The 72089-nt window shown below is 39.4% G+C and overlaps 2 protein-coding genes across 3 annotated transcripts in view; one reads left to right on the forward strand and one right to left on the reverse strand.

Moving 5' to 3' along the window:
• The first annotated feature begins 8488 nt into the window (after positions 1-8488).
• On the forward strand, positions 8489-39855 carry LOC140191904 (proto-oncogene Wnt-3). The gene is made up of 3 exons (XM_072249751.1): positions 8489-8630; positions 28681-28946; positions 39376-39855. Exons 1-3 carry the CDS (start codon positions 8504-8506, stop codon positions 39853-39855), a joined length of 873 nt encoding a protein of 290 aa, XP_072105852.1. The 5' UTR covers positions 8489-8503.
• Positions 39856-53616: 13761 nt separating this feature from the next.
• The window catches only part of LOC140191537 (vesicle-fusing ATPase), a 292320-nt gene continuing 273847 nt past the window's right edge, over positions 53617-72089 (reverse strand). Inside the window, exons 20-21 of one of the 2 annotated variants that reach the window (XM_072248989.1) lie at positions 56053-56108; positions 53617-55838 (exon numbers count right to left, since the gene is read on the reverse strand). In XM_072248989.1, the coding sequence (XP_072105090.1) occupies positions 55808-55838; positions 56053-56108 (87 nt within the window). In that variant the 3' untranslated portion in view covers positions 53617-55807. Of the gene's footprint in view, positions 55839-56052; positions 56109-57460; positions 57620-72089 lie in introns of those variants that run through there. The other variant, XM_072248987.1, reaches the window with a different exon arrangement.

Here is a 72089-nt window from a genome sequence, read left to right on the forward strand (position 1 = left end):
TGTAGCAAAATGTAATCTAAGACCATCGAATTGAAATCGAAACGTAAATGAATAACTGCTCAGACATACTGATTGCAAAAGGTCATTTATACAGGGCACTGCCGTTTGCCACTTGAGTTAAGAGTATAATCGGAACCGTCACCTGTTAAAGGATGATTGTGTTACATAATGTGACTGAAACGATAAGATTGGTCGATGATAATGTTGCACTTTTTCTAAATTGGCAACCATTGCACTCTATCACCACTAGAGCAAAGTCAATACGGATTTCACTAAATGTATTGATCTTGCTGGATCATAAGTACTAATTATATATTGGTAGGCACCAGCAACGAAATATATAACTCTTCTTACTGTGAGTATAGAGCACTAATTGTTTTTTAAATGACTGTCAAGTGGGATCTGCTATCAGTCAGTCCTACTTGGATTATATAGCGTCCTGTGAATTTTACCTGTGACTCTCCCGGAACTCACATAACTTAGTGACGTACTGTTATGGATAGTGCTGTGGAGAGAGGAGAGCACAGGGACTCGAGTTGAGTCATTAGGGTCAAAAAAGAGTACTCCCAGAGGCTGTGCAAACGGTGCCTATATCTCTCCCAAACTAGAATTTACGACCTGTCAGGCATCGCCCTATACACAAACCAAACTTACAGCTAGTTCGTTCAGCTTCTTGCATTGGTTTAATATTTTCTCCTCTCGCGGCACTTTGTAGACATATAAATATTAAAACGGTTCGTCAGACATTTTAAAATTAAATCTTAAAACCAAACCGAGTAGGCGAGCACCATAACGAAGAACTAAATTGGTGTTACAGTGTTGACTGAGGGGAGGAAATACTACAGAGGTGAGGGGCAGATTGGGGTCTGCTTAAACCGACGTGGAAATCGAATGATCCACGAGCACATCGGGGACACATTTTAGTTGTTTAGAACTGTTTAGTTCTAAAAACACTTTTTCATTAACAATAGTTGTAAAGTTTGCGATGTTATTCGTTTCAGCAATTCTCGTTTACAAACACAAACGATTCTGCAAGCAACATACACAAAATGTTGTAGGAACTCAGCAGGTCAGGGAGTATCTACGAAAATAAATAAACAGTCGACGTTTGGGGCCGAAACCTTTCATCAGGACTGGAAAGGAAGTGGAGAGACGCCAGAATAAAAAGGCGGAGGAGAGGAAGGAGGACCAGCTGGAAGGTGATAGGTGAAGCCAGGTGGGTAGGAAAGGTAAAGGGCTGGAGAGAAAGTAATTTGATAGCAGGGGAGAGTAGACCATAGGAGAAAGGGAAGGAGGGCACCGGGGGTGTGAGAGGCAGGCGAGGAGAAGAGGTAAGAGGCCAGAGTGAGGAGTAGAAGAAGAGGGAAGGGAGAGGAGTAAAGAAAAAAATACTGGAAGGAGAAATCGATGTTCGTGCCTTCAGGTTGGAGGCTACCAAGACGGAATAGGTGTTGTTCCTCCACCTTAAGTGGCTTCGTCGTGGCAGAAGAGGAGCGACTTGTAGAAACGGGAATAGGAATGGGAATTAAAATGGCTGGCCACCGGGAAATTCCACTTTTGGTGGATGGAGCTGGAGGTGCTCCACAAAGAGCTCTCCGCCACCCCCCCCCCCCCCCTCAGATTGGCGTCTCATTGAAAAATCTCCGTATTACACCGGCGGCTTGATTATAATTTGATTATTCATTCTCTCACACTTCTTAAACCAGACGAATGGAATCTGCACTAGACTGTGTGGAATTCGTTCCATGGTGCACTACCATTATTATTTTGAAAATATAAAGCGGTTATGGTAGATTTGTTTTGTCAATCGCCAGGTAGAAAGTGACTGTCACGCTAACAACAAGTTACACTTTTGACCTAACTCGGAACTAATCATTCAGTAACACATCAGGGTGGCCGTCTCCAAATTTCGGATAGTCAAACCTGTTTGATATATCACTGAGATTACTTCTTTACATATAAAAAGGACGTGAATTCAAAAGGAAAAGTGTCAAGGTAGTGAATCTCGCTGTTTGTGGTCATTGGTCGAATTGCTTAATTTCTCGTGGTTAGTGTTCGATTTTTTTAGTCTTTACAAGCGCCTTTGCTGATACCAATCAAGTAAACATGCTTGGTGCTCTGGAGAGTCGTGATCATCTGTACGTGAAATGTACACTTGGGAAAAACGGAGTGGAACCCAACCTTTCCGATCAACACATTCCCCATGCCTCATTCTGCCAGTTTTTACGCCCTTCCCTATTTTTCGTAACTTTTGAAATGCAGCAAAGACCAGCAGTAGGGTAGGTTTAATAGGGAAATGAATTAAGATGCTCGGTAGAGGCTCAACAGATAAGTAAATGTACTATCGTTGCATAATCACAACTTCAAGAATTGTGTAAGCAATTCTGCTTAGACTTTAAATGTTCATTATGGCACTAGGATTCCACCTTTGAATTCTGGCTCTCTCTACTAATTCAGAATGTGTTTCTTAAATCCAAAGTTTCAATGATTGATAGCAGATAATCACAACATTTCACTATCTAATATTAAATCTGAGCTGATCCAACATATACCTGCATCTGTTTCGGAAAACTGCCTGGCCTCCAGCTTTGAGCTGCACTTCAAAGTAGTCAGCCTTTGCCATAATCGGACTCTGTAATGGAACAAATTAGAAAATATGTTGTCACTGCCTGTAAACATAGCACGTGAGGCGATAGACATGTGACGATATATAGTCGTGTCTATTTGCCTATGTATATATTTGCGGGTTGTATGAATTATATTTGATTTGTATATTCCTGTTCCAGGTTCATATGGGTTTATTCATATCTCCTGTGTAATATGTCAGTGGGATAAGTATGAATAATCATAACTATGCTTGGAGGATTCTATGTAGCTTTTAATACAGATTTGTTGATAATACTGTAAATTCAGGCCACATGTTCCATGAGACCTCAGGGACTGGTTTTGATCAGGTCAAGAGCCTGAAGTGGTATTTTCCAGATTTCTCATCTGTGCTCTGAGCATCTCTCTTCTTTCAGATCACTCAGTTAGGAAGAATTAGTAGGGGTGGGGGGAAGTGAAATGAGATCATGGTACTCTATTCATTATGGGCGTAAAACAGGTTTCTTGGACCAACTGTTTTGCTCCTGTCTCCAATCTCACATGTCTATTTGTTTGATTGTGTTAGACAATGTACCATCTGTGTTAATATTATGTCCATTTACAGTACTGTGCAAAAGCCTTAGGCACCCTAGATTTTTTTTATGTGGTTTCTGATGGTATGTCCTCCACAGAGCCCTGATGTCAACATCATCGAGGCTGTCTGGGATTACCTGGAGAGACAGAAGCAAGTGAGATAGCCAAGGTCTGCAGAATAACTGTGGCAAGTTCTCCAAGACGCTTGGAACAACCTACCAGCCGATTTTCTTATAACACTGCACAGCAGGGTACATAAGATGCAGTTTTAAAGACAAAGTGTGGCCACACCAAATACTGATTTGATTTATTTATTTTTACTGTTACTGCTCTTTATAGTCATTTTTTGATATTTAGAAACTTTTCATTTCATTATTTTGAAAGTATCCTCATTTTACAGTTTTTTTACACATGCCTATGACTTTTACACAGTACTGTATGTGTCTGGGTATATGTGATACCCATTGTATTTGTGCCAATGTGTACAATGCCCATGAATGTCTCTCACAAAGTGCTACATTTCAGCAAACATGTACTTCAAATGCAAACATAATCATTTTTGGAAATGATCAGCAGTTCAGGTAACAGATATAATATGGGGAATTGGGGAGCGTTGTTCCAGATTTCCAGCATTCTCAATGCTGAACTTTCATAATTTGGCCTTTCCATCCCCTTATTATTCCTCTTACTGGTTTTCTGCTTCCTGCTTTAATGTGAATCCCATATTCCCTTCTGTTTTTTCTTTCTTCCTCTCTTCCCTTTTCAAGATCATTTTCCCATAACTGTGGCAGGCCAACAATGAGCAGTTAACACCATTAGTCACATTTCCACTCAGAGTTTTGAATAAAATGGAGCTCTCAGCTGTTGCTCTCTCTCCATTTATACCATCTCTCAGTCCAGTCAACCTTGTTAAAGTCCCATGGTGCACTGCACAGCTCTGTCTGTCCTGCCTTGGTGAGCAGCAAGCTGTCCACATATTCCATTCCCACACCTTTGTGCTGGGTGATGGTCCAGGGTAGTTGCCATTACCAAACAGTGACTTCCTTGATGGACAAACACAAACTCGAGATTAGCATCCAGCTCCGAAAGCTGGATCGTGAACTGTGAGGTTCAGCAGAGCTCTTGAGAATCAGGTGGAGCCATGCCCCAGACAGAGCTGGCTGTCAAAGATCTTTTGAGTGTTTGTAAAATACATAACAATCCAGAAGTTAGTTAACACCTATTAAAAGTAATAATTGTTTAATAAATATTCAAAAATGTTAAAACATATTTTAAAATAATCTTAATATATCAAACAAACCCTCAACATAATACATTTAAATACTTGTTAAATTAATTCCTCCAAAAATACAACTGACCTGACATTGTTTTTTTTCTCAGAAATGTTATCATCCTTTGAAATGTAAGGAATCACTTAATCTGTTTCAGGTCTGGTTCTGGTCTTTCTAAATCTGCTGCTCACCACCTACATCTCTCTATAACTTTCTCAAATGAAGTGTATTTGCCTTCAAGTTTTAAATAGCTTTGCACTAAATGAAAATAATGAGATAAAATAAAAATTATCTTTATTTGTATATTTTCTATCTTAATCTCTGCCAAGTCTGGGTTTAAAAAAAAGCTTTGAGCATTTGTTTAGAAATTCTTGTAACATTTGGATATTTCAGTACTCAATGATTATAAAAATAGCCACTGATACATTTTACGGCATTTTTTAAAGTGAAACAATAGGCTTGCGCCTTGAACATCTTCATAATTTAAGATTCTTTTTAGGAAAGTGTAAAGGTGTATGATGCAATAAAAATGGGCATTGGAAGAGCGCATAGATCGGAAATGTTTACAGTTTAAAGTCTGGTCACATTAATTGACTATGATTCTTTACCTGTATTTTCTTAATTGCATCTTATACCTGGAGATGTGGAAATGTATGTGTTTTAAATCAGTGTATATGTTCATCTATATATCCATATTTCCATTCATAAATTTCCCATGATACTATATCTGGATGAAAAATAACAGAATATAGCTTATTCCTTCACTTTGTAGCCTATGTGCTGCTGTTTTCCCTGGTGGAGCTCTTCCTCTCTGCCCTTTACTTTCTCCCTACCACTACCATTTGATCTCTTTAATTTTTATTTGCCTTTTTAAACCTCTTCTTAATGTTTCATCAATGTTTGTTTTTCCTTTCAGAAAGGAGACACTGGATGTTGTGCAGTAATATGATGGGAAAATGAACTACTAATTGCCACAGCTTCTCGTGACTTTGGAAAGAAGATGCATCTCTCAGCATCTGACTACCCATAGGGCCGGCCTGCCCTGGTGGCCTTACCCCACTGCTTCGCATTCTTGCTTCTTCCCCAATCCAACCATTATCCCATCTCCTGACCATTGATTCTGCTATCTCTTGATCTTTGAATGACACAGAAAGTAGTTTTCATTTCCTCTGCTGTCACCCTTAAACTCACTCCAACAATTCGTGGTTATGTCACTTGCTTTGCTGAAAGACAAATGGCAGGTGCTCAGTGACCATGGCATCTACACCACCAACTCCAACATCTTCTCCCTCACCCCACCCATCATTCCAAAACTTACTCTGTTTTCATGAAAACATATTGGTTGCTTCACTAGTGAAAATCAGACTTCGACCAGTCAGGCTGAGTAAGGCTTTTGCATTTCATGCCACTGCATTCTTATGTCTCACTGGAGAATACAATTGAAATGTTTGCAGTTTCTCACAGCCAATTAAACAACAGTTTCCATGAGCATCAAAATTCTTCTTAAAATGTCAAAAAGAATAAAGAGTCTCTTACATCTTTTGTTCTAATATATTTTCCAAGAAAATCCAATATACATCAAAAGTTCCAATGTATGCATTATCCATAAATTATTACCATAAGACCATAAGACATTGGAGCAGAATTAGGCCATTTGGCCCATTGAGTCTGCTCCACCATTTCATCATGGCTGATCCATTATTCCTCTCAGTCCCATTCTCATATATTACCACTTACATACTATATTTATTCTAAAATACATAATGATATATCCAGGGGATTGATTCATTTAAGTAAGAGCAATGACAAACCTGGAAATAGTAAGTCAAGTAGCATTTGTTGAGAGAAAAGTTAACCTTTCAAGTCCACCACCTTCCATCCACAGTTGGAAATAAATCAATTTTAAGATGCTAGTTAAATACAAATTTCTCTGTATTTTAAAACTGTTTATTATAATGAGAATTAATCCAATTGGAACATTCTGTTAATCTCTTCTCAGAAGCTGGCTGACTTCATGAATGTTTTCAATATTTCCTTGCTTTAGTTTAGATATCCCAAATACTGCATTGTTTTGTACTTTTATGTATATGTGGGAGTCTGTTATGCGTCTGTTTCATTTGTACTTTTACAGATAATGTACATATTTATATCGATTTGTTTATGTGCCAGAACAGTGTCTTGTCATCGTCTCCATCGTCATCATTACTTCATTTGCTGGTACAAATTTCTGAATGTCTAAATTTAAATATTGATAAATTCTTTCCATCCAGTGGTCGTATTTATTATATATGCTGATATAGTTAGTTTAGTTCCGTTCAGTGTTGTAGTGGCTTATAAGGCTGTTTAATATTTTAGCCTCGTCTTCTGTGACTGTTACCTGCATCTTAAACGAAAGTGCGTGTTTTGTCGTCTACCTGCATTTATCAATGGATTTAGTTAATGTTAATCTTAAAATGATCAGCGATATGACACACTCTGAAGAGGAAGTAAAGGGATCTTATCCCCATCGAAAACGAGTTTGATTCTGTTCAGAAATAGTTGAATTTCTTGCCTATCAACTCTGGTAAAAGACCTTGTGATATAGTCGCGTTTAAATTGGGTATTGTTAGATACAGAAAGCGCACACAATCGGCTCTGGGTCGTATACAAACTGACAAAAATAACTCTTATATTGACACTATTTTAATCTGAAGTTGCTACCTACCCAAGGCCGAACTGGGATCTGAGTTGTCTGAAGTAACATTCAACAATTAGTAATGACCGTTTTATCATTGCTTGCCAACTTTTCAATTTTTTTTTTGCAGGAGTTAGAAATTTATCAGCATAAGGAAACACGACCAACGAATCTGGCCGGATATCGTGCCCAGGGCAATTTATTATAATGTAAAGATATTTGAAATTTATAATTACGGGGGATCTGGCATATCCACACACAAGGAAATTTGCATCTGCGAAATGACAGTTTATGGGATCTTAGGCGGGAGAATCGTTTAGAGCTCCGTTCGGAAATACCCGGTAACATACGTTCTAAGGTGTAGGGTGTACAGATTGTGTTGTAGCTACTTGGTGCTTAACGATTCCGGGTCTGCACAGTGGATTGCCCTGCGAAATCCTGTCCTGACCATTGTTTCTTCTGCTTCTGCCTTCTGGAAAGTCAGTACCTATATATTTATTTTTTAAGGACGGAAGATTTGTTCATTTCTAACTCAGCTACGGGAATATTTTAAATGTTTATTCCCCCCCCCCACAAAAAAAAACATACTTAGAGAATTTATCAGAATTGGCTGACATGGGACACTGTGTCGCCCAGATCTGTCAACTGCGGTGAGCCTTTCATTCTGAATGCTTTCGCTCATTCCAAATACATTTCCCATATTCGTTAACTCAGGCGATGTCGGAACTGTTAGTGTGGGCGCTGGTACATTTATTTCATACAGAACGTGACAAACAAAATTAAACGTCCCAATAAAAGCACCTCAGTGTCTGTGAAAGGCCATCGAAAAACAGTCGACGGACTAGTGAACCTGTCAGGAAACAATTAAGTGGATAGAAAGTGGAGAAAAAAATGCTGGTCAGACATATTCTAACACAGTCAAGTACTGTATTAATCGACAGCACCACACGTCTGGGATTCACATAATTTGAAGATTCTTGACATGTAGCTTCAAACCACTCCTTGAAATTAGACTGTTGTTTTCTAATGAAATGGCGAGTAAATCATTTCGGGGTATCCAAGGCGCGATACATAAACCATCAGACCTGGGACAGCACCTAAAGAGGTGATTCGGCGGCTCCTGCTCGTTGAAAATGAACAAATGGCAAAAAACTGTAATAAGTATGATCTAAGAATGCGGGCTCAAGGTTTTGTCTGTTTCTGCCTGAGAATGAATGTTTTAAATTCCTTAGATGAACTATTTTAACCAGCTCTAATCTTGTCCAGGTCTTTGGCTCTGGGGCATCAGTACTCGTCTCTCGGTTCCCAGCCCATCCTGTGCGGTAGCATCCCTGGTCTAGTCCCAAAGCAACTCCGTTTCTGCCGGAACTACATCGAGATCATGCCCAGTGTGGCCGAGGGGGTGAAGATCGGAATCCAGGAATGTCAACATCAATTCCGGGGCAGGAGATGGAACTGCACCACGGTCAATGATAACCTAGCTATCTTCGGGCCAGTTCTGGATAAAGGTATTTCAGTCTGACTCCCCCTAGCAAGATCAGAATTGGCAAGACATTAACACCTTGCAGTCAGGGGAGGGGTGGGGCGGGGTGGCGCGAAATTGAAAAGCAAGCAAAGGAAAAATCTATTGGAGAATCGGTAACATACTGAAATCAAACAAAATACAAAATACTTTCACTGAATAGCTCCAAATAAAATTAACCAATGGGCTAAAATGTTAGAATAAACCTGTTCTCTTAAGACTAACTCATGACTAAGCCATGAAAATAGGCGTTAATTCAAATAGTAGATATAATAGGGAACGTTAGACTGATTTTTGTCTAATTACTGCACAGTTGTAACATTGTTTAGTGTAAAAGGAACGATAGGTTAGCCAGTGCCACTAAACAGAGGAAATAACAGTTCTGAATATTTCGTGCTGTGACCATTCTACGTAATTAATCCTTGACATCAATTTCACATAGACAATTTTAATGTTCTTTGAGATTAGAACAAGTTATGTGTGTTGCATTTGAAAGTGAGAATAGGTGGTAAATAATCAATAATGGGTTAGCATCAATGATGAGGACTATTTTATTGGAAAATAGTGTGTAATATTTTCCTCCTATACAGTTTCAAAGCCTCTGTCATCCCATTGCTGTTCTATCCATGACCCAGAATTTGCTAGGGATATAAGAGGAGTTTAAGAATCATTTCTGTCTGCGGTGTGGAATTGTGAATTGTGAATTGTGATTTCCCACAAATTGCTAGATAATTTGTGCCAAGAATCCCCACAATCTGGAATTCAGTGTTAAGTCAACTTCCCCATCAGTGCCAAGAAATTACTGTCTTGAAATTGCTGTTAAAACAATTAGATGAATCTTCAGAAAGTTGAGGCAAGTTTCTAACCTCGGTGAAATGTTGTTGACTTGGCACCCAACCTCCAAGAACCATAAAGTAAACAAATAAAACTGTTCAGTCTCACTCCTGTAAGTTGTGTTGTTCCCAGCAATCTTTATAAATGTAATATTACATTTTTCTAATTTTCCTATTTCTTTTTTAATCCAATCTTTCCCTCTTTACATCTTCCATGGACAACTGACTCCTAATTTACCGTGTTTCCTTCTCTATCATCTGCCTCTCTGTTTCCCTCAATCTAAGAAACCCACAATTTAATCTTTAAGCTCCTTCATCTCAAATTTACCATCTTTCTGTCTGATATCAGTTAACATAAGGGCAGGTAGCATATTGTTAAGAAGGCATGGCCTAGAACATCTCACTCAGGTAATCTGTGTACAGGTTTTGTGGTTGTATGGCTAAATCAAAACAGGCATCAGAATCTCCTATAGCTACAAAATTTCTGATATGCACCAGTTACCAATTAAATCCTTACAGGGACATTCACCTGGTTCATCCAATCATTTTAGATTCAATTGAACCTGTGTGACAGTAGCTATGCTCAATCTAAAATGGTGCTAATTTCATTTTGCTGGGGGGCATGCTCATCACTACAATGGAAAGAATCATCATGTATCCTAGAGTATGAGCAGTGGAATCACTGGATAAGGAAGCTCCAATGTGCATTTCAGTAGGTCAGGTAATATCAAAGGAGAGGAATTAACAGTTGACGTTTTGGGCCAAGATCCTTCATCAGGAAGGTCCTGATATCCTGATGAAAGGTCTTGGCTCTAAACATCAACTGTTAATTCCTCTCCTTAGATGCTGCCTGACCTGCTGAGTTTCTCCACCACTTCATGTATGTTATTCTGGATTTCCAGCATCTGCAGAATCTCTAGTATTTCAAATGTGTATCTAGTTGGTCTTTTGCCATCCTGTTAATTGCACGATCCAACAATAATGGCAGAGTTGACTAATCATAGCAATTAATCTCCATCAGCTCGTTTACAACGGGCACAGACACGCAGTGAGTTAAGCTCCCAGTGGTGGTGCATTTGGAACTTGTATGTTCATAGTCACCTGCTCCTCCCAACCAAACTACATTTACCATATGTTGTGTCTCAGATTATTCATACACTGTATCCAAAATTGTTACTTTCAAAGAGAAAGCTATCCAATTTACACTTAAATAACCAACATAAGATACACTTGACCCCACAGGGAGCCTGTTCCATAGATTGCACATTTAGCAACACAATGAATGCATTATTCAGATAATATTGTACCCATTTTCTAGGGTGAAATCTTACTTGGATTGTAACGTCTTTTGAAGGATTAAGCCTTGTTCCCCAAAGCTTCTAGTTTACTATCCTTATCTGTGTTCAAATCCTTTCATAGCCATGCTCTTCTCTAATCCTCTAACTCACCCAGCCCAACAACCCTTTAAAATCTTTGACTTCAACTAAATTTAAATACTTGCGCATCCCCTATTTCTTCACCCACTATAGGTAACCATACTTCTATACATCTTGGTTTGTAGGTCTGAAAATCCATCTCTTCACTCATGTCCCTTTCTCATGCACAATCCCAGTTACACCAACCTCTAGCCAAGTTATTAATCACTCAACCAACTCAATGTCATTTTCTTTGGCTCAATGTTAGTTTTTGAATGATTACACTTCTGTGAGGTGCCTTCAGATATATTCTTTCAGTGAACCCATGACATAAAGGCAAGTAAAATCATAGAAAAATGTTGTAGTGCTGGAAATTAGAAATATTCAAACACCATATGCAGAGAGAGAAACAGAATTAATATCACAAGTTGAATTTTATTGCGGTTATATTTAACCTTGTTCAATGGTTAGCCGAGTCAGTGTTGTTTGGAACTGTAATAAATAGAAACCATCCCACATTCAGGTTTAAGAGTTATCTGAAGGATTATCATTGCTACTTTAGTTCATAGTGCTCTTTCTTTTTATATATCAAGGATTCTTAGCAGACAGAAGTAGAAATACATTTACTCTCTCTCAGCAATACTGTACCTAAGGGGAAGTTTCATTATTCAAATTTGCAAAAGCACTTAGGATAGACCATAACTGAGATTTAAGTGGAAATATACATTTTGTTTTAGTTTTTAAAATAATGTTTACTTTCACGTTATAGAATCAATAGAACCTCCATTCAATTTACTTTAAGGAATTATTGAAATACTGATTACAGATTAATGGAGTAGAATTTTTTAAATCTAAAATGTTATTTCTAAATCAAGTTTGTCTGCACAGCCAACAACTGAAACAATATTTTAATGACAGTAATTATGGTCGCCTGTAAAAAAGACAATACATAAAAGTTGGGAATTTGGAGATTGGTTTAAGGTTCTTTAATTTTAAAATTGAATAAGCCAATAGAAGAAACAATATCCATATCACTGGATGCCATCACAGTTGCAAAACCAAGAAGACAAATTAAAATATTGTTGTTTGCTTGCATTGGACCTACAAACAAAAGCTAGAAGGGAAACATGAGGAAGGTCAGGTTTAGGATTCTGGAGGAGGATAAGGTTGCATTGCAAAAATTGTAATTGGCTTTAACCACAACAAAGTGCGCGAGAGAGATTGTACATAATGTGTGCTAAATGCGTACGTGCAGCTATGAGAGTGCTTAAGGTATTAGAAGATTACATATAGTAATATACAGTGACAGTAGTTTTGTATACTGTACAAATTTTGGGTGGTTTATGTTTTCATGCTTGGTTTATGTATAGTATTCTCTTTTATATATTTAGGTATTCACGAGTTCCAGTTTGAATTGATAACAAATTCAAAACAATTTGTTGTAAACACAGTATATAATGACTATTTATTGTACAGTATGATACACTAGAAGGGCAACAGGGTTTTCAGTCACATATTGTGTCTGCCATGCCTCCTGTTGTTTCTTTTGTAGTCTCCAGTGTTGAACCGGCATACATTACATTATTAACAGAAATCTATATTAGATAAAATTATATAAAATTTGCTCTATGTGATCTTCTTTCCGTACTACTTCCTCTCAAATGACCAATATAACCTTTCATCTTTTCTCTCTCATCTATTTCTCCACTTTTCCTTTACAGGCATCAATGCCATTTTCCATAATTGATCCATGTGATTAACACATAGCATTTTAGAATGCCTCAATGTATCTTTTGTTACACTGTTACAATGATATGATTGCAGTAATATTGGTAATAATGACAGACCAGCACTTATAATGTTACACTGGTAGTGTAATATAAATGAAGAGAGACACTTTGTTTAAATATCAATCCTCAGCTAGTATGGAAGTTAAATATTGTACAAATCTCTTAATTAATTAATGGTAATACAGTGGATTCTGCTTAATTGGGATATACGAGGGCCATTATATTTTGGCCTAATTAAGTAGCTGCCCCAATTAGCCGAAGTTTCATGGATATAGTTTAAAAAGGCAAACTATATTTAACTGAGTAACAAATTATGTATGTAAATAAATACAGAATAAATTAGAATACTACCCAAACTACTAGAGTACTATAAAACTGTGTATTAGTTCCTAATAGTTATCAATGGAGGAATTCATCCAGTGTATGCTGCTGTGTTCTTATGATTGACTGTAAATGAACAAAATCAGTGCAGATACCTAGTGCAGATAATGGACTGCCTTCATTGCCTTCCTGCATGAAGTGTTTTAACAGCCACACAAGTGCACATGACTGACACTATTTAGAAACTGCTGCATCATCCAAATCTTTGTTTTCATCATAACATTCAAGATGATTTCTGATAGCTTCAAATTCTTCATAGTTCTTAGCTTGCTGAAGTAGTGAAATTATTTCATTTTCACTCCCAGTCGTTTTTTGCATCTCCATGCCTGAATGCCTGAAATCAGGGTGAGAAAAACTGTTCTGAATTGTCCTACTATTTATTTCTCACCAACTATCAGTGACAAAAATCACTGCTTTTTGAACGCAAACACATGCAATTGACGCTATTTGAAAACTGCTCGCTGTAAGAATGGTGTTGTGTTTAACGGCCACACAATGTGCACACAGCTGATGCTAGCTAGAAACCGTTGCATCTTCCAAATCGTTACTTTCATTGTAACATTCAAGATAATTGCAGATACCTTCAAATCCTTTGCAGTTCCTAACTCACTGAAGTAGTGAAATTGTTTAATTTTTACTCCTGGCCGTTTCTTGCATTTCCAAGCCTGAATGTTTGAAACCAGGGTGAGCAAAACAGTTCTGAATTGTCTAACTGCTTACTTCTCGCCAATTATCAGCGACAAAAATCACTGCTTCTTGAACGCAAGCACATGCAACTGACGCTATTTAAAAACTGCTCGCTCTAAGCACGGCATAGTGTCTAATGGCCACGTGATGTGCACGCAACTGATGCTAGCTCGAAACTGTTGCGTCCTCCAAGTCTTTATTTTCATTGTAACATTCAAGATGATTGTTGATAGCTTCAAACTCTTCATAGATCTTAGTTTGCTGAAGTAGTGAAATTGTTTCATTTTCACTCCCGGCTATTTCTTGCATCTCTTAGCCTGAATGCTTGAAACTGGGGTGAGCAAAACAGTTTTGAATTGTCTTATTGCTTATTTCTCACCAATTATCAGTGACAAAATTCACTCCTTTTTGAACGCAATCACATGCAACTGACGCTATTTAAAAACTTTCACTCTAAGGCACGGTGTAGTTTTTAACATCCAGAAAATTGCACATGACTGATGCTAGTTAGAAATGTTCAGCTACAGTTATGGTGTTCCAAATAAACAAAGGGCAGCATGGCTATTTTCTTGCTTAGTTTTTGCTCTTTAAAAGTTGTCCCAAATAAGCAGCTACCCCTATTAACCAATGGCCCAACTAACCAGAATTCACTTTACCTCCAACTTTCACCCTGGAAGATGCAATGTTTGGAAGGTATAGTCTATTGGGATATATAAGAATATATCACAATGTGAAAATTATTTATATTTGCACAATTTACATATAGAGAAAGACCATACTGCATTGATTGATAAAATATTCTATAGGTTCAGCACCTCTCAATGAACAGATAAAAAAGGCATTTAATTAGTGTCATGTGAATGAATTAGATTGAAACAATAATATACAATTCTCATCTCAATGTATAGACTACAAATTATTATCTGCTGTTCCTTATGTCACTAGTTATTTATATTTTATTAACTCAGTATTTAGTCCAGTGGATACTGGTCATATGATATCAGCTGTGACTGACTGGTGGCATTCTTATCACTAAGCCAAAAGAGCACTAAGTTATCATCAACTTCCAGAAACTATTATATCAATAAATCCATTTTTCCCAGCACTATTGAGTGAGGTATCCAATCTTAAAAACATGTCTTTTCGGTGAGGTTCAGATGATTGATGAATCCCAAAGAAAAGTCAAGGTGAAGTTCATTGTCCTATGGACAAAGACATATATGTACAGGTGCAATGAAAAACTTTACTTGTAGCAGCATCTCAGGCACAGACTATCATATAAGCAGCATTCACAAGAAAAATATAAATTAAACATAAATAAGATACAAGTTTTACAAGAAAGAACACAATTAAGTATGTTCTTAAAGAACAAGAGGGGAGATATTTCCTCATGTTCTGATCAGCATTTATAAAACATCAACATAAGTAAACCAGTTATTATTACATTATCTGGTTGGGGTATTTCCATATGAAAATTGAATACTGGATTTCCAATATTTGGATTGTGGCTACACTTCAAAATCATGTCATTAATGTTGGGATGAGTTTAGCTCAAGTATATCTTTCAAAAGAGATCCAACACTTCCTCATCGTTGACATGTTCTTAAACAGTGTGTTACACTGATGATTCTCAGAATGAATTTAAAGAATCCTGCATATCAACATCCAGTATACACAATCTAAGGTTACTTTGAATCTGCACAGATTTATCACATAGACTCGTACAAAATATATGTGGCATTATACAAGGCTTGTTGAACAAAAGGGACGTTAGAAAGCACCAAAGGGAGAATAATTTGAAAATCAGTGTAAGATTCACTTTGCATGTGGAATTCCAGACAAAGCAAAGACAAGAAGCTGCAGAGAGTTGAAATAATGAGGGAAAAGATTGGAAAATTTCCATAAGTCTGCCAGAACATGCAAAAGAAAAGTCCTGGGCGAGGACCTATATCGGAAATTTATCTCTAAAATTGGTGAGCTATATACATAAAAGGAAAACAATCTTTTGGGTAATAATCAGCTGATAGATCATAGCAGCAGACCCTACCCAGTTTTATTGCTAAAAGTACTTTAGTCTCTACCCACCTGACTACCCCAGATAAGTTTACTAATTATCACCACATTTCTTTCATTGCTTGGCACCCTACCAACATATGTGTCAGTTCTAGGAACGAGCCACTTAACTGACAGTTCCCAATCTATCTGCCTCTGCACATTGCACATCTCCTATATTTTCAGCTGCCTGAGGCCAGCTTTACTGAAACTGATGTGCAGAGAACATGAGATGAACTAGTGACTTCTTGCAGACTGATCAACAAGTAATAAATATATTACCATTTTAAGGTTGCTTTAAAGGTAATTATTTATGGCTCAGTGGTAACGTTCTTGGCTTCTGAGTCAGGTCATGGATTAATGGTAGCGAAGATCCCAAACTAGGGAAAGATTAGGCTGGAGACACAAGAGATTGCAGATGCTGGAATCTGGATCAACTAATCGCTGGAGGAACTCAGCAGGTCAGGCAGCATCTGTGGAGCGAAATGGACAGACAACATCCCTGGTCAAGATCCCTCAGGTGGGTTGAGTTAAATCTGAGACTAGGCAAAATGATCATGTGGCAGGATCGGGCTTGTCCTGGGTAATAAGTTCTAGATATTTCAGAACCTGTTGTAAGCCTAAAAAGTGATGAATGCTGCTGTGGATTGCTGCATTTTACATTACAATTTGTTGTGTAAAATTCTAATATAGTAGTCTAAAACTCATCCATATACAGTTGTAATTTTATCTATTACTACACTTAGTGGGATGTACAAACATGTTGGTTTTGAGATAAAGCCGTGGGAAACTAATTACAAATGCTTGAAGAATTTAGAGGAGGTTTCTTCCTCTGCTACTTGAATAAGAGCCTTGATCCTTTTATTTAAAACATGTTAACACCTCTGTTAAAACTGGAGGCAGAAATCTCATACCCACCTTTGTAACTCCCACATTGTAGAATTAAGTTCTTGAGATATGCTTTTGGCTAATTTATTAGTTTTTGGAATACATCTCAATTCATACAGTACCAATCTGGCTTCCAAAGCAGGTTTTTGAGTTGTTACCTCTGTATTACACCATGGATTTATACTGCTCAAATTGGCTGTATTATGCACAACAGTCTTTTTGACTGCGGGCTCCCAGCATGAAGCCTCAGTGCATATGGGGCCGCCTCATGACAAGTGGATGAATGGGGAATCATAGCTAGCTCATCCATGGTGTTACTATAGATTTTCCTGATGAATGATACACTCAGCAAGAAGCACATATTCCAAATGCAGCCTCTCTGCACACTTATTATATTTTAAAATTTGTTTGCTTATGGACTATTGGTGAGGCAAGAGAGCTGACTCTGAGCCAGAAGTGACATCCTTTAAAATGCTTTTAAGAGCAATAACACATTTATTGCATTTGATGATAATTTAGCATCCAGTGATCCTTCAGGACTGACTGACCTTCCATTCCTTTTCACTTGTAACTTTTTTTATCTTCCTCTGCGTTCAGTTTTTTACCTTTACATTTCCTCAGAAACTGATGCAATTCAACTATCATTTATTGACCTTTTACCCTTATTTACTATAGTTGTGGTATCTTATATATCTTATACTTAATTTTGCAGACATATCTCTTTGAATTTAAAATTATTCCTGATACCACATTGATCTTTCTTTTTGGCACTTAAAGGAAACAGTTGGTTCTATAGGATTTAAACTATTGAATATGATGTAGCTAACCAGATGACTACTTTGTTGAACTGAGAGAGATGTAATCTCCATCTAACCTTTACATGGGAGTTCTTGATGCTAATATGGGCTACTCGTAATAAGCAAGTCCCAGAAAATGACTATCTCTCAGCTGTTAAATCATCATCCTGGGAGTGAGCTACCACTAATCAGAAACTTATGTGCACCAGAGCTAACTTTAACATGTCTATGGGAGAGGGTATGCTATAACAAGCAACTAACCTTATGATTTCCCAAAGCTTTTACAAAGTACAAGTCAGAACCATGATGGAGATCACTCCACTTGCTTGGATGAAGACAGTGCAGCAACACACAAGCAGCTTTGCAGTACCTTGATCAATGCAGCCTAAGAATTCAAACTCCCCACTCTAGCACTGACACACTCTAGCTGTGATGCATTTACAAAATGCACAGTACTATGACAATACCGATCAAACTCCAGTCTGGCATCTAGAAAGACAGGAGCAGGAGGCACAAAGAAATGATAACATCTTCCAGTATTGCTCGTGGTCCCACAGCATAATAGGAAACACATAACCATTTCTTCTTAGTCACATTCTGCTTAAGGATACCAAGGGATTTCCTTCACCACAAGGACTGCAGAAGTTCAAGGTGACAGCTCACTATCAGTGTCAAGTAAATGCTGGACTTCCTCTGCTCCTATATGCCACAAAGTCATAAAAATAGGATAAACATTAAACTGTATGCAGTATGGATTATGCATAAAGGAAAGAGGAGCAAAATAAGAATTGTATAATTCATTCTAATATTAATATCCCAGCTGTAGAACCTCTGTGACGTGTTAAAGTTTAAGTCAGTGATTTGTTGGCACCTTAGTGTGTAACCACCTTGGACGTCAATGTTGATAGTATGATCTGTTACATCAGTTAGGGGTTCCCAGCCTGGGGTCCACAGATGCCTTGCTTAATGGTATTGGTCCATGGCATAAAAAATGTTGGGAACCCCTGAGCTAGCTTGAGAATGATGATGTGAGGCAGTGAATTGTTGAGATACAGATTACAAACATCTTCAAAGCAAATATTGTTCTCCCTTTTGGTATCCTGTGCAGTGATCTGAAGAAGGTTTAGATAACGGGCTTTCAATTCTCCATGAGACTGAGGAATAGGAATAAGGTTATTCAACAGGTGGCTACAGGATATGATCTTGAACCATACAAGTATGATAGAGGGTTCCTGTTCATTCCTCAAATGATCAACAGCTGAAATAGCAATTAAATTGGCTTAAAACCTTGGCTTAATTTGGCTTAAAACCTTCGATTAAGGAATAGGTTAAAAATCAGTCAAGGTTCTCCATATTAATCAATTTATACATGTGAAAGGAAAGAAAGTACATTGTAAATCAATTCTCTTTCACAATTAAATAGCAAAATCAAAGACCATAAGACATAGGAGTAATTAGGCTATTCAGCCCATCATGTTTGTTCTGCCATTCCATCATGGTTGATTTATTTTTCTTCTCAACCTCATTCTTCTGCTTTCTTCCTCTAGCATTTGACTCCCTTACTAATCAAGAATCTATCAACCTTTGCTTTAAATATACCCAACAACTCAGCCTCCATAGCCATTTGTGGTAAAGAATTCCACAGATACACCACCTTCTGGCGAAAGAAATTCCTCCTCTTCTCTGTTCTGAAGCGACATCCTTCTATTCTGAGGCTGTGCCCTCTGGTCCGAGACCTTCCCACTATTGGAAACATCCTCTCCATGTCCATTTTGTCTAGAGCTTTCAATATTTGACAAGTTTCAAGCAGGTGAGGTTTCCCTCATTCTTTTAAATTCCAGTGAGTACAGGCCCAAAGTAATCAAGCATATCATTTCTGGATCATTCTTGTGAGTGTCCTTTGGGCCTTTCTCAATACCAGCACATCCTTTCGTAGATACTGCTCACATAACTGCCTTATAAACCCTCAGTATTACATCCTTGTTTTTATACTCTAGTTCTCTGGAAATAAATGTTAACATTGCATTTGCCTTCCTTACCACCGACTCAACCTGCAAATTAACTTTAGGAATCCTGCACCAGAACCCCCAAGCTCCTTTACACCTCTGATTTCTGAATTTGCTCCCTATTTAGAATATAGTCTATGCTGTTATTCCTTCTGCCAATGTGCATGACCACACACTTCCCTACACTATGTTCCATCTGCCAAATCAAACAAAAACACTGCTGATGCTGGAAAACTGAAGCAAGACAGAAATCGGCCAAAACATTCAGCAGGGCAGGCAGCATCTATTCAAAGAATAACATGACATAGCATTTCAGGTTGAATTTTGGATAGCTTGCCAGGTAGGCCATGTAAATTAAAACTCTTCCCATCAGTATTTCACAGTCCCAAACTTGGAATAAAATATTCCATACACCATGGCAGCTGTTATAAAGGTATTGTTGCTTATATTGTTATATTTTGCCTGAGGTTAATTAATTCTGTGTGAGTTCACACAGAAATCTGATCATCTATAAATAGAGGCAATTGTCGTATCATTAGCTCAATCCCAGCAGTGTACCCTTTCTTCATTTTCAGATATAACTGTGTTAAACTTACCAGTGGTTTTGTGCAAGGTCTGCACGGTTTTAAAAATTTGTCTCTAGGATGCAGTTTTTTAACACAGTTAAATGACTCTTTAAGCCACTACGAATGGAATTAAATGGAATGTACATCTGATCAAGTGGTCTCCCTTTCCGAATGGAAATTAGGGGACTACTTGCATTTGGTTCTGTAAGCAGTCAGCATGATAGAATTTTCACTAGCAGTGTAGCAAGTCCATGAAACAATAGATTGGTGCTGGCTGTCAAGACAGGAAGACCAAGGCCACTGCAGATTAAGGAAAAATATTAAGTATGTACCTCAAATAATAATGCAATAAAAAGTATATTTAACTTAACATTGTTGATAATTACCATTAATTGATAATTATTTTACCATTGATATAGTTTTTGCAAAAAATTATTCAAGATAATCACTCTGCTTAACATTGTATATTTGATATTCAAGTTGGTTTTAGCTCCTCCAAATTAGTAGTAGATAATCCTACTCAAGATGATAATTTTTTAGCAAACATATGGTTCAATATAGATAATTTAAACTCTGTTAACTATTGCCAAGATAGTCCATGATTCAATTTATCTGTGGCTAAAACTATAAATCGATGATTTTGCTATCTTTGAACTGAACTTCTCTAAATATCTTCCAGCCAGCCTTCCATCTTCCAATCTCCATAAACATAGATACACACAAAACCTTTGTTGAACATATTATAATTTGGACCAAGTTACATTCATCCAGTAATCCTGTCGTTGTTGACTCATACTGTTTCCTAGACTAACAATATCAAAGATTTAAAATTTTCATATTTGTGTTCAGTTTCCTCCAAAGTTCCCTTCTCTATTTCTGTAAGCTTCTCTTAAATTCAGCATTCCTCCAATTCCAACTGTTGGTCCCTGTCTAATTTTTATTGCTTCTCCATTGGAGGCCCAGTATCTTTTGCCTGGGTTATGAAACACCCTCTTCATGAATATCTCCATCTCTGTACCTCTCTAACCCCAATGAGACTGACTATAAAGAAAAACCAACCCCAATGTAAGATTATTTGTAGAGGATGCAAGGGAGTAATTTCATGTTGAAACCGTCTATACATATTGTGCATCACTGTATGTAGTCACAGAATTTAAAGGCAAACTATATGATTAAAATCACTACGTTATACCCTGAACTGTCATGTTTGTCTACTCTCAAGCACCAGAAAATTCATGGAAAGTGTCAGCAAAACATACTAACACTTTGATAGTGTTCAAGTTGTATTTCACTAGGATTACTTAGTTTTAGACTTTTTTTATAATCAAAATGGATATCACTGCAATAGTTCCACAGGGCAATGCTCATTCAGTTGCTTCTCAAGTTCTCCTCCCTTCAAAAGGTAAATTCACTGACAATTCCACAATCTTTTTCCATTCATAGTTCCTCAGATAATGAAGTCCGTATGGATCCAGACGAGAATAAAAATTCAGTCTTGAGCTGATATGCAGCTAGTAACATTCATGCCATTCAAGTGACAAGTAATTACCACCTCCAGAAAGAGAATGTCTAATAACCTTCCAGAGGCATTCAATGGGATTAGCATAATCAAATCTACCAAGGTCAACATCCAGGACAATACCACTGATCAACAACCTGACATGAAGTAATTACTTTGATTTAGTTGTTCCGCAGTGATTCATATCCCAACAATCCACACCTCGGATCAGTCCTGGATCCATTAAAAACCATAAAACATGACAACATGGCACAACAGGGTGCTTGATTGGCTCTATAACATACACTCCAGCAGCTCACTATGTTTTATTTAACAGTACAACCTAAACCTGAGCCATTCTCCTTTCCTCGTCAGCTACTGAAGCATGATGTGTGCCACATCTGCATTTCTTCATAAAATGTACCATTGTCTTCATGGTACTAAAGGATGTAATGCTGAGGCTTTATCAGTGTTTGGTCAGACCACGCTTGTATTGTGAGCAGTTTTGGGCTCCTAATCTAAGAAAAGACGTGCTGGCATCGGAGAGGGTCCAGAGGAGGTTCACAAGAATGGTTCTGGAAATGAAAGGATTAACGTATGAAGAGCACTTGATGGATCTGTCCCTGTACTCACTGGAGTTTAGAAGAATAAGGTGGATCTCACAGAAACCTATCGAATATTGAAAGATCTAGATAGAATGGATGTGGAGAGGATGTTCCATATAGTGGGGGAGTCTAGGACCAGAGAGCACAGCTTCAGACTAGGGGAACATCCATTTAGAATGGAGATGAGGAGGAATTTCTTTAGCCAGAGAGTGGTGAATCTGTGGAATTCATTGCCACAGGCAGTTGTAGAGGCCAAGTCATTGAGTATATTTAAAGCAGAGGTTGATAGGTTCTTGAGTAGTTACGGTGTCAAAGGTTTCAGGGAGGTGGCAGAAGAATGGAGTTGAGAGGGATTTAAATCAGTCACGATGGATAGCAGAGAAGACTCGATGAGCCAAATGGCCTAATTCTGCTTCTATGTCCTATGTTCTTAAAAAATATTTCAACACTCTGTCAATGTAGAATTAAAATCCTGAAGCTGCCTGGTTGACAGCACTGTGGGAGTACTCGCAGTGCTTCTGAAGACAATTTACCACCCAGCTTCTCGACAGTGACTAAAGTTGGCAATAAATCCTTGCAAGCCACACCCACATTCCCAAATGAACAAAAAATATACTTACATTTAATTCCATAAGATTTGTGCAATAACTGTTTAATGTAGGTTATGAGGGATATTTGGAGAGGTTTATGAATGCGCTTTTAGAATGATCCGACACAATATGACATTGACTTTGACTAATCAACAGCAACCTTATTCTAAAAGTGTTGAGACTTGTACAATGCCTCCAGACCAAAATTCTCTGGCACCCAGCCCATTAATAAAGGTAGGATGTCACTTTGTAAAGTAGCTACAACCTTGTGTGTAGGTTCTGTATCTCATCTTAAGCTCGATTCTTGAATGCACGCCCCATACAATCACTTAGAAATGTTTTGTTTTGTTTAATAAATATGTTTCAGAGTTCTGGTACATAACATGTCTCACCACAACACACCTCAGCTAAATTGCAGCAGTAAAGGGAGAAACAGTAAGCCCTGGCTTTTGTGTCACGGCTTCTGGGGAACTGGTTATGCACAACTCGCTATTGAAAATGATCTGCTTTCTTTTAACCACATTTGAGAAACAGTAGCTTCATTTCTATGCACACATCTCCAAAATTGGAAACACAATGGTCTTTTCGTCCCTTTGCGACCTGATGACTGACGGTGCCAGAGGGCATGACACTCCACAACCTCTTATATCTCGCCATAGCTCCCTACCAATCCTTTCTCTCCCTGGGTTTCTGCTATCCTCAACTAACACCAACTCACACCTTAATCTTGGATGGATTGAATTTTTAGTATTAGGTCACAAAATAGTTTCTTATTTCTCTAGAACCATTTTCCAACCATGAGCCATATCTGTGTTAGATTTGCACTGAGTGTGACAATGATGGAAATGCTCAAGAGAGGAGAGAGCGCCGGTTTACTTCTCAATTAGATTTTTAATGGAGCAAGAAAGATCTTCCATTTAGGGCAGTTTACAGTCCACAGGGCCATGAATTTGGAGGTTTGGCAATCATTACTCTCACTGTTATATTGGCCTACTCTTTCTGTGACAACAATGGGAATGTTTTACAAGTAATCTGTGGTACTCTGAGCCCCTGTTGTCTGACTACTCAAACGTTCTCATATTCAATGGCATGTTGGCTTTAGTGTTTGGGTCTATACCCTCAACCTGGTTAGCTCACAATCAGTTTATGATGACTGATTGCATTTAGTATACAATGCTTGATGGACTTTACTGAGATCAGACCCTAATTCAGGAGGGAAGTTTACATATCTTCACTCTGAAATCTGCAAAGCTTTCAGAAATGTATGAATTTTAAAGCAACAAATTAAATAGTCAATTCAAACCAATGACTGCATTAATTAATTATTAATATCTAAGAATTGAATGAATACATTAATGATTCAGTTTTATAAATTTAAACAAGAATTCTATGTAAAATAATAATCTACACTGTTAAGGCAGGATCTATGTATTCACCTCCCCAGTTTAAAATGTTGATTCATTTTTAACTTTAGATTCTCTCTATCTCAGATTGAGCCCTGTGATTCTATCCCTCTGCCTTTTCTCTTCAGGGATTCAGTAGGTTTTGAAATTTCTCGCTCTTCAATCACATTGTCGAGAGGAGGAAAGGGGTGGGTGGGTGAGGCGAGCACTGAGATTAGTAAGGAGTGTGTGCATGTTGTGGCCACAGACACCTTCACCCTGATCCGCACCGCCCCTGCAGCCAGCCTCCCGCACCAGGTCAGCAGACCCGACAAGATGTTACGGCCTGGTTCTGCCATTACTGCCACTTAAATTATATTTTTAAACCATATCTCTTTTAAAAAAACACATTATTTGCTTCTGAGTTGAAATGCTCAGGATCAGTTTTGATGCTTCATGAGCTAAAAGGATTAAAAAGAGCAAAATAAGCTTATACTGAGAAAAAGAGTTAAGCTTCTACCCCACTGCGAGAGAGGGCAAACTATATCAGCGCGAACTAGTGATTAGGGCCATAGCTGCACCATTCACACGCCCTTTAGTCATTTTGATGAAAGTGTTTCAATAGGGATTTCCTAGTCTATCCCACCCGATTGGGGACACACTAGAATTAAGAATAGTTGGCTGTTGCTACGATTTGTCAGGGAATGCCAGAACTCTGCAGTGGGTAACGTTGCCTGAAGTAACTCTCTCTATTGTATTAATAATACAGTGTGACACCGAGCTAACAAAGGCAGATTCAGACACTCAGCAGGTAATGCAGCTCATTTTCCAGGCAAGAGAGTCAGCCTCTGTCCTGAGCTGCCACAGGACATTCCCACACCTCCAACATTGCTCTCTCACACTCACTCTCTCATACTTAATCCTAGGACCATCCCACACCTTCAGTACCACTCACAGTCACTCTCAAACTGTCCCAGGACACTACAGATTGTGTCTCCTAGACCATTATCCATTGGTCTCGTACTTTTGGTGGGTTCCTCATTCACAATCACTTTAGCAATCGTGCTGCTTGTTCTGTTCCTGGCATCTGTTCATTGCTAAATATTTAACATTACCCTTTCATTCCAACACTGAGCCATCAAGCTCCTCTCACATTTAATGCCAAGGATTAAACAGGAATATATCACTTTTTTTTGGGATGTTGGTAAGCATCATACACATCCACTTATCCTGTGGACATTGAAACTCAACCATGCTTTTATGTTTTATTTAGCCTGCATGAGGGTGGCATGATTCTTTCCACGAAGGATATACATCACCCAATCAAGTCTTTCTGGCAAGCATTGGTTTTCACAGTCATACTTACTTAGGTTTAGGAAAAGAGTTTAGATTCACTTGATGCCAAACAAAGGTTTAAGTCAGTTCAGGGGATGAATATTCAGTTTAGGATGCACTACTTTATCAATTTCAGTCTGATATCTCTGAGTAAAAACAGTATTATTTTATTGAGAGATACAGCACTGAACAGGCACCTCTCCCCCACCCCACTCCACCCCACCCAGCAATCCCCTGATTTAGCCCTAGCCTAATCACGGGACAATTTACAATGATCAATTAACGTACTAATCAGTACATCTTTGGACTGAGGGAGGAAACTGGAGCACCCAGAGAAAGCCCACAGGGAGGACGTTCAGATGATGTCAGATTTGAACTCTGAACTCCGATGCCCCAAGCTGTAATAGCGTCACGCTATTACAGTTCTGAAATATATGTAGTGAAGTTTTCGGTGCAGGATTCAAAATTTAAATGTACAATACAATTGAAGCTCATATTCCTGCCTGACTCTCCAGCACAATACTAGAAATGTATCATTTTTCATATGTCATGTTAAACTGTCGATACTCCAGGTGGATATTAAGCTGAAGACCATAGGGTCTAACCAACATTTATCCCTTGAACAACATATATTTTGTAAATTGGGGTGAACGTGTCTGCAGCCACAACATTCACACAACTCTCCTCTATTTCATTTTCTGGAAACTTGCTGTGTGGCTCAATGTTTTCAGTGATATACCACGAACTACCTTACGAGACATTCATTGGGTACATTAGGGCTCCCTGATATAACAAAAAGAATTATATAAGTATCTTTTTTGTTCAGTCCTGTCCTTTATCTTTCCTTTGGTTTATAGAGAGCAGTTTTCCAATTTAGAACACAGTAATAGAGTAGTTTGCCAATAATGATTGACAGAATTATCTGTGCTGGATAGAGAAAAGCCAATAGTCAGAAGACAGGCAGTGAATATCTCCATTACAGGTTTGTAGGATCAATCTCTGAGCTGGGACGTTGTTAGGTAAGGTTATCGAGGGGTTATGCAACTAAGATTAGGTAAATGAGCTGAAATAAATCTCAAGCATGGCACACACCTATTATTAAAACAAAATAATTGGTCCTTGTTGGCTTAAAAGGAAAAACAGGCAAAGTTCTTAGACATGAGCACCTTCGTATTTCCTGATGACAAGAGCCATTTCAGCCCATTGAGTATATGCAGACTGACAGAGCAATTCTATTCACCACTTACTTCCCTTGTAACCTATTCTCCCCGTACTCCTATCGACATTCCCCTCACCACTCCACCCCTCCGATTCTACCACTCCCGTACACATGGAACAACTTGCAGTGACCGATTAGCTTACCGACCGGCATGTTTGTCGGATGTGGGAGGAAACCAGGGCAGCTCGAGGAATCCCACACAGTCATCGGGAAAACATGCAAACTCTACACGGGCAGCGCAAGAAGTTAGCGCTGAATCTGGGACAATGGAGCTGAGAGGCAGAAGCTGAACCACCATGTTGCCCAGCTGGAAAGTGAGTGAATAGTGATATTCTACTTTTGGAAAGGAACAATAACTTATGCACGTGTACTGGTGCAGCTTGCATTGCCCCTGCACTGTAGATCTTTCTACACTTTTTTTTTGTTTTATTCTTTCCTGCATTCCTGGGGATGCCCCGATATAAAAACGTCAGTAGATGCTAATAAAACTTGATCAGCAACTGAAAATTAAAAGGTCATTATTTCCAGAAGTAAGGAAATATCCAAAGAAATATCATACACTATTAATGCTTTCATATTATCATGTAACTGTTTTCTAATTTAATAGATCGAAATGAGATGTGATTCCATCTAATTTGATCTCCCAGCCAACTGGCATGATAATGACAGGAGTCCCCAGTGTGCAACTCAATGGACAGGGTTTGTAGATGTCATGAAAAGAGATCTAAAGATTATCAGCAAACCAGTGAAAGTCATTTCAAAGCCCAACTATTACCATTGGTGCTCCTATTAATGAAATGAGGGTCACAATCAGTGCCACCTTTAATGAGGAAATCTCACATGTATCCTAATTTAAAGACAAAACCTTAAGAATCAGTGATGCTCTCATTGGGAAGATGCGTCAAGATAATAATTCTATACAATATGTATGTAATAATTCTTCTTAATGTGTCATTTTTAATGAGAGAATCTCACCATAAGCACCTCTTTTAACAGAAATATTATCTACAATCCTTTCAATATGGGAGAGCAATTATTTATACACATTGTCTTTAAAGAGGGAGTTTCATCAGAAATGACCTCTTTATTTGGAGATCCTCACCTTCAGAAAACGATTGAGGATATAAGTATTTTTAAAGGGGTAATCTCATCATCAGCATCCCCTTTTAATTGAAAAGTGTCACCAGCAGTATATAATAATATCACAAAAATGTACAACACTACGAATGAGCTCTTGTCTCTGAGTGAGAAGGAAATAAATATCCCAGAGGCCCCACTCCTGATTATTATTCATTAACCCTTGCCAAAATTATGCATGCATTTGCACATTAGGAAGAAAATAAGATTAGTTTTGGCTGTGATGCCCCACAGTAAAATGGCTCACAAATACGAAACTAAGTGTGGCAGCTCTAAAAGCCTACATGATTGAGGTACTCGAAGCAAGAAAGCAGGATACAGAAAAAAAACTGAAAAAATGCAAACTTATATGAAAGATGTTTTTGATATGAAATGTTTAATTCCTGTCCCATTTAAATACTTGTTGTCTTGAACAAAGTCTCCCAAATTCTCAGAATCACTTCTGTGATCTAAATTAATGTAACTCTCAATTTCACCGATGCATCATATGTGAGTTTATGAAAATGATCTCCAAGCTACAATATTGTATGTAAATTAAAAGTGAATCTAATTAAAGAAAACGTAATAGACTGTTTCAAATCATTATCATTTCAGCAACAGATTCTAAGAGGCCCTAATGGCAAAACTCTCTTTAACTCACAATACCACGTCTGCTATTTAAGATAATATATGCTAATTAAATTTCTAATGATCAAAGAAACACAAACATTGGCAACATATATCTTGACAATAGTTTACAGATGCATCATGTCATTAGTTCAGATTACAAAACATGCCCATTGGCTTCTTTTCTGTGGTACTGTTGAGATCTGTGGAGTTCCTGATTCCCTTCTCTCCTTTTGTCTCCACTGCTAGCCACCCGGGAGTCTGCCTTTGTCCATGCCATTGCCTCAGCTGGAGTGGCCTTTGCCGTGACACGTTCCTGTGCCGAGGGCTCCAACACCATCTGTGGCTGTGACTCACACCACAAGGGTCCACCGGGCGAGGGCTGGAAGTGGGGCGGCTGCAGCGAGGATGCCGAATTTGGCGTGCTGGTGTCCAGGGAGTTTGCAGATGCACGGGAGAACAGGCCGGATGCCAGATCTGCCATGAACCGACATAACAACGAAGCTGGACGAACGGTAAGGAATGAAGCAGATTTGGTCTTTGTGGAATGAACTCTTTTTAAACCAGGATGAGGATGAATTTACTTGACACACCTTTTATCTCAATTATTATTTTAGATGTTTACCAAGTTTGAACATTTTGATAAAGAATTAAAATGTTTTTGCATAGAAGAAGTTAATTTTCTCTGTGATCTTTAAAATACATCAGGGCAGCTGCTTGAGGCTTCAGTTTAGTCTCATCTGGAACATTTTTTTTGTGCTCCACACTGGGAATAATGTACAGCATGCACAAAGATAACTGAGTTCATAAATTTCTTATTAAGTGCAAGAATTGAACTGACTGAGTCAAGCTCTAAGTGTTAGTGCACTTGGGCAGGGGGACAGTGAGATAAGACCATAAGATATAGGAGCAGAATTAGGCCATTTGGCCCATCAAGTCCACTCTGCCATTTCATCAATCCCAATCCATTTCCCCCTCAAACCCAATCTCCTGCCATCTCCCCATAACCCTTCAAGCCCTGACTAAACAAGTACCTATCAACTTCCACCTAAAATGTACCCAATGATATGGCCTCCACAGCCGCCTGTGGCAATAAATTTACCAGATTCACCACTCTCTGGCTCAAGAAATTCCTCCTCATCTCTGTTGTAAATGGACGTCCCTCTATTCTGAGGCTGTGCCCTCTGGTCCTAGACTCCCCCACCATAGGAAACATCCTCTCCACATTCAGTTTATCCAGATCTTTCATTCTTCAAGAGGTTGCAAAGAGATCTCCCCTTGTTCTTCTCAACTCCAGGTGCAGAGTCATCAAATGCTCCTGATATGTTAACTCTTTCATTCCTGGGATCATTCTTGTGAACCTCCTCTGGACCGTCTCCAATGCCAGATGAAGGATACTGGGGAAAGCGTGATACTATCCAGCTCTTACGCTCAATCCATAACTATCTCCAATGCTGTCATATTCTAAATTATGTTGGAGTTTCTTTCTCTTCCCAGAAAGAAGCTCAGCGTCCATGTTTTTGCTTCTGATCAAACTGACCATTGCATATACGAGGGTGGATAGATATTCCAATAGATATATGCACACTATACGTTGAAATAGATACTCCCTACATTGGTTACGACAAGCAACTTCATTGCCATGAATGTAAGGCAGCTATATTCACATGGGACTCGGCACCAGACATATGCCCTGTTCCAGTAAGCATCCCTTGCTAGCAACAATGGATGTGGCCATCTACGATGGGAGTTGCGAGCAATAACTTTGGTTTTTGCTTTATTTTTTGTTTAGTGATACAGCGGAGAATAGGCTCTTCCGGCCCTTTGATCTGCACCACCCAGCAACCCCCAAAAATCGCTAATTTGACCCTACCCTAATCACAGGACTATTTACAATGACCAATTAACCTTCTGACCGGTACTGTGGGAGGAAAGCGGAGCACCTGGAGAAAATCCACTATTCCACGGGGAGGACATACAGACCCCTTGCAGAGAAATCTGGAATTGAACTTTGAACTCTAATGCCCCGAGCTGTAATAGTGTCATGTTAATTGCTACGTGACCGTGGTGCCCACGTTTGGTTGCTGTGGTGTTGCTGGAATCAGTCCCACCCTGATATCGGAGAAGGAGTGTAACATCATAGAAGCAGCCATGGGCCCAGGTGATGGGCCTATGAAGGAAACGGTGAGATAGGCAGGGTGACACATGACTGATTCCATTTCTGTGGACGATGCCACTAGGAGGAAGCAAGGATGAGTGAGCACAAAAGCAAGTCATCCAACAGGAGTTGAGCGTGCTCAGGCAGATGTCAGTGAACTAATGGAAGATAGCTTCTTTAACCCTAAAGCTATGTGTCATTCAGTAAACTTTTTAAAGAGTAATTCATATTGGTTGTCTTCCAGAATTAGGACTGTGAAAGGAATCAAGCGATCAGCACTCAGGGCTCGTTTTGCCCATTACCACTCTCCAGCAGGACTATGGAGGTAAAGCACTTGAGGAGAGCAAAATGTGACAGTGTATCTGGTTGAGAGTCATGGACAGCAAGGCCTTGGTCAGAACATCACTGTTCCGCTAAATAGATGGAAGTGGCAAATATAGGGAGCTGGAGAGGGGTAACAGCTGCCCTGGGGTGCAGAAACAGTGGAGGGAAACGATGCTGGAGATGGGACAGTCCTTGAGGGATTAGACAGGTTGATTACATCGGTTTAAGAAAGGAGTAACCACAGTTTATATATGTCAGACAGCAAGTGACACTCTGAAACAAGCTTAGCACTGTAAATAACACAGGAGGCATTTTGGCACGAATAGCTTCTCATCCAGGTGTTTGCTATGTGTAAACAGGTAGATGGCGTAGAGCCAGTGTATCTTTCTGGCATGTACTGATAGTTTGACACCCTGAAGGTACATGTCATTCACTCTCAATCAGGACTCTTTTACACTGTAATGTAAAATAGTTACTTTCCAGAAGTTTAACTGTGAGAAGGAATATCAGTATGTCTGCTTCAACTAATCTAATCTGCACTCAGGGCTGTTTTGGCTCTGGCAATTGCTGCCTACTGCTGTCAACTGCTGGCTGCACTCTTCGCATTGAAAGAGTGTGAATGAAGCTTCTGACCATTCAGTACACCCAACCCTCGGACAAAATTACTGTCCCGTTCCACTTCCTTGATGTCTCCCAGCTTCCATTGGTATTGGTGCTTTCAGCTGTCTAGAGCTCAAGCTGTTGAAATCCCTGCCTCAACCTTTTCACAACTCCTTCTTTCCTTAAAAACTATCTCTATGACTAAACTGTTGTTTGCAAGTTGCTCAGGTTAATTGATATTTGAGAATGCTCCTGTTTGTCCTGAAACAGTTGGTGGGACCAGACACCTCCTCCTCCAACACTGTATTTCCTTCTCTTTACTTATTGTAACTTGCAGTGGTTTTTGATTATGTTTTGCATTGTGCTGCTGCCACAAGACAACAAATTTCGCAACGCATGTCAGTGACATTAAACCCAATTCTAATTTTGAAAGGTAACAAAATTGATAGTTATATCTCCAACATGCGTATGAGAAATGTTTTTTTGATTAATCATCATTTAGTACAATGTGTTATCCAGTATATTAGAATTAAGTTGACCACATAATTTTACTCATGATGCACCAAAAAAAAAAATCGAGTCAGAGGGACAAAAATTTACTTTATTTAGATTTAGAATTGACATTTATAAAACTGATTCATAAAAGAATGAGGCAGTGAAGTAGGGAGATGGATGAGTTAATGGAAATGGAACTCTGATGGGCTTAGTGCTCTCCTCTTTCCCAATTTTTCCTGCACATTTCCGACCTTTAAATTTTATCACATCCATGAGCCAGTGGTGGAGCTGGGATTAAATGAAAAGCATTTATGTTAGCCATAGGATTGCACAACTGTGCTGTCTTTCTCGACTCATAGTCAGACAGTAAATCAGCAGCGTCTGTAGCTTCAACAACTCTTCAAACTCATGACAAGTTGAGGCCAAGCGATCTGAACATGTGTGACCTTGCAATTGTTCTGAATTCTGGAGGAAGCCACATGGCACTGTGGTGAAAGAGATGCCTCTCACAGCCAAGAAGGGCTAGGAGACCCAAGCTTTGCTCCCCTCAACTATCAGGCACTTGAACCAGAGGGGATAACTTTACTCAATTTCACTTGCCCCATCACTGAATTGTTCCCACAACCTATAGACTCACTTCCAAGGACTCTTCATCTCCTGAACTCAATATTTATTGCCTACTTATTTATTATTATTGTTTTTCTTTTGCATTTGCAGTTTGTTATCTTTCGCACACTGGTTGTCTGCCCTGTTGGGTGTGGTTTTTCATTGATTCTATTATGGTTATTGGATTTATTGAGTATGGCCGCAAGAAAACAAATCTCAGGGTTGTATATGGTGAGATATATGCAGTTTGATAATAAATTTACTTTGAACTTTGATCTGCAGCTGGAAGTGAGCAGATCAATACTACCAGCCTCAGACTACTTGGGTTAAGGAGCAAAATCAATCAACCGACGACCAGGGACCCCCTCCCCCCCACCCCACCGAAATGTGTGCAGGTGTGGAATTAAAAAATGTGTGGGCTTAATTATGTGGGAAAGTAGATGTGGTTGTTGTAATTCATTTAGCAGTGGCATCAGGAGTGGTATAGAAAGAACCTCTCCCTGTGTAGATGAAGGTCACATTCCACAAGTGTGAGGGCATGGTCTAATTGACTCTTTAGAGCGGAGTGCTCTACTGGAGAACACAGCATCTTTCGGATGCCATGTTAAGTGAGACACCATTCATTATGTCAAGAGAACATAAGATAGAAATATAGGGAGGTTTTCCTCAGTGTTCTATCAAAAGAAAACTTCAGGCACACTGGCTTTCATAAATCAATATGTTGAGTACAGAAGTCAGGATACTTTGTTGAAATTGTATAAGATGTTGGTGGAGTATTATGTGTGCAGGTTCGCTCACCTACATACAGGAAAGATATCAATAAGATTGAAAGAGTGCAAAGAAAATTTACAAGGATATTGCTGGGACTTGAGAACCCGAGTTATAGGGAAAGATTGAATAGGTTAAGACTTTTTTCCCTAGAATATAGAAGACAGAGGGGAGATTTGACAGAAGTATACAAAATTATGAAGGGTATAGACCAGGTAAATGCAAGCAGGCTTTTTCCACTGAGGTTGGGTGGGACTACAACCAGAGGTCATGGGCTAAGGGTGAAAGGTGAAATGTTTTCGAGGAACATGAGGTTAGAGCATGGAATGAGCTGCCAGAAGAGGTGGTGGATGAGGGTTTGGTTTTAACGTTTAAGAGCAGTTTGGATAGGTACATGGATGGTAGGGATATGGAGGGCTATGGTCCCGGTGCAGGTCAGTGGGAGTAGGCAGTTTAAGTGGTTCGTTCCTGTGCTGTAATCTTCTATAACTCTATGACTCTATAAGTATTCATCCCATAAATTAACATTGGCACCATCATAATGATATTGGTGGTTGGTAGAATCTTGCTTTGTGCCTAGCTACATCAGTGACTCAGAAAGACTTTTGCACAACTTGAGACTATAAATGTCCTGTACAATGCAAGCTCCTTTTCTTAATTACATTTTCAGATGATATTAATTTATTATCACAGACTTGGCCCAAATCCTATTTTTATTCCTCAATTCCCACCTGAATCAAGCTTCAGGAGCGTGTCCACACCCAACCACTAAATTGATCTGGCACCTATGAGCAACCTTGTTCATGTTTGTGTGCTGGAAATGGGATTATCATGTTGAATAAAAGGCTTAATTATTGTAAATAGAACACTACAATTCACTTCACACTTTCGCATTCCAACAGAATATGGAGTTCCTTACCTCACCATCAACAAAACAACAATTTCAAGTATGAAATTATAAATCTATCCCTAATTTCCAAAAAAGTGTACATACGCATCGATCTGTAATGTTTGCTGATTAATAACTAGCTTGTCAGAGGAGGAGAGAAGGCAGGAATTCCCACCCTTAGAAACCTCCTCCTATCCATTAACAGCAGCCCCAAGACATAAGAAGGAACGATTCAAGATGTTGGAGCAACAGTTCAAGTTCAGTTTATTGTCATTTACCCGTACATATATATCCAGCTAAATGAAACAACATTCCTCCAGACCAAGATGCACAACTCAGTACGTGTAACTCACACACACAACACAAAGTAATATTACCACAGATAAATTCACAACACATGTTAAAAGGTAAACAGTATAACACCACTGGTGCTTTATACATGATGAGACCTGGGTGGTGACAGGAAGTTTAGTTGTCTTACAGCCTGGGGGAAGAAGCTGTGTCCCATCCTAGCAGTTCTTGTCCTAAGCAGTTCTTCTCCTACCTGATGGAAGGGGGTCAAAGAGATTGTTGGAAGGGTGGAAGGGATCATTGATAATGCTAAGTGCCCTGTGTATGCAGCGATCCTGATAAATATCTCTGATGGATGAGAGAGACCCTGATGATCCTGTCAGCAGTCCTCACAATCCTTTGTAGGGACTTGCAGTCAGATGCCTTGCAGTTCTCGTACCAGATGGTGATACAGCTGGTCAAGACATCCTCGATGCTGCTCCTGTAAAAATTGGTTAAACTGGTAAAAATGTCTCTTCTACTTGATATTATGCTCTTCCATGTATCTGTGCATCCGACTCCAATGCAAAGAAATTCATATCAAAGGTTTGAGAGAATTATAATGTCTTCATAACCTCAGTACATTCCAAAACACAGCCATTGGGGCAGTAGTATTGTTAAACTGTAAGAAGCACATGGACAAAACTTGCACAATGCAAGGGCCATCAAGTAGTGATTTGATATCAACACATAATCTGCTCTTTAGTAATGTTGATTGAGGGCTTGTTAATATTTTGACAAGGCCCATATGCCCTCAGTGTAACAGCTCATCCATCCAAAGCATTGTTCCAATGTATCTGCACTTCCTATAATGCACTGGACCTTCCTCTCCAGCATTGAGAACACCTTCAAATGGTGATGCCTCAAAAAGGTAGCACCCATCATGAAGGACCCCCATCACCCAGGACATTCTCTCTTGTCCTTGCTATCATCAAGGAGGAGGTCCAGGAGCCTGAAGACATACACTCATTGCTTTGTTCCCTCCACCATTAGATTTCTGAATGGACAGTGAACCCGTAAACGCAACCTTTCTATTTTCTTTTCCTCTCTTTTTTGCACTATTAATTTAATTTAATATATCTGTACCTATATAATATATATTGTAATTTACTGTTTTTATTATTATGTATTGCATTGTACTGTTGCTGCCAAACAACAAATTTCATGACATATGCCAGTGATATTAAACCTGATTCTGATCCCAGAGTGGGACTTGAACCTACCGATCACTGACATGGTGGAGAGAATACCATCACTGCAGCCTACACCAAACCATAGAGCTGAAACAATGTTAAAATGTACCCTTTCTGGTTGTCCTTGTTTGAATTCTGCCAAGCACAACAATGCCTTTGTTGTTCAATGTTCAATAGTTCCATTGAATATCAGAGAATGTATACAATATACAACCTGAAATTCTTTCTCTTCGCAGACATCCATGAAAACAGAACAGTGCCCCAAAGCATGAGTTACAGTAAAAACATTAGAACCTCAGAGCCCCCCCTCCCCCCACGCACAAGCAGCAGCAAGGCAACGACCCCCCCATCCCACTTCAGCAAAAATAAAGCATCAGCACCCTCCACCCTCCAAACAAGCAATAGCAAAGCCCCCAAGAAAGGCCATGATCTGCAGTCCAACAAAAACTAATGGTTCACCTGACAATTCAACATACCATTTATACTGCTTAGTTCTTGGTGCACAAGTTAAAAGTATTACGTTTCCCAATTACTTTCAAGATCTTTTTCTGAAAATTACGTTGGCCATCAGTGTGTGTATGTTAGGATGTGTTCTATTTCTGCCATTTGAATTTGCAGTGTTAGTGCTTTTGCTCATTACTGGTAGCATCTGAGTCTGAAAATGACATTTAACTCACTTACTTAACTCCTCATCTTTGTGAACCATGGACCGTATTTTATGGATTTTGTATCTGTACCTGTAACAATTGCACTCTGCTGTACATCAGCCCATATTGGATAACCTCTAGGAGACCACAGGAATCTTACACCAAAGAAGGCCGCTATTTAGCGCATTGTACACATATCAGCCCTTTAAAAGAGATCAAATTAAGTTCAACTCTTTTTTTTCTCCAATATAATGCACTGGCTGGTCATTAGTTAGATGTATAAAAGATAAAATAATTTTTCACTGTTTCTTTGGAAAAATGCTTAAAAACTTTAGATTCTGGACTTATTTTGCTTTGATCGAGCCTTGATGTGACAAGGCAGTCTCTTATAGGATGGGTTCTTACATTGTCATCCTGAGCCATTTTAGGGCAAAGGTCACTTGAATATTCAGCAGAAAAGAATTGCTGAAATGCAGAGGCTTGAAGATAAAGAGAACAATTTGCTAATAAGTTTCTAATTATAGTTTGTCAATGGCCACAGTTTGGAAGGGCACAAAGTACATGAAGGTCTTGGGCCCAGAAAGTTGATTTCTGTGTGATTCAGAGGAGAAGCTTTCAATTTTAAATCATGATTTCACTTCCATAATCCATACTCAACTGCAGAAAGGAAATGTGCACAGTGTTGATATGCAATAAGGCCTTTCAATTAATCCAGGTGGACATGGACTAGGAATCTTACAAACTTACTTACAGCATTTGAGCAAAGTCCGGCAGCAACTGTTCGGACCATCATACTAAAATGAGAGGTTACTTGGTGAGGAATAGCTTTCTGTATGTTTTCCATAGTTTTCATTGTAGCTGCTATCATTGTGCATGAAGTTTCAGTACGTAGGTTACTGTGCAGCAAGGGGTTATTCCATAACACCTTAAGACAAGGGTGCAGAATTAGGCCATTTAGCCCATCGAATCTGCTCCGTCATTCAATCATGGCTGATCCTTCTTTCCACCTCCTCAGCCTTCTCCCCGTAACCTATGAGACCATAAATTATATTATTCATGTGATTCTTTACCAAAAGGATGGGTTTTGTTGTAATGCAAAACTTGCAGCGAACCTCAGCAAGCTGAGGAAAACAAAGCAGATAAAGCTCTACAAGGAAATGGTGGCAGAAGTTCAGAACTCTCAGTCATGAATGATAATGATTAATTTTAACTCTGAACCTGATAGATTTTTGTTAAGCAATGTATTAAGAGTTCACAGATCACAGATCAACCATGCATTGAAGGGCTGAATAGCCTCCTCTTCCCCTGAATTTGAAGCTAGCCTAATCACAGGATAATTTACAATGACCATTTAACCTATAAACTGGTACGTCGTTGGAGTGTGGGAAGAAACCGGAGCAGACTGAGGAAATCTGCACAGTTACTAGGCTCCTAACAGACAGTGGTGAGAATTGAATCAGGTCGCGGGTACTGTAAAGCATTGTGCTAACCACTGCACTACTGTACCACCCCCAGAAATGAATGATTGATCAAAGATGACGCAAGTCATTTGTGCTTTAGGTTTGAGGACCAAGAAGCCCCAAATTGACATTTAACACAAATGGCCTGGTGCCAAAAGAACATATATAAAATTAGAAAGGGAAGACAGGATTGTAGGTGCGCAGTAATAGGACAAAGATGCAAGCTAAAACTAAACCCCCATTTTAAACTCAAAACACCATGCTCAATTTGATTTAATTATTTGATCTTGTATTGATATTTTAAGTTGATTAATTAAAGTTGCTTCAGTTTGAGATAAGTCTCTGCTTGGGCCACTGCTCTGATACATTGCAGTGCCACCCCTGGCAGGAGGATGCAAACACACCAGAGATGTGTACATAGGCATTACCCATATAAAACTGGACAAAGGAGACCACAACGACAACATTAAGGTAATGGCATAACAAATACAGTGGGTTTTGGTTAATTGGGGCATCGGTTAATCGGGGCTGCCACTTATTTGGAACAAATCTTAAAGAACAAAAACTAATCATGAAGATTCCTAATCATGAACATTCCCTTTGTTTATTTGGGACACTATTCCGCTTAATTAGGACAGAAGACTGTTGTCGAACAGTTTCTAACTAGCATCAGTCACATGCACTTGTGTGGGTGTTAGACATGCTTGGAATGAACAGGTTTGAAATAGCATAATTTGCATGTGTTTGTGTTCAAAAAGCAGTGATTTTTGTCCCTGATAATTGGTAAGAAATAAATAGTAAGACAATTCAGAGTTGTTTTGCTCACTGCAGTTTCAAGCATTCAGGCTTGAAGATGCCAGAAACGGCCAGGAGTGAAAATGAAACAATTTCGCTACTTCAACAAGTTAGGGACTAAGAAGAATTTGAAGGTATTAACAATTGTCTTGTATGTTACAATGAAAACGAAGATTTAGAGGATGCAATCATTGATGGCATTATATGAAGGTATTCCATTATGAACACTAGGTGGCTGCGGTGAATTTGTTCATTTACAGTCAGAATCAGCACTGGACACTGTACGTAGACTGGATGAATTCCTACATCAAAAACCATTAGGAACCAATACACAGCTTTATAGTACAGTAGTGTTCTAATTTGTTCTGTATTTCATTTAAATATATAATTTGTTACTCATTTAGACGGCACTTTATCTTTTTTTATACCTTTCTAACTACTTCCATAAAACTGGCTAATTGGAGCAGCCACTTAATTGGGCCAAAATGTCCTGGTCCTGATGTGTCCTGTCCCAATGAACGGAATTCTACTGCACATCAACGTGCAGAGTTTTATGGGCAGCTGAATATGTAATTTCTAGGATATCAGAGATAAATTGATATTTTCCCATGAGAAATGTAGAGGTATCTCATGGTCATGCTGTTCTGTTCTAATCTGAGCTATGTAATTCTTGTTGCAGTCAATACTGGATCACATGCACCTGAAATGCAAGTGCCACGGTTTGTCTGGGAGCTGTGAGGTGAAGACCTGCTGGTGGGCACAGCCAGATTTCCGGGTGATCGGCGATTACCTGAAGGACAAGTACGACAGTGCATCCGAGATGGTGGTGGAGAAGCACAGAGAGTCCCGGGGCTGGGTGGAGACCCTCCGCGCCAAGTACGAGCTCTTTAAGCCCCCGACCGAGAGAGACCTTGTCTACTATGAAAACTCGCCAAACTTTTGCGAGCCAAACCCCGAAACCGGCTCTTTTGGGACCAGAGACAGGATCTGTAACGTCACTTCTCACGGCATTGATGGCTGCGATTTGCTGTGCTGTGGTCGTGGACACAACACCAGGACGGAGAAACGCAAGGAGAAGTGCCACTGCATATTCCACTGGTGCTGTTACGTCAGCTGCCAGGAGTGTGTCCGTGTATACGATGTACATACATGCAAATAACAGGATACACCCCCTCCCCCCACATTGGTAACAAACCTCACATACACACAAAGTCACAATTAGGTAAAGTAGTCCGGAACCTTTCAGTCACAGTTGGGCAAAACAAGAACTTTGGTTTGCACATATATTGCAAAAATGTATTCAGTGGAATGTAGTCTTTCATTGATCAAGTGTTTTATTTTATACAAATACAAGGAGGCCATAACCCCAAATTTTTCACAATAGTTGAGAAGAAAAGTAAAACTCCCAATGAATCCCTTTGGAACAATAATTTTACTTTGTCACCCTCCCTAGTCCCATGTCCAAAACAATCTTATACACTCAAGCAGCTGCCACTCTGTTTGTAATACAATGAGTACGTTTGAGGACATTCCAATAAGTCTTAGGAATTATATATTAGAACATAGAACAGTACAGCACGATGCAGGCCCATCGGACCACTATATTGTGTCAACCTGTTATGGATTGTCCCAATCAAAATGGTAACCTGGTCAGTAATTCTGATAGATAATGAATCACCGGAAGAACTGGCTATCACTAATTATAACTTGGATGGATCATAGGTTAGATCATCGACACAAGAGATTCTACAGGTGCTGGAAATCTTGAGTAACACACACAAAATGCTGGAGGAACTCAGCAGGCCAGGCAGCATCTATGGAAGGGAATAAACAATCAACATTTTGTGCCGAAACCCAGGACTGATAAAAGGTTTTTGACTCGAAACATCAGCTGTTAATTCTCTTCCATAGATGCTGCTTGACCTGCTGAGTTCCTCCAGCATTTTGTGCATCTTGTGCAGGATAAATTAGGTTTCATTGTTTTTCCCATCCTAGAATTGACAAATACAAAGCCAGTTTCAGAGTGACCTCCTCTAGCATTTAGATTGTTATCAACACAGAGGTGAAGGGAAGGGAGGAGGATGAGGGTGCTGTTCTTGGGAAAATGTTATTACTCAAAGTGAACTGAGCTACCATGCGAAATATCGATGATGTACTAAAGATAAAAACAAGTAAATTTAGGAAATGCCAATGGGAGGTTAGATGGTTTTTCATAGACAATGGCCTTTGAAATTCTGCAACAATGCCTATTTGGAAAAGGTCCCCCATAGTAACAACTTTGAAGAGCTTTTATATGAAATTACTTTTGAAAAGTTAATTAAATATCCACTTGACAAGAATGGTAAGCATTTAACTTCCTAGTTCTAAAGCTGGTTTGACTGAGGGCATCTTTAAAGCAGTCTCATTCATTTTAGATTTGGTCAGGCCTATGCTTTATGTGCTTCTGAATTTAATTTCTGTTACCTTGACAGAAAAGACTACAACCCCCAGAATCCATTGCACAAATCAGTACCCCACAGGGCTGGTATTAATATTGTAATAACAGCTTTGGCTTCCATTTGTACATTTAGTATATCCTCAACTCAAAAGCTATCAGACAAGATCCCGAATGCAAAACTTCCTAGTTCTTTAGGATAGTGACTGTATCATGTACTATTTACATTTTCCTGTCACTGTTGGATACAACGGACAACCACCACATGAATTTAAGTATTAATACTGCCTGTTCTCACTTACCAGTCGCACCTTCATCAAATGATTGAAAGTTGGGATTTGAGTGGATTTATTAATCAGCTGATGCAGACATGCCTTCCTCTTCCAGGGCCTTTGCATCCACCACCCATTGAAGAGCAATTCTACTTACATACAAATAAATGTGCCTTCTTTCTGTGAAAGAAAAAATGATGGATAAGATAAAGAAACAAGGTGGGAATTCATTGTTGAGCCCCATGGATAGCTTTGCTGTATAAGCAAGTAGTTACTTCAAGCGAATGAGCGTTGACATCCTATGCTCTAAAAATAACCAACAGTCTCCAACATTTATCGTAGCATTTTTCTACCTTGTAGCCCGAAATTACTAGCTCCAAGTTGAACCTCTATTGCAAGTTGCTATATCCAAAGTTTTGTACAAATTAGATGTTTGACCCTTTGATTTTATATTCTTAAAGCCTATGTTTTTATAATTATTTATTGCACAATGTGTGTATATATATGACTCAACTGAGATTATATATTTGCAGAAAGTGTCTTATCTGCTGTTTCTAGTTTATAAACTTGCCGTGGTGGCTTGGAGACAGCGTGAGCAACATTTACTATCGTGCTTCACCGTGCAGGATCCAGAGTGAGTTCTATGGAAGCGGATGTTAAATGGATAATCTCTCCTGTCACTTAGTGTACATATTCTTCTCTTAGTATTAGAAATAGCAATGAACAAAGAAATAAAATTTATTCATGTAGCGCACACTGCTGTGCTCTTCTTATTTGCCTGGAAACTCAAACTAACACTTTCTGTGCGTACCTCTGCACCATTGCACTGACGGGTGTTCGCTCCTACCGGGTCATCTGCTACTGGCTGCTCTTGTTGGAGCTTCTGTTCTTCACGTGAGTGAGAGGCAATGAATGCCAGCTGGCTCTTTAAATGTTGAGCCTGCACAAGCCTCAAGGTGTAGCAATCAGGAGCAGTAAACCTGGCTGGGAATCTCAAATGTTTTTTTAAAAAAATATTTATTTATTGAGACACAGCACAGAATAAGGCCCTTCCTGCACTTAGAGCTGTACCACCCAACAATCCTCCAATTTAACCTTTGCGTGATCACAGGACAATTTACAATGACCAATTAACCTACTAACCGGTACATCTTTGGGCTATGGGAGGAAACTGGAGCACCCAGAGAAAACTCACATATTCCATGGGGAAGACGTACGGACTCCTTACAGATGACGTGGGAATTGAACTCTGATCTCCCGAGCTGCAATAGTGTCGCGCTAACCGCTACGATGGCACCCTTGGAGGTGCTGTATGCAGGACATCAATGTCAAATCACTAAAACCTTTAGCTGCGGATCTCAATGATTTTTTGCGTGCTTGGATTCAGAAGGTATCAGGCACAGAAGTGCCTGGGCCAGTTTCCCACCAAATCTGATCTCACCCATAAACAATTGCGAGTGCAATCTCGCTCAGTAAAAGAAATGCTTTTTAGTAATTTGCTCATGATAAACAAACCCAGAAGAATCCAGTTCTGAGGCTTTACTCTTTAACCAATTTCCTAACAAATGTATACCTGGTCACTCTGTTCCTCGTTCTTTATGAGAGTTTGTAGTGTGCAAGTTGGCACTTCCTTGGAACACGGAGGACACTACAAAGAATACAACTTCTCACTCTCAGCTCAGCAGAGTGCAGTTAATGGGGAACCACAGGGAACACTGCCTGGGGCCTGACTTTACACCATTTATATTATGAAATGGGCTGAGGGAATTAAATGTCACTTTCCAAGTTTAGTCATAGTCATACTTTATTGATCCCGAGGGAAACTGGGTTTTGTTACAGTTGCACCAACCAATTTGCGAATGATCTTAAACTTAGTGGGACTATGAGCATTGAAGGAGACCTTCACAGGCTGAGTGGGTGCAAGTGGTGAGAAATGGGATTGTGCTGGTGTTCACAAAGATGTGGAAGTGCTTACGCAAGTTGATAAAGACGAGTAAGTGGGTAAGCAAGCAATTAAAGCAGAAAAATAGTATATTAGCTCTTATTACTGAAGATATGAACACTGGAGTTGGAAAGTCTTATTGAAACATACCCTCCTCAGGCAGGGCTGCAGATGGAACGTAGGCCATCTCTTCGTTGTTGGTGATGAGTCCCACCTCTGTTGTGGTATTAGCAAACTTGACAATGCGATTACTCAGATGCTTGGCTGTCACATGTGAGCGGGGTGCACAGCAATGGGCTTAGCACCCGTGTGGAGGACGATGGGGAGGTGCTATAACATCTGTCGTAGAGCAGTGGTGAATGAGCTCAAGACCTGGTGTCAGAAAAATAACCTCTTCTTCACTGTCAACAAGATAAAGGAGATGGTTATTGACTGCAGGAGAACTGGCACCACCCACACTCGTCTTACATTAGCAGCATAGTAGTGGAAACTGCGAGCTTGCAACATCACATGGTCCCAGAAAACATCATTCACAGTCAGGGAAACTCACCAATGCCTCTACTTTCTGAGGAAGCTGAAGAGAGCCGGACTTTGCACATCTGTACTCACATCCTTCTCCAAATGCGCAGTAGAGAGCATCCTGACAAGCTGCATCTTTGCATGATATGGAAACTGCACTGCGGCAGACAGGAAGGCTCTACACGGGGAGTCAAAACTTCCCAGAGCATCACTGGCACCGACCTACCTGCCATCAAGGACATAGATACAGAAAGGTGCTGAAAAAGAGCCAGTAACATCATGAAGGATTCCATCTACCCTCCTCATGGACCGTTTGTCCCACTCCCATGAGAGAAGAGGCAACACAGGATCCAGGAGAGGACAACCAGACTCAAGAACAGGCACTTCCCCCAAGGCTGATCGCACCTCCACCCATCAACCCACCCCACCACAACTACACCTACATCTACACACAGTCTATAACAGTTAGGATTGCACACTCATTCTTCTCCAAAGACTGGATCATTATCCACTTTGGTTTTCTCACAAACTTTATCCAGTATTTACTGAAACTCTTTGGATTTGTATGAAAGCCAAGGTGCTCCTCCATTCCTGGTATCTCCCAAAAGAGGTGTTGAAAGTTATTCCAAACTCCCTTCTGCTGTGGTCAACCGAATGACATCCCATTCAGTGCCATCAGCAGACTGAACACTTTTGTTCTGCTCACATCTGACATGATACCTTCAATTGTCTACAGTACCTCATTCACGTGAATCCAGCCTGATCCTCAGCTTATCCTTATCCACACACACCAAGCTTGATGCCCAAGGGTTACAGGTTATGATTTCTGCCTCCAGCAATCAAAGCTCAGCTCTCAGTTTCTCTGACAGCAACTGGAACACATAAGAACATAAGAAATAGGAGCAGGAGTAATAGGAGCAGGAGTAGGCCATCCGGCCCATCGAGCCTGCCCTGCCATTCAATAAGATCATGGCTGATCTGTCTGTAAACTCAGCTCCATCTACCTGCCTTTTCCCCATAACCCTGAATTCCCTTACTATGTAAAAACCTATCTAACTGTTTCTTAAATGTATTTAGTGAGGAAGCCTCAACTGCTTCCCTGGGCAGAGAATTCCACAGATTCAGCACTCTCTGGGAAAAACAGTTTCTCCTCATCTCCGTCCTAAATCTTCTCCCCTGAATCTTGAGGCAATGTCCCCTAGTTCTAGTCTCACCTACCAATGGAAACAACTTTCATACTATCTTATCTATCCCTTTCAAAATTTTGTATGTTTCTATAAGATCCCCTCTCATTCTTCTGAACTCCAGAGAGTATAGTCCCAGGCGACTCAATTGCTCCTCATAGGTTAACCCCTTCATCCCTGGAATCAACCTGGTGAAACTCCTCTGCACTGCCTCCAAAGCCAGTATATCCTTCCTCAAGTATGGAGACCAGAACTGCACACAGTACTCCAGGTGCAGCCTCACCAGTACCCTGTATAGTTGCAGCATGACCTCTTTGCTCCTGAATTAAGTCCCTCTAGCAATAAAGGCCAACATTCTGTTTGCCTTCTTAATAACCTGTTGTACCTGCAAACCAACATTTTGCGATTCATGCACAAGCACTCCCAAGTCCCTCTGCACAACAGCATGCTGCAATCTTTCACCATTTAAATAACAATCTGCTCTTCTATTATTCCTTCCAAAGTGGATGATCTCGCATTACCAACATCGTATTCCATCTGCCAGACCTTAGCCCACTCACTTAACCTATCTATATCCCTCTGCAGACTCTCCATATCCTCTGTACAATTTGCTTTTCCACTCAGTTTAGTGTCATCAGCAAATTTTGCTACGCTACACTCAGTCCCCTCTTCCAAATCATCAATGTAAATGGTAAACAGCAGCGACCCCTGCGGCACCCCACTCACCATCTCATCCAGCTCAGCATGGGTATTTCCCCATTATTTTATTTTTGGTTTAGAGATATGATAGCGAGAAAGACTATCAAAACTTGCAGTGGGACCTGAATCAGCTGGAAAAACGGGCTGAAAAATGGCAGATGGAATTTAATGCAGACAAGTGTGAGGACCAACCAGGGTAGGACTGACACAGTGAACAGAAGGGCACTGAGGAGTGTGGTACAGCAGAGGGGTCTGGGAATACAGGTCTATAATTCATTGAAAGTGGCATCACAGATAGATAGGGTTGTAAAGAAAGCTTTTGGCACATTGACCTTCATAAATCAATGTACTGAGTACAGGAGTTGGGATGTTATGTTGAAGTTATTTTAGACATTGGTGAGGCCTAATTTGGAGTATCGTGTCTAGCTCTGATCACCTACATACAGAAAAGATGTAAATAAGATTGAAAGAGTACAGAGAAAATTACAAGGATGTTGTCGGGTCTGAAGGACCTGAGTTTATAAGGAAAGATTGCATAGGTTAGGACATAATTCTTTGAAACATAGAAGATTGAGGAGAGATTTGATGGAGGTATACAAAATTATGAAGGGTATAGAAAGGGTAAATGCAAGCAGGTTTTTTCCACTGAGGTTGGGTGGGACTACAACCAGAGGTCATGGGTTAAGGGTGAAAGCTTAAGGGGAACATGAGGGGAAACTTCTTCACTTAGAGGGTCGTGAGAGTGTGGAATGAGCTGCTAGTGCAAATGGTGAATGCCATTTTTGATTTCAACATTTAAGAGAAGTTTGGATTGGTACATGAGTGGGAGAGGTATGGAGGGCTATGGTGTGGGTGCAGGTCAATGGGACCAGGCAGTTTAAGTGATACAGCATGGACTGAATAGGCTGAAGGGCATGATTCTGTGCCGTATTTATCTATTTATTTATTTATTGATTGATTGAGGTATAGCATGGAATAGGCCCTTCTGGCCCTTTGAACAGTGCCCCCTATTGAATCCTAACCAAATCACAGGACAATTTACGATGACCAATTAACCTACCAACCGGTACGCCTTTGGACTGTGGGAAGAAACTGGAGCACACAGAGGAAACAGTCACGGGAAGAACATACAAACTCCTTACAGGCAGTGGCAGGAATTGAACCCAGGTTGCCTGTACTTAAAGCACTGTGTTAGCCACTACACTACCATGTGCTGTAGTTTTCTATGCTTCTCTGATATAGCACGGTAACAGGCCTATCCAGCCTAACAAGCCCACGCCATCCAACTACACCCATGTGACCAATAAGCCGGGTAAACCATACATCTTGGGAATGTGGGAAGAAACCAGGGCACCTGGAGGAAACCGATATGGTCACAGGGAGAACGTACAAACTCCTTACAGTGCCATGAAATGAATCCCAAGTTGTTGGTGCTGCAATTGCATTACGCTGACCGCCACACTACTGGGCCACCCAAATAGCTTGGAACATCTCTCTATAATGAAGATGTAATGTCAATCTAAATCGTTATTTTAATATTTTCTGCACCTATCATGCAAGTCTGTTTTGACTGTCTACCCAACGTTAGAAATTTTTCCCCCCAAGTGAACTTCTATTGATTCTTAAACCATTGTCTCTCTCTTTTCCTTTCTATTCAGTGACACACTTTTGCACAAGGTCTATGTTACATGCTGGAAAGGCTAAATTAAAGGACTGCTTTACAATCAAATATTATCAAGTTTAGGATTTTCAAGTAGAATGCTAACTTGCTGAAAAAGTTGGCTTTAAAAAGCAGGCCTTATTTGGACACAGATTTTCCAGCCTCATTACATTACGACTGAATATTTTCTGAAATATTTGCCACTGGCAATAACAACAGATCAACTGCACAAGTGGAACAGAGCAGCACCTGCATGCCCTGCAGCATTGTGTTTTGCCAATTAATTTGATTCCCACCCCCCACCCCCATAGAATTTCCTTCAACACTTGGCTTCCCTGGTCATGCCAGTACTATCGAGAGTTGACTAATAGCAGATACCAGTATTTGCTGCCATTTTCATGGCTCCTTTCACAATGAAATACAAACTGAATGTACAATGAGTGGTAAAGCGCAGTGACATATGCAGCTCAAAACAGCAGCCTTTCTTGGGCAACAAAGTACCATAACACAGCTATTCGGCCACTTACTTTCAAGAGAAGTGAAGACATTGTTAAAAACAGAATTTCCCATTGCAACACACACACAAAATGCTGGAGGAACTCAGCAGGTCAGGCAGCAGCTATGAGAATGAATAAACTGTCGACACTTCAGACTGAGACCCTTCTTCAGGGCTGAAAAGGAAGGGGGAAAACGCCAGAATGAAAAGGTGAGGATAGGGGAGGGGAAAGAGGACAGGCTAGAAGGCAATAGGTGGGTAGGAAAGGTAAAGGGCTGGAGAAGAAGGAATCTGATCAGAGAGGACAGTAGACAATAGGAGGAAGGGGAGGAAGGGCACCATGAGGAGATGATAGGCAGGTGAGAGGAAGTAAGAGGCCAGAGTAGGGACTAGAAGAGGGAATGGGAAAGGGGAAAAATTACCTGATTTTTAATCTTATTGTATGGGATACTTTCAAGGCCTATATTAGAAGACAAATTATTTCTTATACTGCGAGTGTTAAGAATAAAGCTAATAAAGAAAGAATTGAATTAGCCAATTAATTAAAACAATTAGATCAAAAATATGCTATAGCTCCAGATCCTGTTTTATATAAAAGATGTGTTGAAGTTAAAACTAAATATGATCTTCTGTTAACATATCCAATTGAAACTCAACTTCTTAAAGATAAAACTCAATTTTACATTCATGGAGATAAATCAGGCAAAGTATTGGCTAACCAATTAAAAACTTCTGTAGTTAAATGACAAACTAAAGAAATTTGCAAAACTAATGGTGATAGGACAAATGATTACTCTGAAATAAATGATACCTTTAGAGAATTCTATTCTAAACTTTATAGTTCTGACTCCCCTAAAGATAATACTGTAATGAACAATTTTTTAGAACAATTAAATATCCCTGCACTTTCTGCAGATAATTGCAAACAGATGGATCAACCCATTTCTTATGAGGAAATAGCTGAGGCTATACGTTCATTACACTTGGGGAAGGCTCCGGGTCCAGACAGATTTTCTGGAGAATTTTATAAGGCTTTTTCTTCATTAGTTATACCACAATTACACTTAGTCTTTTTGGATTCTTTCAAATAGGGTAGTTGGCCTCAATCTTTTTATGAAGCTTCTATTTCGCGTATCCTAAAAAAGAACAAGGATCCAACTGAATGCTCTTCATATAAGCCAATTTCATTACTTAATGTAGATACTAAAATTTTTTCTAAAGTTCTGGCTCGTAGGATTGAAAGTATTTTACCTTCTATATTTCTGATAATCAGACTGGATTTATTAAAAACCGACATTCCCATTTTAATATATGCTGTGTATTAAATGTTATTTACTCTCCTTCTCAGGAGATATCAGAATGTGTGATATCCTTCGATGCTGAGAACCCCTTCGATTGGGTTGAATGGAATTATTTATTTAAAACCTTAGAAAAATTTAATTCTGGACCAGATTTTATTCAATGGATTAAATTACTTTATTTATTTCCTTCCGCTCGAGTTCTTACTAATTTTCAAAATTACAAACCATTTAAACTTCACCACAGAACTAGACAGGGCTGTCCGTTGAGTCCTTTGCTTTTTGATCTAGCGTTAGAAACCCTTGCCATTGCTTTTCGAGAATCTAATGATATCTGTGGTATTTCAAGGAGAGGTATCACCCACAAAATCTCCCTTTATGCTGATGATATATTGCTTTTTATCTCTAATGTTGAGATTTCATTACCTTGTGTACTTTCTTTACTCTCCCGTTTTAGACAGTTTTCGGGATATAAATTGAATCTACATAAGAGTGAATTATTTCCTTTAAATAATTTGGTATCAATTAATACTGATCTTCCTTTTAAGATTGTAAGGAATCAATTTACTTATTTGGGTGTAACAATCACTAAGAATTACAAATACCTGTTTAAAGGAAACTTTCTTACTTTATTGAACCATGTAAAAAAGATATTATTAAATTGGTCACCTCTTTCAAGATTGTTGATCGGACGAATTAATTCTACTAAAATGAATATTCTACCTAAGTTTATATATCTTTTTCAGGCTTTACTTGTTTTTATTCCAAAATCCTTCTTTTTTTTTTTGACTCTCTTGAATCTATTTTATCCTCCTTTATATGGACAAATAAACGTCCTCGTTTAAATAAAGTTCATCTTCAAAAACCTAAAAAGTCTGGAGGTTTAGCCTTACCTAATTTTACGTTTTATTACTGGACAGTTAATATATATCTTACGCTTTGGATATATTATATTAATCGTGTAGACTGTCTGGTATGGGTTTCTTTAAAAGCTAATTCTGTTAATAAATTTTCTATTATTTCTCTTCTTGGATCCTCACTTCCTTTATTTGTAAGTAAACTAACTGATAATCTAATAGTTAAACATACTCTGAGGATCTGGATACAATTTAGAAAACATTTTAGTTTATTGAGATTTTCCCTTTTCTAGTCCCATTTATTCTAATTTGTTTTTAAACCCTCCATGACTGATTTAGTTTTTAAAGAATGGGACAGGTTGGGTATTAAATGCTTTTGGGATCTGTTTGTGGGGGAAATCTTCTTTCATTTGAGCAATTGTCAGCTAAATATAGCCTACCCAAAACTCACTTTTTTAAGATATCTACAAATTAGAGATGTTCTCAGATCTCAATTATGCACATTTCCTATAAGCTCAGATAAGAACTTACTAGATGTAATTTTTAATTTGACACCTTTTTATAATGGTTCAATATCTATTATTTATGTTATGTTACTGGAGACGAGGAATGTTCCTTTAGACAAAATTAAGAATCTCTGGGAACAAGACTTGCAGACATCAATATCTGAGGAAACTTGGAATGAAATTTTTAAACTGGTTAATACGTCATCGTTATGTGCTCACCATTCCCTCATACAATTTAAGGTGGTACATAGAGTCCATATGACTTAAGATAAGCTATCTTGTTTTTATTCAGATACATCTCCTTACTGTGGCAGATGCAATAATGGAGAAGCTTCATTAATTCATATGTTTTGGACTTGTCCATGTCTTGAAAAAACTTTGGAAGGAAGTTTTTCAAACTTTTTCTTTACTTTTCAAAGTCAATTTTAAGCTTAATCCTCTGACGGCCCTATTCGGTATTGTTGCTGGACAAGATATCAAGTTGAAGACATCAGATTTACTTATTTTGGCCTTTAGCTCTCTTATAGCTAGGAGGGTGCTTTTGTTTAAATGGAAAGATGTTTCTCCTCCTACTCATGCTCAATGGTTATGCGATGTTATGTCATGCTTAGATTTAGAGAAGATTCGTTGTTCAATTTCTGAATCTCGTCAAGACTTTCAAACATTGTGGGGACCCTTTCTGAGTTATTTTCAAAACCCTCAATTCGTTGTTTAAATTTAGATGTTGGCTATTATTAATTTTTATTATAAGAGAAGGTATTTTACTTTTTTTCTCCTTAATAAACAGCTTCGGTCTTGGTAGGGGTTAGTTTTTTTGCAATAACTTAGTATATTTCAATATAACTTTGACTCACCTACATGAATATGGGGTAATGAGATTGTTATTATGAATAGATATAATGTAATTGGTAGTTGTTTTTTTCGACCTTTATATATACTTTCTTGTACTCTATATTCTATGTAGAAACTAATAAAAAAAATTGAAAGAAAAATGCAAGAGATCCTGCAGATGCTGGAAATCCAGAGTAACACATGCAAAATGCTGGAGGAACTCAGCAGGTGAAGCAGCATCTATGAAAATGAATTAACAGTCAACATTTCAGGCCGAGACCCTTCATCAGGTCTGGAAAGGAAGGGGGAAGATGCCAGAATAAAAAGTGGGTGGAGTGGGAGGAGAATAACTAGGTGATAGGTGAAGGCAGGTAGGCTGGAGAAGGAAATCTGATAGGAACGGTGAGAGGACCATGGATGAAAGGGAAGAAGGAGGGGCACTAGGGGAAAGTGATAAGCAGGTGAGGAGAAGTAGTAAGAGGTCAGAGTGAGGAAAAGAAGAAGAGGGAAGGGAGAGAGGAAAAGAAAAAAAAACAGGAGAAATCATATTCATGCCATCAGGTTGGAGGCTACCTGGACAGAACACAGGGTGCTGCTCCTCCACCCTGAGAGTTGCTTCATTGTGGCAAAAGAAGTGGTCACGGACTGACATGTCAGAACTGGAATGGGGATAGGAATTTAAATGGTTGGCCAGTGGGAAACAGCTATTAGACCAATTATTTTCAAGAGAAACGAAGTCATTGATGAAATACTGATAAAAATGAATCTGTCAATGCACAACTCATTGAAGTTTACATGATTTTATGTAAATCATATTGCAGATGATGCAGAGACACAGTTTGTCAAAAAATACGGCTTTGTTTGGGAGATCTGTGAAGAATGCACAACAGGCAAAGTCAGTTCGAGGCTCACACACTCATGTCTTTGGAATTATACCAAGTCACCCTTTTTCAGGAACAAGTTGATGCCTCCTGGAATCTAGACTATTTCAGTTCCCTATGTTAGTGGCTTGCAATGGTATCCTCACTCATAAGAGACACCATACAGTGCAGGCTCTTTGGCCCACAGAGACCACACTGACCATCAGGAAACCATTTACACTGATCCTTCACCAAGTTAAAAGACTAAAATAAATAGTTTTATCTGTCACATGTACATTGAAACATTCAGTGAAATGCGCTGTTTGCGTCAACGACCAACACCAAGGAAATGCTGAGGACAGCCCGCAAGTGTCGCCATGCTTCTAGGCACCAATATAGCATGCCCACAACTTACTAACCCTAACCTATGTCTTTGGAATGTGGGAGGAAACTAGCACACCCAGAGAAAACTCACGTGGTCACATGGAGAACGTACAAATGCCTTGCAGATAATAGCACCAATTGAGCTCCGCTGGCACTGTAAAGTGTTACACAAACCGCTATGCTACTGTGCTATGAGTTCTAGTAGTTTATTATCCACTACGTGAATATATTTTATTTATTAAACTCTTCCTTCTACTGTTAAAGAATCTTTGACCTGGCCTTTATACTATTGAAAATGTCAATCAGACTATTTCAGCCTCTTACCTTATTTTGTGGTCAAGATTTTATTCTGCATCTCCATTTGTAAGCTCTGAATGCCCTTCCAACTTTCATAAATTAATAGAGTATAAACACACAAGATGTGTTCAATAAATGCAAGTCCCAACACTTTTAGCACTTAAAGTTTTTTTGACAAACAATACCTTAGGCAGTCTGTGTCCTTTTCTGCACCATCTCTACCAAAGCACATGATTTTCACTAGGTTAAAAGGTCACAGATTGCCAATAGATTTCAGATTCACATGCTATGTGAAGAACTGTGGCCCAACTTTCCTTCCACTAGGTAGGGTTCTAATTTTTAAATTGACCCTTGTAATTTATGACTTCTCATATCAGAGGAAAAAGGCAGACCAACACACTCCAGAATACCTTCTGGAGTTGGCTACTGAATTGTCTTGCAAAGTTAGTTAACGTAATACCTTCAGTCAAAGTATTCCTTAATCTTCCAAATTTCAAACTGCAATCCTAGTTTATGTAATTTTTCTAACCTTTTGAGTCCAGGTACCATTTTGGTTAATCCACACTGTACAATCCCAAGGCCAATAGATGCTTCATCATGTGTGGCAGTCAGAATTCTTGTATGGGTTTGTTCGTGACTTCGGTGACACTTCAGACAGAAGGTAGTCAACTAAGTCTGTCATTCGAATATTTATTGCATCACAGCTGCATTCAACTCTACATGTATTTAACAGCTTGGAATTACAGCACATTTTCACTGTAAAAAGATTTACATCACAGTAGAACAGAATTCATTACAACTTGGGACATTAGATGAGCATAGATCTATGAGACTACCTGGGCATCATCATCAAATAATGGCCATTAACTTACACAAACATTTTACCCCAACAACGGAAAGCTATCACAGGAAAGCCTTTTTATAATCTTTGTTTTTTTAAATACTTAAATATTGTAAACAGCACAGAAATAAATACAATCAAGAAGGCAAGCTGCATTTTCCAAACAAGACGTCAAAACATTTACCAGCAGACATCTGCATTCAAGGTTTCAGTCTGAAGATTCCATTATTGGTTTCCCAAATTTGCTAAATGGACAAGAATTTCAATTGTTTGAAAACAAGAATACTGGGAAATGTTTTGCCAAAAGTTCTGGCCCACAGAGGATTTTGCTCGCAATGGATTATGGTGACACGCTTACATCATTGTTACACATCAAAATTTGACTAAATTAATTAACCTATGTAAATTCTGCAGCATTACATAATGACAGACCCCAGATTATAAGAAAATAAAGAGCAAGGACAAAGTGACAGTACTTCCAACAAGTTCACCACCCAATCTCCAAAGCATTATTCACCAATAGTGGATCAGGATTATTTTTCACAGTAATATTTGCATCAGGGTCATCATTGGTGATTGGAACGAATGACTTTTTGCACAGCCTAATGCCATCGCAACATTCTGAAGTGCTTGGATGTAGGTGGAAATACACACCAAACCTGGTTGGATACCAGTTTTACAGTGTCAGGCTGATTAGGTTATTCACTTTAACAGGAGCAATGTCAAGGTGCATTCGTTCAAGATCTTCATTATTATTCAAGTTTTGTTTCAGAAGAAGTTTAGCAAAAAAAAAGATAGTTAGCAAAAATATTTCTGGGACCAAAAATGTAAATGTAATGATTACCTAAACCAAGCAATGAGGCCTCTTTTCCCAACACATGGCCTTGGCAATCCTCAGGAAACCAGAAATAAAATACAATTTTTTCAGTTTACTCAACATCTCCAGTCTTCAAATAGTTGCAAGTTCTATTTGCAGTGACCTGCCCTATCTACCTAGGCTGCGTGATACATGGCTGATAAATAGAATCTCCTTTCAGGATTGAGAACTGCACCAAATTCTCACAGCTGCAGAATGAAGAGTGGAGCAACGGAGAAGGCTCAGGTACATAAAACTTTTCACAGTTGGCCCCAAACAGGATTAGGTCACAATTTATTGCAATCTTAGAACTACAAAAAATGCATATGCAACAAAGCAGAGATCTATATTTGAACATTTAAGTTTTGTCAAAATTTATATTCTACATCAAACGTCAAAGATCCATCAATTTATAAACACTATGCTTGCAATACTTAAATCAAGAGGGTACGCAAATTTTGGGAAGGGAAAATAGGGGTTCATTGGATTCCCAATCAATATTCCAGACACGTTAAGAACATACAAAGATTAAAGATTGACACTAGCTCTGGAATTTCAGTTACAGAAAACTCAAACCTCTGACATTTAACACAAATTTCACCCAAAGTAAATTCACCCCGTAAGAATCAAATGAAGTGCTGAGATAAGGTGCACAACTATCGAAAAATCTGATTTCTGGGATTGAAATTGCACACAAATCCCTGGTAGAAGAGTTTTCTTTTCTCCCAATCCCCATACAGCAATGTATTGCTGTCACCCATGTACAGAACCAATTGAACATATTGCAAATTACCCAAAGCAATATTACTGGCTTCATCTTTTCTACTATGTTGATCAATTCGCATGTGCAAAATTTAACAAAATTAACGTTCACTCTGAAGACTCTAATGACCTGCAGTGCAGAGGGACACTGATCTTGATAGCAAAACATGAAAATACCTTCAAAAACACCTGGTGCATTTCCAGTACTAGAAGCAATAAAACCAAGAACGCTGATGTCTCTGTTATATATATATAATTTTAATTTAAGACATGTAAGAGAAGTTTCTTTGCAGAGAGCATGCAAAATGCTAAGGGTTTTAGACTGAAGATTCCTTTTTTCTTAGTTGACTGATTAAATTGGTGCTTCTTCATTGGATGTAAATCACAGTGTTGACCAGATGGCCTTTCCTGTTTTATTCCCAATGGTCACGGCGATGAGGATCACTGGAAAATACAACCAAGGTAAATTGTACTGAGAAATATTGTACAGATGGAGTAGTTTCACGTTGCCACGCTTGCTAATTCTGAATCAATTATTTAAATATTTTCTTGAGCAGTTCTCCATTTTACATCAACAAATTCAAAACTCCTGCTTCTTATAATGGATGGAAATTAGTGTAAAAATGGGGTGAGACTGGAAAAAAATGATGTCACTAACCTTCCTTCTTCTTTCAGGAGTGACAGAAACTTGTTAACACGATGCTCAGGTTCCATCTGAAACATAATCAAGTTTAAAATAATGTATTATAAACAAGACTACTCTGTGGATGTAGTCAAGCTAAAGAAAATCAAGAACCTACATTTTAAATAAAGCCCTGATCACATCTCAAAGTGCTTCATAATCAGAGTATTTTTGAAGTACAGTAACTTATGAGTTAATAATGGCGCAGTCATATAATGGGCAACCGATCAAGGTTTTGAGCAGTTTGATTCAGCCACATACAATTCCTGGGGAAAGGATGGAACATATGCCTGAAGAATGAATTTTATAACCCTGACAAAGGACAAAGCTTGTAGCAATAAAGAATCTGCTGAAGGAGCACCACGGTAGCATAGTGGTTAGTGCAATGCTACGACAGCAGAGTTCAGAGTTCACTTCTTGCGCAGTCTGCACATCCTCCCCGCAAGCGTGTGGGTTTCCTCTGGGTGCTCCGTTTCCTCCCACAAATCCAAAGAAGAACTGATTAGTAGGCTAATTGGTCATTGTAAATTGCTCTCCAATCTAAATTTCCCTTTCTGGTAAACAAATTCCCCCACACCCCACTTCCTCGATTTCCTACTTTGACCTTTTACTTCTTCTCACCTGCCTCTTACTTCCCCTGGGTCCCCATCCTCCTATGGCCCATTCTCCTCTCTCATCATATTCCTTCTTCTCCAGCCTTGACCTTTCCTACTCACCTGGCTTCACTACCACCTTCCAGTTAGCCTCATTCTCCTCTCCCCCACTTTTTATTCTGGCATCTTCCCCCTTTCTTTTCAATCCTGATGAATCTCAGCCCGAAATGTCAACTGTTTACTCATTTTCATAGGTGCTGCTTGATGTGCTGAGCGCCTCCAGCGTTTTGTGTGCGTTGCATTGTAAATTGTTCTGTGATTAAGGCTAGGGTTAAGTAGGTGGGGTGCTGGGCGGAGTGGCTCATTGGGCTGGAAGGGCCTGTTGTGTGCTGTATCTCTAAATAAATAAAATAAAACTCAGCGAGTCAAGCAGCATCTGTAAGAGAAAAGGAACTGCTGTCACTTCTTTCTTTCTGCAGATACTGAGTTCTTCCAGCAGATTGTTTGCTACACCAGAATCTAGCATCTGCAGTTTCTGGTGTCAATGAAGCTTATACAGGCTGAGTACCCCTTTTCCAAAATGCTTCAGATTTAGGAATATATAATGAGATAGTTTGGGATCATCATCATTTCTGACTCTGAATTTGCGTGCTACCGGTAAGCAGTCTTTGTCTTACACTTGTTCATCACACATGACAGTGTTCAGGGTTTTAGATTTTCATCAGTAATGATCTTGGCAAACTTATCAATAAATTTCTCTGCTGTTTCGTGATCAGGAGACGCTTTATTACCATGTATCTTTAAAAAGTTAATGCCACTCCTTTTCTTCAATTTCTGGAAAACCAGCCTGCTGAATATTCACAATTACTTTCAATTTTCAGTTCATCATGATAGACCTTTGCTTGTTTCATGATCAGCATACTGTTAAGCGGCATGTGTTCACTCCGACGCTGATGATACACAATTGAGATAATTTTTCATTAACTTCTGCTCATTACATATGTGAAGTCACTTCTCAGAACTGCCTGCAGTGCGCAGAAATCTCACCTCTCTCTCTCTCCCCCCACTGCTGCGGAAATATTTCCAGCTATTTCTCTTCTTATGACAAAGTTATCACCTTCCACACTAGATCAATGAATGAGGCCAATAGATAGCAAACCACAGGACAGTTCTCAGTAATGCAGAACTGAGTCTCGAGGAGATGTTAAACCTTGATGAAATGTTGGGTTTTGAGACGTAGGGACTGCTTGCAAATATGCTCAAGGATATCCATAAAATAAAAATATACTCTACAAATGTTATGGGCAATATAATGACTATTTCAAGATAGGTGAAGATGACAAGACAGGTTTTGTTTAAAACTGGTAAGGGTCAATTTAGAATAAATATGGCACTATCACAAAACTGAAAGTACGGACCACAGTAGCTAAGAGCTGTTTGTAGCCAGAATAGATTCTTTTGCGTTATTTCTACTGGGATCTGGCATGGGAGTATGGCCTTTTTTTTGGAACCTTGTTTACAAGATGTTCACTCTTTAGACTCTTGTAGTTGTATGAGACACATGAATACATACAATGATTACATTTGAAATGGGTTTGTAGTCAGAGACATAGTGATGGGAATCACAAAATGTAGAATAGAGGGTATCCAAAATCAAGACAGACCAAATAATTCCACTCTACTTTATTCTGTGATACATTTCCTGCACCCTCCTCTCTTTATTACAAATTTACGGCATCTGCAACTTTTTGCCCCTCTGATTTTGACTTCCATGGAAAAGTTTTCCTCTACTCAGCAACAGTACTGTGGTGTGGAGAATGTTTTGGATGTGAGTTTTGTGAGAAGCGAGGCAGTGCTGCATGTTCTGCTGCGTGTGATCTATGGACATCAGCTCTGGGTTGTGTCAGAGCATGCTTGCCTTTGAGTTGTAAAGCTGGAGTTCAAACCCCGTTTTAGATATGAGGACATCATCTCAGTTGACCAGAAATACAGGTTGAGTACCCCGTAACTAAAATCTGAAAACCTCCAAAATCTTTTTTTTTCAGCGCTGATGTCACAAATGGAAAATTCCACAAGGTGCTGCACATCACCTTGGAAAACTACGTTATCATAGGGAGAATGTGCACACTCCACACAAACAGTGTTGAACATGGATCACAGCTGTTGTGAGGTAGCAGATCTGCTGGCTGCATCACTGCGTCACACTTTCCTTACAGGCCTTTCATTGTCATAAACTGAGATTAACACTGACGTCTGCTGCTGTCTGCATGGAGTATGCACATTCTGCCTGTGACAACATGGCTTTCCTCCCAGATCCCACACAATTATGCTTGGTAGGCTAATCAGTCATTCAAAAATGTTGTTTTTCTATGGTAGTGTAGAATCTGTGAGGAGCTGCTGGAACTGTGTAGAGGAGGAAAATGGAATTAATATAAACAGATGCTTGATGTGACTGATGCAGGCTTGGGCACATGGGCCGTGTCTGCACTATGTGACAATGACTCATGTCCGATTCCAGACAACTCCCCTGCTGGAAGGTGCATCAGTGGAAAGGTGGCAAAGGATAATGGTCAAGATATAAACTGCTCTGTTTTTACCTGGGCTTTGCTTTCAGATTAATAAACAAATTTACAAGATGGCAACTGATGGCAATGGGAACAATGCCCCATCAAACTCTCATTACTGAGAAGGAATAAGAGGAGGGTGTAACAGCACAACATTTGAGAAAGAACATACATGGATGTCATCTGCTTATTATTGTACTTTCAAGCTACTAGCTATTAAAGTGGCCTGAAATTCCGGTGGCAATAGACAACTGTGTCGGAAACCATACGCCTTTCCATATGGCCATCACGAATAAGTAGAACAAAACACCTGCAGCCTAAAGTCCCTAAGATGGCTGCAGTGCAACAATGTCAAGGTCCGAACGTGTGTGAATTACTAACAGTGGTGGTTCTCCATCAAGTTCAAATTGTTCAAGAACTAGTATTTTGCCATCATCAGGTCAGACTAGGAGGAAGAAACTGAAAAAAAACAATGATCTATAACTTTGCTTAAAATTTCAATCCTTCCTTTTAATATATAGAGTCATAGAGAAGTACAGCACAGAAATAGGCCATTCGGCCCATCTAGTCCATGCCAAGATCATTTAAACTGCCTACTCCCAACAACCTGCACTGTGACCATAGCCCACCATACCCCTACTATCCATGTACCAATCCAAACTTCTGTTAAACATTGAAATAGAGTTTGCATGGACCACATATGCTGGCACCTCATTCTACTCTCTCATGACCCTCAGTAAGTGTTACCGTAGCAACTACAACAACCTGTATTTACTGGAATTAAGAATGAGGGGTGAACTCATTGAAACCTATCGAATGGTAAAAGGCCTCGATAGAGTAGATGTGGAGAGGATGTTTCCTATGATGAGAGAGTCTAGGACTAGAGGACACAGCCTCAGAATAGAGGGGCATCCTTTTAAAACAGAGATGAGGAGGAATTTCTTTAGCCAGAGAGTGGTGAATCTGTGGAATTCTTTGACACATGCAGCTGTGGAGGCCAAGTCTTTATGTATGTTTAAGGCAGAGGTTGAAAAATTCTTGACTGGTCAGGGCATGAAGGGATACGGGGGAAGGTGGAAGATTGTGGCTGATAAGAAAATTGGATCAGCCAAGATGAAATGGTGGAGCAAACTTGATGGGCCAAATGATTAGATTCGATTCAGCTTCACTGTTATTGTGCCGAGTACAGATACAGAGCCAATGAAATGCATTTAAAATCTGACCAGAAACGCAAAGAATAGTGTTATTTACAAAATAACTGCAAATAAAAAGTGCTACAGCACACAAATATAAAAGTACTGAGACAGTACAATACGGATGCAATAGTGCTTAGCGCTGTGATGAGAGGTTCAGCAGGGTCACAGCCTCAGGGAAGAAGCTCTTCCTGTGCCTGCTGGTGCGGGAGCGGAGGCTCCTGTAGTGCCTACCGGACGGGAGGAGAGTAAAAAGTCCATGGTTAGGGTGAGATACATCCTTGATAATGCTTTTCGCCCTGCCCGGGCAGCGTTTATGGTAGATGTTCTCAATGGTGGGCAATTGGGTGCCGATAATCCACTGGGCAGTTTTCACCACACGCTGGCGTGCTTTGCGGTCCGATACGGGACAATTGCCATACCACACTGAGATGCAGTTGGTGAGTATGCTGCCAATGGTACAGCCGTAAAAGTCTGTCAGTATCCTGGGACAGAGGTGAGCTTTATTGATGCTCCGCAAGAAATAAAGGCGCTGTTGCGCCTTTTTCATCAGGATGGAGGAGTTCAGGGACCAGGTGAGATTCTTTGAAATGTGGACACCACGGAACTTGAAGCTTGATACACGCTCCACTACAGCTCCGTTGATGTAGATGGGGACGTGAGTGTGGCTCCTAGCATGCCTGAAGTCCACAATGATCTCCTTGGTCTTCTGGGTGTTAAGGGCCAGATTGTTGTCGACACCCCATGCGGCCAGGTGCTGAACCTCATCCCTGTAGGCCGTCTCGTCATCCCCTCTGATCAGGCCAACCACCGTGGTGTCGTCTGTGAACTTGATTATGGAGTTAGAACCACGTAAAGGAATGCAGTCACAGGTGAAAAGGGAGTACAGAACAGGGCTCATTCTTGCTCCAATGGCCTAATTCTGCTCCAATATCTTTTGGTGTTATAGTCTTTTATGTAATCTCTGAAGCCTCTTTTCTGTAGCTATCCAGCTTCTCAGAAAAAAACTCACTCAGGTGTAATAGCATAACTATTCCTGCACAGCATCCGTTTAATGGTCTTTCTGCTTTCCTTGTCCTGTTGATATTTACCCTGTGTTTTATGCTTGGCATCGAACCACAATCAATTCGGGTATGTTTGACATACTGCCAATAACATGATTCTGATTAAAAAAAGGGAAATTATGCTTGATAAATCTGAGTTTCTTTACGGTTACTATCAGAACACATGGGAGAAGCAGTGGATGCGGTGTATCTGGATGTCCGGAAGGCTTCTGATAAGTTGCAGCAGAGGAGGTTATTAAACAAAATTAGAACACAAAGAATTGAGGGCAAGATACATGTGTAGATTAAAGACCAGTTAAGAGATAGAAAACAGACTCAGAATAAACCAGTCATTTTCAGCTTGTGAGCCTATGACATGTATCAGTGCTGGAGTCTGAGCTGTTTGTAATCATTGATTTGGATGAGTGAACCAAATGCAACATATACAAGTCAGCTGATGATACAAAGCTGGATGGCAGCATGCTGTGCAGAGGAATGTAGACACTTCCAGAGTTAGTGACAAGTAAATGAGCAAAGGCATGGACTATGAATGATACTATGGAAGAATAATAGGTCACCCACTTTGGCAGGTATGATATTGTGGCCATCACTGAGATGTGGCTAAAGGATGCATGTCTCTGGGAGCTGAATGTCAAAGGATACACGGTGTGTCGGAAGGATAGGAAGGTAGGCAGAGGGGGGGGCGTGGCTTTATTGGTAAGAAATGATATTAAATCATTAGAAAGAGGTGATATAGGATCGGAAGGTGCAGAATCTTTACGGGTTGAGCTAAGAAATCGCAGGGGTAAAAGGACCCTGATGGCAGTTATTTATAGGCCTCCAAACAGCTGCAGGGATGTGGACTACAAATTACAACAGGAAATAGAAAAGGCTTGTCAGAAGGGCAGTGTTATGATAATTGTGGGGAATTTTAACATGCAAGTGGATTGGGAAAATCAGGTCGGCACTGGATCTCAAGAGAGAGAATGTGTAGAATGTCTGCGAGATGGCTTTTTAGAACAGCTTGTTGTTGAGCCCACTAGGGGATCAGCTGTACTGGATTGGGTATTGTGTAATGAACCAGAGGTGATTAGAGAGATTGAGGTGAAGGAACCCTTAGGAGGCAGTGATCACAACATGATTGAGTTCACTGTGACATTTGAAAAAGATAAGCCGAAATCCGATGTGTTGGTATTCCAGTGGACTAAAGGAAATTACAGTGGCATGAGAGAGGAACTGGCCAAAGTTGACTGGAAAGAGACACTAGCAGGAAGGACAGCAGAGCAGAAGTGGCTGGAGTTTAAGCGAGAAGTGAGGAAGGTGCAAGACAGGTATATTCCAAAAAAGAAGAAATTTTCGAATGGAAAAAGGATGCAACCGTGGTTGACAAGAGAAGTCAAAGCCAAAAGTTAAAGCAAAGGAGAGGGCATACAAAGAAGCAAAAATTAGTGGGAAGACGGAGGATTGGGAAATTTTTAAAAGCTTACAAAAGGAAACTAAGAAGGTCATTAAGAGGGAAAAGATGAACTATGAAAGGAAGCTAGCAAATAATATCAAAGAGGATACTAAAAGCTTTTTCAAGTATATAAAGAGTAAAAAACAGGTGAGAATAGATACAGGACCGATAGAAAATGATGCTGGAGAAATTGTAATGGGAGATAAGGAGATGGCAGAGGAACTGAACGAGTATTTTGCATCAGTCTTCACTGAGGAAGACATCAGCAGTATACTGGACACTCAAGGGTGGCAGGGAAGAGAAGTGTGCGCAGTCACAATTACGACAGAGAAAGTACTCAGGAAGCTGAATAGTCTAAAGGTAGATAAATCTCCCGGACCAGATGGAATGCACACTCGTGTTCTGAAGGAAGTAGCTGTGGAGATTGCAGGGGCATTAGCGATGATCTTTCAAAAGTCGATAGATTCTGGCATGGTTCCGGAGGACTGGAAGATTGCAAATGTCACTCCGCTATTTAAGAAGGAGGCAAGGATGCAAAAAGGAAATTATAGACTTGTTAGCTTGACATCGGTGGTTGGGAAGTTGTTGCAGTCAATTGTCAAGGATGAGGTTACGGAGTACCTGGAGACATATGACAAGATAGGCAGAACTCAGCATGGATTCCTTAAAGGAAAATCCTGCCTGACAAACCTATTACAATTTTTTGAGGAAATTACCAGTAGGCTAGACAAGGGAGATGCAGTGGATGTTGTATATTTGGATTTTCAGAAGGCCTTTGACAAGGTGCCACACATGAGGCTACTTAACAAGATACGAGCCCATGGAATTAAGAGAAAGTTACATACGTGGATAGAGCGTTGGCTGATTGGCAGGAAACAGACAGTGGGAATAAAGGGATCCTATTCTGGTTGGCTGCCGGTTACCAGTGGTGTTCTACTGGGGTCCGTGTTGGGGCCGCTTCTTTTTACATTGTACATCAACGATTTGGATTATGGAATAGATGGCTTTGTTTGCTGACGATACGAAGATAGGTGGAGGGGCCGGTAGTGCTGAGGAAACAGAGAGTCTGCAGAGAGACTTGGATAGATTGGAAGAATGGGCAAAGAAGTGGCAAATGAAGTACAATGTTGGAAAGTGTATGGTTATGCACTTTGGCAGAAGTAATAAACGGGCAGACTATTATTTAAATGGGGAGAGAATTCAAAGTTCTGAGATGCAATGGGACTTGGGAGTCCTTGTACAGGATACTCTTAAGGTTAACCTCCAGGTTGAGTCGGTAGTGAAGAAGGCGAATGCAATGTTGGCATTCATTTCTATAGGAATAGAGTATAGGAGCAGGGATGTGATGTTGAGGCTCTATAAGGCGCTGGTGAGACCTCACTTGGAGTACTGTGGGCAGTTTTGGTCTCCTTATTTAAGAAAGGATGTGCTGACGTTGGAGAGGGTACAGAGAAGATTCACTAGAATGATTCCGGGAATGAGAGGGTTAACATATGAGGAACGTTTGTCCGCTCTTGGACTGTATTCCTTGGAGTTTAGAAGAATGAGGGGAGACCTTATAGAAACATTTCGAGTGTTGAAAGGCATGGACAGAGTGGATGTGGCAAAGTTGTTTCCCATGATGGGGGAGTCTTGTACGAGAGGGCATGACTTAAGGATTGAAGGGCGCCCATTCAGAACAGAAATGCGAAGAAATTTTTTTAGTCAGAGGGTGGTGAATCTATGGAATTTGTTGCTATGGGCAACAGTGGAGGCCAAGTCATTGGGTGTATTTAAGGCAGAGATTGATAGGTGTCTGAGTAGCCAGGGCATCAAAGGTTATGGTGAGAAGGTGGGGGAGTGGGACTAAATGGGAGAATGGATCAGCTCATGATAAAATGGCGGAGCAGACTCAATGGGCCGAATGGCCGACTTCTGCTCCTTTGTCTTATGGTAAAAATAAAATTGTTCTTTACATGTGAGAAATTGAAAGACATTAGTGTACAGAATCTCAAAATTAATATGCAGATGCAGTAAGCAATTAGGACGGCAAGTAGCATGTCAGGCTTTACTACAATAGGATTCAAGCTCAAATGTAAAGGTGCAACTTTTTGGGACTCCAATGGGAGCAAACATGAAATATTACTTAAAGGTCTGGTAACTAATTCATGCTTCTGAAAGAGGTACATTGAACACGCACCACTCTGATGTCTGGAATGGCAGTTTGTTCAACAAGAACAGACTAAGCAGTTTTTTTTGCTTCATGAATATCTGTGAAGAGTAAGAATTTCAGGTTGTATACTGTATACATTCTCTGATATTAAATTGAACCATTGACCTGTAACTAGACGTTGGAAGAATGAAAGGTGATCCAACTGAAATGTACAATATTCTTACAGGGCTTGAATGGTGGATGCAGGGATAATAAATTCCTGCAGTTGATGGTCACAGGCATCAAATGACAGTGTCTCTCTATAAAAATGCATACTATGATTTTGTTCCTAAAACAAACCATAACAAAGTGCACTCGTTTTTTTAAAATTACATGTTTTGTCCAACAAGCTCAACTTTGAATTAGGTAACTTATACGGTTCACATACACACCTTAAAACATCATTTTTGCCCTGAACGTTTTAAAAACAAATTTTCAATCACATGTTCCTACAAGGGTCTGGCAAAGGTGAATTGAGTGGAAAACATTCCACAGCTCTAACGTCTAAGCAATTGATATTTAAGTATGCTCTACTACTTATTTTCATGAGATCATGATCATTTTTGCAGTAGAAAAATAGATCTTGTTCACTCTACCACTGGTATATAAAGGGCTCACCAGAAGGTGTTCTATTGGAAATAAAGTTTTCTCAGAGGACATCAAACACAATTTGTAAAAAACATAATTTAAATGGAATTTAAATTTTGAATTTGTGATTTATACTACTAGCATTGCACACTGTAGTTTGCAAATTTCTTTTCAATATACATTGTCCAAGAGTGGCAAATACTACTAAATCTGCAGTTTAAGGTTAAATATATTTCCACCTACAATGATCTGTACAGTGGCATCCAACTTATGCCGAGTGTCAATAGGAACACTCTGTTGGTCCAATGGTGTGTGTATATACACAAAGCTATGCAGTGGGTTAAACACCTTCTTAAATATCATCCAGGGCAGAAGCTTTCTTCAGGACCTTTAATGAGATCTTACTTGTGAAAATATATTGCTGTTTCAAGGGCAAATAAAGAGGATGGAGATGGCTATCTTTCTGCACCATGGGCAATTCAATCAAAATTAACCTCTGCAGGAAATTATACAAAAACAGCTTATGTACAGGAAATGATGCTCATACTAAACAAACTGCATCTTTAGAGGCCACAACAGATATGATTATATTAGTTTATCTCAGCTGTGGTGGCAAGTTGGATCCCAAGAAACAGAAATAGTACCCTGCTTCATAGGGAGGAATGTTGGCTAAAATAACTTTTCACTCCCCTACATTTCAGCAACCACCACAAACGACATCCGTGGATGCCTGTAGAGGACAAAAGTGGGCTTGGTTGGGATGTCATCCAATGGTGAGTTTGCCCACACAAAATAAAAGTATTAAAAAGAACAGCCAGTTGGGTGAGGCTCTATACAGTTTCCACCGAAATATTTCTTTGAGAACAAAATTCATAGAAGTAGGTGAAACAAGATAAAAGATTAGGAACCTCTGAACTAAATAACCAGTTGAGTGCCTAGGGACATATTGGGCAAGCAACTTAATCTTAAGACTTAACCAGACGGAAAATGAATCTGAAGAGCTCTGTAGGAAGTTGGCTTCTTTCATTAAAACCACATAGTTAATTCTAAATTTACAAAGGAATAGTCACTATATAAAAGTAAACACATTTCCACTATGAAAAAAAAACACAAATTAATTGTACGCCATTTGTGGCAGTTTCCCTTATGAATGTGAGCCAGGAACTTAGAATTGCACAACTAACACAAGAGTGTGAAAGGAACATTAAAGGACGAAAGCTTTTGCTAACAGGAGCAGAGTCCAGATGCAAGGCTTATTTGTTAATACATTACTGATACACCTTTCCCACTTCACTGTGCCAAAAATATTTCCACATACAAAAGAAATTACTTCTTTTTGGATTTTTCTGATTGGTTATATTTAAAATATGTTAAATTCCTGAAATGAGTTATACTCAATTCAGAACTGCTCAGTATTCAGTGTGGCACCCAAATCCTATGATTATATCTTTTCCCATAGCTCATCATGTAGTCAGGGAGTATTCATTTTGTAGAAAGGATGTAGAGTTTCAGCATAAATAGCTTACAGTTTGGAATTGAGACACAGTGAAGTTTTTTTTCCCACTCTAACCTTATTCAGTCACTAGTTATATTCAAGACGAATTGATATTTAGATGTGACAGGAACCAGAGGATATGTGGTCTGGACATTAACAGAGAAGATGCAAGGCATAGTCTTACTGAATGGCACGGCAAGATTGAATGAGTTAATCCTACTGATAAGAACACAAGAATTAGGAGCTGGAACAGATCTTTGGCCTCTGAACTGCTCTTCCTTTCCATTATATAAAGCTGATCTGATCTTGACCCAGGCGCCACATTCTTGCCTTGGCTCTCTCAAAATCTATGTTGACTTCTGCTCCCCATTTTCTTAAACAGTTGAGCTGGAATGAACAACCGGAATAGACTGTGTTTATCCTATTAAAATTGGTCCACAGTGCTGGTTGGAAGATAAGTTAATTTATAGAAAGGTTGATATATCATTTATGCTTCCCGACTTCTCAAAGCCAATTCTTTGTAAGAATTAATTGTTGTGGATTTGGTAAATGAGAAACTAGATTTTTAATGAAGACCTTCCATGAACTAAGACTAACAGTTATTAAGACTAACTAATTAGTCTTATAAGTATATTTTATCTCATAATTCCAAAAGATCCAAGTTGAGGTACACATTCCATATACACAGAACAAGAACCTGCAGACTCTTCATTGACCCTGATACTTCCAGCATTAAAATAACACACATCCAACTGACTGCAATTTTTCACTTTCCACTGCCTATCCTTCCTCAGTCTCTCTACACACTGCACTTACTTTTATACCAACTGCCCCAACCTATGACTTATCACTCTGATTCTCATCCCCCGCCAAACGAGTTTAAATCTTCCCCAGCAGCTCTAATAAACCTTTCTGCAAAGGATAATGGTTCTACTCAGGTTCAGGTGCAACACGTCCTTTTTGTACAGGTCATACCTTCCCCAGAACAGATCCCAATGATCTACAAATCTGAAACCCTGCTCCCAAACCAATTCTTCCGCCACACATTCATCAGCCAAATCATTCTATTCTTATCTTCACTGGCACAGGAAACCATCCAGAGATTACCACTCCTGAAGTCCTGCTTTCTACCTAGCATCCTATATTCTCTCTTCAGAATTTCATCCACTTTCCTATCTAAGTCATTGGAACCAATATGCACATGTGGATGTGAAAGAGACTCCAGGATAGTGTGTTACCTCCCAAGTGCCTGGGTAGGGACGTCTTAGTTCGGGTCCACAGCATTCTAAAAGTAGGAGGGTGAACAGCCAGAAGTCATGGTGCATATTGGTTCCAATGACTTAGATAGGAAAGTGGATGAACTTCATTCTCACTACTCTTGCTAGATCAGGATAGATAGTCAGTGTTGAATGATAGCCTGTTTTGTCTAGATTATTTTCAAGAAATCTGCAAAACCAGCACATCAGAAAAATACACAAAGTTGTACTTTATCATTCATCACTGAGTTAGTCCATTATATACCCAGTGGCCACTTTATTAGATATATCTGCTTATTAATGCAAATATCCAATCATTCAGTCACGTGGTAGCAACTAATGCCTAAAAGCATGCAGATGTGGTCAAGAGTTTCAGTTGTTGTTCAGATAAAACATCAGAATGGGGAAGAAATGTGATCAAAATAGAATCAGATTTGATATCACTGGCTTATGTCATGAAATTTGTTAACTTTGCAGCAGCAATACAATAAATATAGAGGAAAAAACTGAGTTACATTAAGTATATATATGTCTATTAAATAATTAAGTTAAAATTAGTGCAAAAAAACACAAATAAAAAAGTAGTGAGGTAGTGTTCAAGGGTTCGATGTCCATTTGGGAATCAGATGGCAGTGGAGAAGAAGCCTTCAGGTTTCTGTACCTCCTAAGTGACTTTGACCATGGAATGATTGTTGGTGCCAGATAGGGTGGTTTGAATATTTCATAAACTGCTGATATCCTGGGATTTTCACACACAATAGCCTTTAGAGATTACAGAGAATGGTGCGAAAAACAACAAAAAACATCATGAGCAGCAGTTCTGTGGGCAAAAATGCCTTATAAATGAGAGGTCAGAGGTCAATGGCCAGATTAATTCAAACTGACAGGAAGGCCACAGTAACTCAAATAACCACACATTACAACCATGGTGTACAGAAGAGCACAACCCATTGAACCCTAAAGTGAATGGGCTACAGCCGACGACAACACTGAGTTCCACTCCTGAGGCCACTTCATTAGATACAGGAATGTACCTAATAAAGTGGCTACTGTGTGTATATCCAAACATGGGTACGTAGCTACAAATAACTGAATTGTATCTACTTTGTACAAGCAATAAATCTGATTAGAAGCAACAATTGACGAACCTGGCAAATTGTACGGTTGAATACAAAGGACATGCTAAGACAAAGATTAGTAAATAAAGTAAAACTATAATTGTCTCCTCCCACCCCCATCTCCAATTAGCTCTCAAAGTAAAAAACTCACTTTATGATGTCACACTATCCACTCACAACATTAAACCTTCTAATTAACTTATGAAAGATGGCTCTCATAGTTTGCTGCTAGATTTTTTTTATACATCATTGAATCATAAGAGCTGTATTTTAAACTATATTTTTTGCAGACCTGTACAAAATCCACTCTTCATTTTGGCACCTTTGTCACAAGTCTTACTTCAGATTTTGATGCTTTCAGCTAATGGAAAAGAGCATTCCAGAGTGACAGTTATAGCCACCAGCAAAAAAAAACTTTTTGCCTAATAAACATTAAATCCCAGCCTTGTAACATGACCTGACTGACTACAGGTTACCCTTTACCTGAAATTAACTTCAGCACATAGAATCAAAAAGATACATCACTTACAGTTGTATTTGCGTCACTGCACTATGTCAAGTATGCATTACAGAAAAGAATTCTGCTAATTCCGACTGGACAACAGAATCTGTTACAGTTCACAGTTGGACCTTCCTGTCAATGACTGATTACAACTTGATTTCTTGTCCTGCAAAGTTACATAATAGAGGCTTGATTGATTTAAGTGGCAGGCCAAATTAGAAAGGTTGGGTACGGGCCGACAGCATAGCGAAGTAGCAGGGCTCTGGTACAAGAACAAGACATGACCCAGGGTTTGGATGATTTAAGCACCAGGCCAGATTGAAAAGATCAGGATGTCATGGCTGGGGGCTGGGGGCAAGGGACAGGCCGTTTCAGCTCGCTGCTCTGCGACGTTTACTCGTCTCTGCACTGAACTGAGGCTGTGGCCTGTAGCTAATGGACTACAGGATCGGCTGCAGTGAAGACTGGCTTCGTGGCTGTGGATTCACTTTCTTGAATTTCAGCTGCTTATTTGCTTTTGTTGTTTGTGCAATTTACCTTTCTCCCCTGCACATTGGGTGCTTGATCTTTTTAAAAAAATGGGCTCTATTGAATTTCTTTGTTTTGTGGCTGCCTGTAAGAAGATGAATCTCAAGGTTGTAATATAGTATACATACTTCGATAATAAATATATTTTGTAATATTGAGATCATGAACATGATGTTTCTGTTTAGTGCAAGCCTTCCTACCACCTGCAATGGCCTATACTAAACCTTTACACATATTCTGGCTTTTTTGAATGCTTTCATTTATTTCACCAGATACTTAGTTGCTTCTCTTTAGTCCACTCTTCCAAGCTCAGAGTCAATTTTCATGTCAACTGCCTTGGAATGATTATAGAAGGAAAACAGAAGTTGATGGACATATTCAGCATATTATGGTGGGGTCAATGATTCAGGCTGATGACCCAAATATTTTATCCTTAAAGATCCATAATAAATACAAAATAATGTAAACACTAAATGAAAAATAATGCATAAAATTTCCAGAATTCCCAACAGGTCAGGCAACATCTAGGGAAAAATAATCAGAATTAATGCTTTAAGTTGTAGACCTTTGGTCAGAAATGATGAGCAGGTCTTGCTTAAAATGGCTGAATGCTCACAGTTCTATTTATGCACCAACCATAAAGCAGTGCCAATATTTTACAAACTTCTAATTCCAGTATCTCATTCTTCCAAATGTTGACTTAAGAAGAATTAGTTTTTTTAAAAAGTTGAGTTAATATGGTCTGTCTCACATTATACTAATCTGACAAGTTGCAGATTCGAGCTTTGATCTCTGTTGAACAAGATGACATACAGGAAACCCTGCAATTGAATATTATTCCTCCAAAAATGTGTTTTCAGAGCTCCTACTCCCAAAAGCTTATCTTTCAAAAGAATCTGTATGAAATGCAGGTAAAGGGTGATGAGACTCCGTTGCACTCCTTGGTCTGCTGGGAATGTCCTATTTATGGTAAAGTGTACAAAAACCTAGGCACAAAAGTCAGTCTAGAACAGGTTCCATGATTGAGAAGTTGCCCCACAACGGAGTATGCAGGATGAGCAAGAAATTTTGCTCCGTTAATTAGCATAAGCATGTTTAAGGGAGATAGACGCAAGCGCGAGGGAGAGGGAAGTACAAGTCCTTCTCCCTCATGCATATATCAGTGAGGGCAGGGTAGAGAGAGGCTCATGTGGAACATAAATGCATCAATTTAAATTAACTGGCTTTACCTACTGATGGAAGGCATTTGTGATACCTCATATCTATCAACTGGATATACTTACTCTCTCTTCCATCACTCTAGTGTAATATAGAACATCACTAATTATTAACATATGGGTTTAATGTTTCTGCAAAATTTAACATACAAAAGTAACAACTATTTAAACAGTTGAGTTCTGTCATGAATTTCCAGACATATTTTATTGGACTGGGCAGGAACCCAGTAGCAGTCAGTACTTGCAGGCCCTTGCTCTATGAAGTATTT

This window comes from Mobula birostris, chromosome X, assembly GCF_030028105.1.
Source record: "Mobula birostris isolate sMobBir1 chromosome X, sMobBir1.hap1, whole genome shotgun sequence".
In the NCBI taxonomy this organism is placed as follows: Eukaryota; Metazoa; Chordata; class Chondrichthyes; order Myliobatiformes; family Myliobatidae; genus Mobula; species Mobula birostris.

What these genes read in the sequence shown, in the direction of transcription:
- LOC140191904 (XM_072249751.1), top strand. Translation starts at nt 8,504, where the DNA reads ATGCCCAGTGTGGCCGAGGGGGTGAAGATCGGAATCCAGGAATGTCAA. An exon ending in CGGGCCAGTTCTGGATAAAG is followed by an intron (nt 8,631 to 28,680) that starts GTATTTCAGTCT and finishes CTCCACTGCTAG; the next exon opens with CCACCCGGGAGTCTGCCTTT. An exon ending in ACAACGAAGCTGGACGAACG is followed by an intron (nt 28,947 to 39,375) that starts GTAAGGAATGAA and finishes TTCTTGTTGCAG; the next exon opens with TCAATACTGGATCACATGCA.